The sequence below is a fragment of the Triturus cristatus genome, chromosome 11 (genome assembly GCF_964204655.1).
Source record: "Triturus cristatus chromosome 11, aTriCri1.1, whole genome shotgun sequence".
Lineage (NCBI taxonomy): Eukaryota > Metazoa > Chordata > Amphibia > Caudata > Salamandridae > Triturus > Triturus cristatus.
Window position 1 is genome coordinate 590,747,304 of NC_140594.1, and position 72,089 is coordinate 590,819,392.

General features: G+C 42.6%; 2 pseudogenes; one reads left to right on the top strand and one right to left on the bottom strand.

Annotated features, from left to right (window-relative positions):
* Window positions 1-31,162: 31,162 nt before the first annotated feature.
* On the bottom strand, window positions 31,163-47,575 carry LOC146785139 (uncharacterized; annotated as a pseudogene).
* Window positions 47,576-59,028: 11,453 nt separating this feature from the next.
* On the top strand, window positions 59,029-63,221 carry LOC146785140 (uncharacterized; annotated as a pseudogene).
* Window positions 63,222-72,089: the final 8,868 nt, after the last annotated feature.

Below are 72,089 nucleotides of genomic sequence, written 5' to 3' on the forward strand. Positions count from 1 at the left end.
TTGAGTGTCTGACTTCTATTGTTTTTGCCTACAAAGAGATTGGGAAACAAATGTGTTTGTGTACGAATCTAAGGAGGCTTAATTCCAACAAATAAAATTGCAGGCACCCCCTTCCCAAAATCAATAAGATACTACTAATGTGCAAAGCCTCGCCTCTTTGGAGGGATCAATTGTTATAGGCTTAACACCAGTGTGTACTGCACTCAGAGTTGAGATCATTCTTCTCCTTTGTTACTCCTTTAGGGGTTTATAGGTTTAGATGTATGCCGTTCGACTGAGCATCGTCAGATTTCATAGTTTATCAAATTATGCAACATATCCTGAAGGTGATTACCAACGTGGTATGTTTTCAGGATGACACCTTGATTTATGAGATGAATGTGTCTGGTTATAATAAGACATTGAGATTAGTTTTCACAACATTGAGTAAGGCTGGCCTAACCGTACAGAGTACTTGTTAAAGAAGAGTAGGGTTAGTAACCTATACAGGTCACACTATTTTTAAAGATGGGGGTCAAACCAAAACTTGACTTGGTTGAAGCTGTAAAAAAAAAGTACTTGGACCGAAAGATCGAGAAGAGCTGAAATTTTTTTTTTAGGGCTCGCATATCATTATAAGTTTGTAGAAATGTTGCCATTTTCGCTTTTCTTTTGGGTGCCGTTTAAAAAACATAATGCAAATTGTTTGTGATAAAAGGTTGTCAGGATGCATTTGACAGGATCAACAATTTTATCTACAAAGCCCCTTTGTTATTTCCTACACATTTGATTAGTTTTTGCAGTAAGTATGGTGAAATGTAATGTAGGAACAATACAAACAAGCATTTGCAATGCAATAGGTCTCACATTTACACAAGTTTAAGCTATTGGCATTGTAAATGACAATGCCTTTTATTTATGTTTAAAAAACAAAATCTAAATAAAAGGCATTGTCATTTACAATGCCAATAGCTCTAACTCGCGTAAATGCGAGACCTATTGCATTGTAAATGCTTGTTATCATCTGACATTTGAGAAAGGACGAGGAAGAGAGAGAATAGGTAAACAGTTACAAAGGAAAGCATGGACCCAAAAGAACATCTAGAGTAAGCAAAGGCCACTTGAAGTGTAGGGTGTTGGGAAAAATAGACATCAGGTGGAATCAAAACTAGTGAGAAAACAAGGACGACCAGGCAAGTGAGCCTTCCTGAACACCCAACTTTATCCAGGACTAAAAATCGCCCCCGGGGGACAGGGTAAGCGATCTCAGGCTCACTGTGGCTAGCCTGATTGGCCAAATAGCCACTGAAAAAAGACTTTTCTTCCCGGACAGTGGGGGAAACATTTAGGGTCTGTCTTCTGTAACACCCCCCCGCCCCTGTGGGTGACGTGGCCTTTCCAGTTTGCTGGCTCTTTCGATGAGTGCTTGGTTCTCAGTGCAGCATGGCCACCCCCGACATTGTAAGAAGTGTTCCCTCAGACGATGAGGTATCGCCTCCGACCAACAACAGAGGTGAGAGTTTGCTGGTTGGTTTACTGTATTAGTTAGATTTCCACAGTCCTTATCGATCGATTGATTGACTAGTAATGCCTGTCTGTCAGAGTCAATCGAAGGCAACGGTATAGCTAAATATGCTCTTGAGGGAATCTAGGCCCGGCGGTCAAAACCGGGCACGTTGTAATTAAGGTCACCGGATAACTTCATGTTCCCCACTCTTAAATTATTTTAAGTTGCCCATTTGTTTCAGCAGAAATTAACCTAGTCTACAACTCCAAAAATTGGAGGAGGTGGCCTAACGGACAGAGTTGGGGAACATGAATCGGGCATCGGCTCAACATCCTGTGATTCTGGGCAAATCACTTGATCTCCCCGTGCCTAACAAAAACAAGGATATGAATGAAAAGGATATGAAGCAAGCTTTCAACAGGAAGTGTGTGTGGCTCACAGTATTGAGAAAGGAACGGAAGCTCCGGAAGCTTTAAAAATATACAGTGATTAAGAAACAAAATGAACAGCGGAGTGTTTTTTTATCAGAAACAGGGAGCAAGCAGCAAGATCTAGCTTGACGATTTACGGCAGCATCCTGGGTCTGGCAGTTGGCCACCAAACCGGACTCACCAGGGCTGTGTGTGGCTAGAGAAATCAAATTAGAAATGGCTGGAAAATTATGTGTATGCACAGTTAAACCACAGAGGAGCAGGGCCGGGAATCGAAAGTAGTGGTGCGCGCGCACCTCAGAGGAGCGGGGAAGGGAGAGCAGCAGCGAGGCGAACGGTGCGCTACTGCGCGTGCTGGCCACCGTCGGGAATGGGCGGAGCAAAGGCGGGACTTGTGCCCGCCTTTGCCCAATTGCGTGCTGGCTTTTATAATAAAAGCCACGCGAAAGCCAATAGAGCCGCAGGAAGAAAAAACACACGCACGAGCGTGTGAGCAGCTTTACAAACCCCATACAAAAGGGCTCTCGCTGCGTGAGCAGTGCTCTGCACTGCAGCGCAGGGGCGAGCCCTAAAAAGGGGCTGTATTCCATGAGCCATGCTTCCCTCTCCCCCATCCCCCACTCCCCAGACAATATATCTTTCACGAGTCCATGTGTGACTAGCTCCTCCAGCTCATGTTACTCCTTTGCATTCTGGAACTTGTATTCTGGTTTTATAATGTATCACAATAAAAAAACAGTACTGTAAGTCCAGGGCATAAGTCTTAAAAAAGAAGTGGGGGGACTAACCTAGTTAGGCAGTATGCAAATGACATAAGGGCGCGTAACTACACGGCGCGCAACATCGGCGTGCAACATAATGGCGCATGACATCATGGCGCACTACATCACAACACATAACATCGCGCAAGGCATCACAGGAAGTGACATCATAGAAAGGGGCATTGCAAGCCACAACTTTACAGGAAGTGGCATCACAAGAAGTGACATCAGATCTAAAGCCCTAACATATATGTTTAGCAGGTCTATCATGTGTATGTTTGAGCGCATTGCGAGGATAAGAGCACAGTGAGCTATGGAAGATGATATGTGATGTCTACACCTTGTAATCCCCCAGTTTTAGGTAACACATCCTGTACATTCAATTACAAACATATAATTTATTGTACATGTAAAATGCACATGTTGATGTAAAGGGCTCTGACACCCTGCATTAGAATGAGTTAGGCTATACAAGAAAAATTTGTGGTACTTAAATTATTTCAACGCCTCCTCAGGAGAAGTAAGCTCCATATAAATGCAATTGGTTTTGTTGTAAATACTGGGAAAGGCCAACACATCTGATATTCTTACAGTGCATATCTCCTAAACAGGGACTGAACAAAGTGAAAAGCTGCCTCTCTTAAGTATGTGTGAAGTGCTAACAAGGTGTGAGCCTTTGTTTCCCCTCCACTTCATTTTCATCTGGTGTGAGGCTTCTGGCTGCTCCCAGTCAAAAGACTCGAAAAAAAAGGCGGCCTGATTACCCCTCAAATTCGGCCTATGTTATGGGCCCAGCAGCAGGACTGGGAACAGAAACCGTCTCTGGCCAACTGCCCAGCCAGCCCCCCTGGGGGGGCTGAGGGGGTGCGGCCGAGCTGTTTGCAAGGGCCGGTTTTGGCCGATTTTGTTACCAGAGGCCGATATTGCAGGCCCCCAGTAACAAAAACGGCCCTCAGGGGCCCAAAACCAGCCCCCACCCTAATGGCCCACCGGGGAAATGCCTGGTGCCCGCTACGGACAGTCCGGCCCTGCCCAGCAAGAGTCTTAAATAAGAAAGCCCCATCCTGTCCCTGTCTGCACGTTGTTGCTTGTTGCAGAAGGAAAGCAGACAACGTGCAGGCGCTGCTGAAAGTGTCCCGGCGTTTGGAAATTACACCGGGACGAGTTCAGCGCATTATTCATTGGGGCCCCAATTCTTGGCAGGGTGGACGGCGTTGACCTGTGAAAAAAGTAGGTGGATGCGTCCACCCGCGTGTACCCCCGACTCGTGCCCTGGGTAAGTCACAGGATGCAAAGATGAAACCCTGACTGGAAAGCTAGTCATTCATGGACCTGTACAACTTGGCAGATATGCATTAAAGGATGGGGGGCATTTTCCTTGCTTCCTTTAGGGTTTACTGGAACTGGGGCACTCAGGTTTTCCCGTTCCCTACCTGAATATCTCATCCAATCCAGAAATTATTTTTGAATTCTGGAATTTGCAATCCTGGTATTATAATGTACTTAACAGGTGGACTACAAGTTCCAGCATACAACGGAAAAACCTGGACTTGATGGGCTACTCACACTTGGAAATGGAAACATTGAGACGTACTGTGTGACTTTGCTGTGTCCATACCTGGCATTACAATCAGTGGTCGAAGTGGGGGGAAAAAAGTAGGGGAACTGTGGGTGGAGAATCAGAGGGCGGGAATAACCTGAGAACTAGATCAGTGGGCGGAGTTGGAGGTGTGACCAGATTGTGCAAAACATCCCACTTTTTAGTATTTGTTTGGCATTTCTCTGACCAGTTACAGCTAACAATGATATTTAATTAAATCAATGGATACACATAATTATTTAAGGTTTAATATGAGTTACTGACATTAAGATACAATAACGAAGTGGGATATGTTTCCAATCAAAGACTGTCCCAAATACGCTTAAAAGTGGAAGCACAAGCCATTTGTCTCTGATCCATGGAGTTTCTGTCTTCAGCACTTCTCCCATTTTCCACAAGAGCAGTTCAAACATGAATGGCAAAATATCCTAGTTTGCAAAAGTTTTCTAAATAATTATGGCTCTGCCATATTTGCCACATAATACAACATCTGCTATATAATCTGACAATTTTAACTAATAATTTTTTTGCAGCTCAAACGGATCAAAAGTTACAAAAAAAGTGACATGTGCTGCTGTGAAGTGGACGGCCCTTTGCAGAGGTTGCCTAGTCACCTTTCTCACTGCTGCATGTGTATGTTACACTGGTACTAATAAGGTAAAATCTTTCCAGAGACTGTCAGCATGTGTAAAAATGTCAAAATAATAAAGTGCTAGAAAATATACTGCATTACGTAGCAGCTTTTTTTTCTGCATAATTTAGTCATCACTTTGGCGTAATTTTGTCTTTTGCTGCATAATTCCAGTGGCCCCAAAGCAGGCAGTACGTCTTAAAAGTGCTTTTGCATGAAGCAGAGAGAATGTGAAGTTTGCAAACTTAGTTACGTGTGCGTGCAAATCCTGCTTTGTCATTCCCTGGTGAGTTGCAGCTACTACTGCTGAAACAAGGCCAATGGAGGTACTAATGGGTGAGGCGGACTGGCCTCAAGGGCAGGTCCGTCTGTAGCGCTCGTGGCGCCCTGTGCAACAATGTTTGTTGGTGCCCCCCAATGACCACCTCCGCCACGGATTCCTCGGATTCCCTCAATTCCACCCTTTAACAGTGCCCCTCAAGTTTCCATAACCACACTCTCTCTGAGATGCATTTAATTTGAATTACAGTGCCACTCATACCAGTGTAGGGTTTTAGAGCACTTTACATCACACACACTACACAGAGACAATCAATTATACGTGTGTAAATCACTGTATAGGAATGTTACATAAGACAAAGGACTAAAAGGTGTAGAAGTCACATGACAACCATACTAGTGGGCAGTATAGTTTAATAGTGATTGGTCTGGACAAACACAAACTCAGAATTTAAAATGTAATACCATGGTTGGGGGTTCTCTTTAATAATCAGAATTGATTTCTATTCAAATGAACACTTTTTGCAACATTAGGATAAGCAAAGACTGGGGAAAAAACGATAACGCTCTCATTTATACCTTGCAGTTTACATGCAGCTCTTAGATGACAATAGCTCACTGTTCTATGTTAGGATTTTAACTTCTAAACTGCAAGTAACCAAAGATCTGTCTGACAAAAGCAGTAGCCCACTGACCTATTTACATTATGTGCACTTTGTGATCTGCATGGTACATGTTCTTTGCAGCAGGCACATTTAACCCCCTGCGCAACCTTTCCATGAATGAAAACTTCCACTAGACAAAACTTTGATCTCTCTCTTGGAAGAACATTATTCAACGGAGTTATCATAACATTTTTATAGTTGCCAAAAATTGCTGGAGGCCAGGAGGGAGGCAGCAAGCACTTTTAAAACCATAATATACTTGCCACCCTAAGTCAGCACCCAGTGTGAACACACCGGTCGCACCGTCCTAGAGCTGGCACTTCTCAAGGGTCCTGTGACCTCAGTGACAGAGTCACTGTTGCTATACTGTGTACTGCTTCATAAGCCTACCCGCAAGACTAGAGGTGAACTTCAGTATGGGTTGTGGTGGACAGGCCTCCAAGGTTAACCCACACTTGCCCCCACTAGGGCAAACCTGCTGATGCTAAGACACTAGGGCTTCTATGGTCTTGCGGGGCCTTCTTAGGCCTAGCATGGGAATGTGCTCCCTCAGGTGAGAGGACTGGTCAGGAAGGCTGAACCTGGTTCCCCAGTTCCAAATTCGGCAGCTCTGACCATAGTGCCACATCCGCTTCTCCAAAGAACACCATACTGCCCCACTGAGAGAAACTCGCACAGCCTTCAACTACAACCCAATTGTGCCCTGCTATACATACCTGGATGCGACTCAGTTCAAATTACTCACTAGACAAGAGCAATACGCTGCCTAAAAAAAGTAACAAATCTTCCAAAAAGCAAACCCTCATAGGGAATGCAATATTAAGTTAAGCATATGAAATGTAAGCAGGAACAACATGGTTATCTCAACACTTTTACGCTCACTATCCAGAAATCAGTGAGTGCTTGTGCCTGAAAAGTGAAGGACATGACTAGAGGGACCCACTACAAAGTCCATTGCTTATATCCTTACAAAACGCAAGCAGTATGGTTTAAAAAAAACACATCCATGAACACTGAGCCGCGGTACGCATTTTGTTTTTCAATCCACCCATCAATCCGGCATTGCGATATCTCCAGGAATGGTGCACTTACTCATTCAGGGAAAACAATGCTGTTCAAAGAAAAGATAAAACAAAAGTAGGGCTTCACTGGCAAACTCTGTATAGTGGCGCTAATGTGTTTGAATAAAATCAATCTAGCTGCTTTGTGAACACTGTCTTGCTTTATTTTTCATAGTTGAACCTTTTATTTCTGTCCGTCCCGGAGGCTGTACTTTGGAATAGAATAATGTCAGAAAAGACAACATTTGCAGCAAAAGTATTTTTCTTTTTTGGATCCATTTCACAAGGGAACAAACGAAAGGAGGAAAGAGAGGATGAGAACTGGTTTTCAGTGAGGAGGAGCGAGACAAAAAGAGGGAGTAAGAGGAAGAAAGGGAGGCGAAGCAGCTGCCAGCACTAGAGCAGAAGTGGACACTGTCCTGGTCTTCTCTGGCAAGAAGGAAAGGACAGAGTCCTTTTCCTTCCCTGCCCACCGCCCGTCCCTAACGGCTAGGAACGCCGAGCCTTCTCTGCAGGCCATGGCTATTTCTGCCGTCCTGGGACGCATTATTAAAATGCAAAAAATAGGGACACAGGATCTATTAATTTATAGAAGTAGGGGCACGCCGTGCCCTCCCGACGCCGTGCCCTCCCGATCCCGCCCACTTAGACAACTGATTACAATATGACTTTCTTCGTGGATATAAAGGGGTAGGTTTACTCTATAAAGCTTTGCAGACTCCCAGCACAAATTTCAAATGAAAACAAGATGATAAAAGAAAATAGAGACTGAGTCGTCACCTTGTTTCTCTCACTCGGATTGGCCAATGAGGAAGGTCAGTCAGGCTCCGCCCCCCACCTATAAATGTCCGCATCGCTAGTAGCTCGGTTTGCAATGGGGGAGGAGGGTGTTTGAATGTTGGCGGACAGAAAGTTTCTTATCTAGATAGTTTTGGAAACCGAACGTTACTTTTAGATTGTAACATGCCTGCTGTTTGTTAGTCTGTCTCATACTAACGAACACTTTTTTGATTATTTTCTTTTTTTGTGGGCAGCTTTTTGGGGTTTTAAAATACAAACATTATGTACGTTGTTTTTCATAAAAACCTGTGAAATTCACATGTAAGGAAGTGATTTGTTACTTTCGTGAAAAACACGTTCCTTTCTGCATCTAATTACGTTCTTTCATCATGATGTGCGACGTTGTTTGTTGGGCTGTTTGTGTTCATAGTGGATCAGGAAGTGTCGGTTCGGTGGGGAAGGGGGGTGCTCCGCAGTCAACTGCTTGATTCTGTTGGGAACGTGGCGTGAAAAAGATGTACCTTAATGGGTCGAGAGCGTGCACTGAAAATAGGTTACATTTTCTCCAAAATGCTTTCACCTGGAAGCTTTTTCGACGTGTATCAAAAGGGCGCGCTCTGCAGTTTAGCTTGTGGTACTGTGCAGAGTAGATTAAGTAAACTCTTGCTCGCCAAAATTAACAAAAAAGAATTTCAGGGACTGTTTGTATATGTTGGAAAGCTTACCGGCCTCCAAAGAGTTTTCGTGGGGTGCTCCAGTAATCCAGTCCTATCCGCCATCCGCAGACTCCCATGTACCTTCCCGTGAGAGCTTTGATTGGCTATCCCTAGGGCACAGGCCCGGTTCTAGAGGGTGGGCCAGGCCCACCCAAACATGAGCTTGGCCCACCTAAACAAATGAGCCTTGGACCTCGCAGTTAATCTGCCACCGATGTACAACAACAATAAAAACTGATCAGATAACTGGTGATTTACGATCCTGCTGCAGGGCAACCATTTGTCTGTTGGTAGTTCAGTGGGTTACTACCTCTGTCACAGATATCCTTGTGTTACTTTCAGTTCAGAAATTACTATCCTAACCTAGGACAGTGACCTATGAACTGTCATCAAAGAGCTGCATACAAACTTCACTTTTTTGTGTTGTGATATAGTCAGAACTTCTCCATTCTTTCATTATTCTAATGTTACTAAAAAGTTTGTTTGGGCAGTTATCCATTTTTATCAGTAAAGCCAACCACTGGAGTACTCTTTAAATCCTGAGTTTGTGCTTCTCCAGGCTAAACCCCCGTAAAATATATTGCCCACCAGTATGGATGATGTGATTTCTACACCTTGTAATCCTCATTGGCTTATGTGACATTCCCCATAGACTGATTTATTGTCTCTGTATAATGTGTTATGTAAAGTACTGTGACACCCTACACATGAGTAGCACCATACAACAAATGGAATGGATATGAGAGAGGGGCAACGGAGAGATGAGGGGCACTAGTGGAGGGTGGCAGTGAGGGAATCCGAGGAAGAGGTCATGGGGGTGGGGGGAACTACAGAGATGACGGGCACTAGTGAAGGGTGGCTGTGAGGGAATCCGAGGAGGAGGTCATGGGGTTGGGGGGAGCTACAGAGAGATGAGGGTCACTAGTGGAGGGTGGCAGTGAGGGAATCCAAAGAGGAGGTCACAGGTTTGGGGAACTACGGAGCGATGAGGGGCACTGGTGGAGGGTGGCAGTGAGGGAATCTGAGGAGGTGGTCATGGGGGCTACAGAGAAATGAGGGGCACCAGTGGAGGATGGCAGTGAGGGAAGCTGAGGAGGAGGTCATGGGGTGGGGGAACTACGGAGCGATGAGGGGCGGTGGTGGAGGGTGGCAGTGAGGGAATCTAAGGAGGAGGTCATGGGGTGTGGGGGAGCTACCGAGAGATGAGGGGCACTGGTGGAGGGTGGTAGTTAGGGAGTCTGAGGAGGAGGCCATGAGGGGGATTGGCTACGGAGAGATGAAGGGCACTGTTGGAGGGTGGAAGTTAAGTTATCTACAGAGAAAGAGGTCAAAGAGGTCAAAAAGACTTTTGCACCAGCAAAAGTCTGTCACTAAAGCTGACCCTGCCGTCGCCTTTCTGTTTTCGTTTAATTAACAGTCAGGTGATTAGGACAACTGTGGAGCATACTTTAACATGCATGCTAATTACATTTACTGCTATATTCAATGTTTCGAGTTTAAAGGTGATTTTACTATTGTTTATTACTGGGAATAATGAAAGTGGAACTAAATGGCGGCTGATATGGAGCTGGGGCCCAAGGTCAGCTGTGAGTTAAGGTTTAATGGAGAGGGTAGGGTAGAAAAGTGGGTAATCAAGCCTGTAAGGGAGTGCACTGCAGAGTCAGGGGTCAGGTGGAGGTAGTAATTAAGAGAGTTTCTCCCTGAAGGCTCGCACAGAGGGAGCCTGAGTAGTGTCGCTTGATACTCCCACCGTAGAAACCTCCTCTTCCCATCAAAGGGACATTACATGGAAGAAAAGCACTTTTTGAGACTGATAACATTTAGAAAGACTTGGAAAAGAGTGCGTTTTACTGTGCCTTGTAAGACTAATGAGAGATAAAGGAGGGCCCAGAAGCAGGCCTGGCTAGATATATAAGCAATTAATCGGGCCAGCAGTGGCCCACCCGAATGTACCCTTGGCCCACCCAAATAAAAATTCCTGGAGCCGGGCCTGCTAGGGCACCTTGATTTATGCGAAGGGCAGGGGGCCTGATTAGGCGGGCTAACGAGGCACATTTTTTGGGGATAGAAATACTTTGTTCTGGTCATCCAAACATGTTAACCACCCTAGGCCCTCATTACCTCCTCACCACAGTATATATAGTTTATTGTGTATTTACTGGGGTGAGGAAGACCAGGTCTAGGAGTAATCGAGAATACCGGTAAGTAACCGGGACATAAAAAAAAAAAAAGACTAGTCCGCCGTTCCAAATGGTAACAAGTGTAATTTTCGTTTTGTTTTTATAAACTTTTGATTGAGCTAGACACATTTTTGGTCAAAATCAGCAGACGATCGACTTTTGTGGCAAAGATACGAAATACCATGTTTTCTAACGACTTATTTTAGTATTGTGGCTCACGTGGAAAATCCAGTAACCCCAAGGCTACCAAATTGCATAATTCTACTGGCCTAGGGTAACCTATCTGGATTCGGTTAAAAATCTGTCTGTATTTGAGGGGTGGTGGAGTTGGCAGTTTGTCGGAAGTGCTCCAAGCCTCACAACAAAGTTCTCAAACCACGTGAAAAGAATGGAGTGAAACTAAACCTCTTACCTGCTCTGAGATTAATTTCTCTATAAAATAAACTAGTAATCTTTTTGAAGATTAATAGTGAATAAAGTGGCGGTGAAGTATCGATGTCGATCAAATCAATACTGTTGAGTTGTATAACACTCCCCTGTTCAGTGCCACGGTGGTCTGCTTTACAAATGCACATCATCTGGCAACACTTAGCCATACATCCGTATGTCTACCTAATGAGCAGAGGATTCAGATACTTTTGGAATGTAAATGAAGTACATGCAAGGTGACATCTGAAGCATTATGCAACTCTAACAAAACATGTTCTTTTTTGGTAGGTACCAGCAATTCCCTTAATGACAAATTAAATTGTGTACCTTGAAATTCGTAAACAAATACCATTAAAAAAAAAAAGTATCTAAACAAACTATTTCTGTCCAGCTAGCACCTGGCTCGAGCGCCGTCCAGGCCGGCGACAGTTATGGAAATTGTGTATTTATTAGGATGTTTCCAACTATACTGCGATTTTCCTTTTTAGTAGCTTCTATGCGCTTTTCCACAGCTTCACCCATAACTTTTCATAATACTATTTCTTCTTTGATACTTAATATGCAACTTCCTCCCAAGAAGACATAGCTGATGAACACTGAGCTGTTACTACTCGAGAAACACCGCTGTTTGTTTAAGAATGTTCTTTATCCTTGGCTTCATGTACCGTGATGAAATATCTATAATTTGCTTCATCGTAATGAAAAAGTAATGTCCTACAAAGTACGTCAACGCTTCTATATTGTCACAGAATCTCCTCTGCTTTTTTCATTTTTCAGATTGGTCCATGCTTCTGAGATTGCATAAAATGGAGGTTGTTAAAGTTTTAATCACATTAGTGTTTGTCCTGATGAGGCTTTGTAAGATGTTACAGCTGAGAAAGGGCTGACCACAAGTAAAAGGGGCACAAAACTCATTTTAAATTATCTTTATTGTAGTCTGCATATAGGAATGTAGATAATAGTCAAAATAGTTATACAACCTGGAGACCCCAAGGTTGGACTACGCCCCCCCCTCCTTCACCTAATCAAGTCAATGACAAACATACTCAAATATTTGCTTGGTTAACGGGTCATGTTTATTCACATCAAATCATTAAAAAAAAATCTTGAGCTTGACAAAAAATATTTTCAAGTTACACAGTAGGAAGGTTGTCTCATGGAAATTACACAGGATACATTGTAGTTACATCTCATCTAAGAATACAGGGTTAACAAAATGTCATATCAAGATCTACAGATTTTGCGTGAGAGTCCAACAGGGGGAAAATGAAAGCCACAGCACTTGGGTCTTACTTCCCTTAATCTACTCGGACCACACATGTGAAATTACCTGTATCGTTGAGGGGGTGATCACAGCCCTCATACGCTTGAGGCTCCGCCAACAATGTGCTGTCCTGCCCCTCATCACGATGAAACATGTTATTCCCCCTTCCCCAAGTCAGCTTGCGTGGAACGTTCCTTAATCACCCTGGCCCAATGCACAACTTAGCCATTTGCGAATTAAGTCACATGACAAAAGTCAATGGCACTTGACTTAATGCCAATGCCCCAGTTGCAGCGAGGTATCATATGTGACCAAGCAAAGAAGGCATTTGACAAAGCCCGTCACAACCATGAAAATTCTTGCAATATACACTCCCTGATGTGAGTTGTGCTGGGGGTGCCCATAGGGAAATGCCAAGTCGTCATGGGCATAAATAGCCCACCAACAAAGCAACACTGGGAACGGAAGTGATGTGCCGTCCCCTAAATGTTTTCTGTCCCCTGTCCCACATTCACGTGACAAGGGACAGGAAACGTGAGCCATGGACCCGTAGCCTCCCTAGAGGGCCAAAGAATCAATAGAGCAGAGAGGGTGCATTTTCACAGGGGCCCCCAGGTTGTAGCGCCACACACTAGCCCAGTAGAGTGCACTTCATATAAGAGCTGGCTAGAAAGTTGATGGTTTGAAAAATCAATTTGGCAATCAAATTACTGTTTAAAAAACTGTGAAAAGGGTATTTCTTTGTTCTCTCCTTTACTGCTCTACACCCTACAACACAAAATCGAAACATTCAACCATCTTATTTCAAGGGTAAAGATTTCTCACTGTTAGCTCATCCAATAGAGTTATCAAATGATGCTAGTTGCTGTAAAATTTTGAATACAGTTCCTGAGACAAGGTCGATGTTCTTGGATATAAAGCATAGTGCCAATATCGGCAACACTTCTCAGTTCTCGTTGAGCAACATACATATATAAACCACAAGACATCTTATTAGTTTAGAAAATTGCTGCATGTTTATTTGCATAACAAATATGCCCACATGGTGGGTTATCTTACGGGCGATCCAAGGGCAGGCTAGCCCCTCTGCTGCCTGCACGCCTGATGAGCCAAATTACACCACGACTGTCGCCAATCAGTGGTTACCAATTTTGGGAGGGGCCACTCCTCCCATGAGTGGACCGCCAGTCCACGCGCTTACTCACGACCCCCAAAAGAGGGGGGGCAGAGCGTTCCTGGCAGCCCCGGTTACTCAGGCCCACAACCGCCTGTAGGATTAACGGGGCGCCGTCGCTCTTCCAGGGGACAATGCTAAGACATCCCTGGGTGTCCTTGGCTTAGCACCCTTGTTGTGCTGCTGCATATAGTACCCTTCTGTACCTTGCAGACTCTGGATTGCCCTGCAACTCCTCCTGCAACACAAAACAAGAAGTTAGATTCTTCCCCTCACCACCCTCTGGCTGTCTGCAGGGTAAGCAGTAGGGCGGGAAACAGCGAGACGGGCAGCAGACAAGAGGCTGCACTGTGGGCGGGGGAAGGTATTTGTACCCTTGTCCTCCCCCCACTGTGGCCGGAAGTGATGCGGCCGACTGACCCCCTGGTCCCTAGACCGGTGGCACTATTACACTGACTCATGTGCCTTCCTGTGGCACTAAGGCGGCCGCCCTGTTAGAAGAGTCCTCTACGTGGACCCCAGGCAGCCTGACAGTCAAACATGGGAAACTATGGATATATGTGACTTCACAGCTTAAGCACGTGTAACAAAATAAAGAATAACGAGATTAGTTGGGGAGGTGGATAGAGTGTAACAATTGTGTATCATAGCTAATAACAATTTCTTGTGTTAAGTCACTTGACTGATTAATGTAAGATCTAGAATTTTCTTTTCATTGTATAATTCTTTGCCTTTCTATTTGTGTATATTATTGGCAATGAAACATACACTCGGTGGGGGAATAGGGGCTAGAGGAGGGAACCAAGGAGGCAGCTACAAATTATGTGATCTAAAATTTCCATGTCCAGGGCGCACAGTGTGCATATTATGTTTAGTTTCCTAAGTGGGATTGCAGATTTAAAGTATTGCACCCTGAATCTTCCTCCATAAACTAACATTATTGGTGTTGCATGCAATCAATTTTAATTGTGCAAACTTGGCAAACCGTGATAAGCTACAGAGGACCCATAAATAAAGCACATATTCCCATTTCTGAGCAAGCATATCTTTAATCGCTGCAACTAGGACACCGATTCTAGCCTGTTATTCAGATTAACCCCCAGTTAAACAAAATAAGCTTTTATTTATTTTAATATTGCATTTTTCAATGGTTACAATATTGGAATTCCTTTTTGGTAATATCCATTAGTACTAGGCCACTTTACCTCGTTTCAGTCCTTACTAATGAGGCATGTCTGCCTCCAACTGACCGGCATCTTAAAGTTCCAAGAAAAAGTAAATTTTGCCTGTCCACTTCTACTGTGTACAAAGGATCATGATCATGATCAAGATATCCTGTTTTTAATGGTCTCAGGAGACAGTCTGCAAACCAGTTACTTTTTCTTTCATATCTGCAGCTGTATGCAATGCGTGGGCTGCAAAAAATCAGACTTCTTTGTAGCCTGTGGAGCAAGAGGACCAAGGTTTATGGATCTTTCTGAAGGGCGGCTGGGCTATTTAGTCACCTTTCCTTGCAAAACCAAATAACAACAAATAAAAAAAAAACAATAGTTAATCTGATTTCAGTTAGCACTCTTATGTCATTTTCACCACTATTTGTGTTATTTGTTATAACATACATTCAGTAATGCATGTTTTTAAAACCATATGAATAAATAACACTTCTAAAGTGCAGAGCCTAGCCAGATTTTACACCACTGAAGTCTCTCCATTCAGATGCTGATGTCCGGTTTTATAGTAATAGTCCAAGCCATGCTCTAGCTTGAAGCCTGTGAAAAATGCAAGCAAATACACACAGCCATACCTTAACTCGATTGACTGGTGTAGCTCAGGCTTTCCGTTGTATGGATGGATGACTCATTTGGCATAGTGTATGCCTACCATATTGAATAATAGTATTTCCAAATGTTGAAGATATTGAAAGTGGCTCAGGTCTAATAATGGCTGGTATAAGACTTCCTCTCCAATATGCTAACATTTGCCTTTTGTTGTTTCTCCCTTCTTAATTAAGAACATTCCCTCTCAGTGGATGGAATGTTCTAGTAGCCTTACAGCCCATCTGCCTCTGGCTATAACCGTTAAAGGTCCTCCTCCTCTTTATAGGGCCTATACCTTGGGTTCATGGCCTTTAACAATGAGTAAAGCCCTAGTCTGGGGGCTATAATTAAGGCTCCCGGTTTTCAGTTTAAACACATTTTTACATATAAATACAAATGGAAAAATATTTTTGTTCCGTCTGTATTTATAAATAGAAAGGGAAAAATAAGACCAAATCGGATTCTGGAATTCTGAAAATTGTTTGGCAATCTGTGTTCCAGCCCAGGGTTGCCTCGGCACGCCCCTCTTCCTGATTGCGGTATATGCCTGCCCACATTAACACCTGCTGGGCCAATAATCTTTGGTAGGCACGGGAAAATGAGTGTGACTCAAAAAGGTCAGAAAGACTTGGGACATAAACACATTAGGCAAATTAGGTTGCATTAGCTTTCGGATACTCTGCGGCCTTAAAATTTAAACTTTCCTCTATTACTGGGCACCCCATGAAGAAACACAAACATTCCTGAGAGACAGAGACAGCTGGGGCATATCTGTAAGCCCTTTTCAAGTTAAATAGTTTTTTTCATCATTGCGCGAGGAAGAACTGTGGCCGCAGCAAAACTGTGAGGGATTACTGTATTAAAGTAAATTGTTCAAATGCTACTAGGCAGTAGAAAGTAAAATAAGACAAGTGATACACGCCCAATGTCTTCAAGGCAGAGACTGTAACTTATGGAAAATGTGTTTTGCATTAGCGAAGGACTTAGTTTTAAAAAAATTTAAATCAATAGCTGCCGGCTCACATGGGTGGTGTTGGATATTTTAGGCCTCAGAAATGTGAGGTAAATAGTGCCTGGCAGGACTAATGCAAGTGTCTTTAATTTATTTCTGAAATGAGAGCTTGCTGCTTCAGAGGAGGTTGCTTGCTCTCTCAGCCCATGGATAGTCAATGCGCACCACAGAGCATGCTGCATGATCCAATATCTCTAATTTATCATGAAAGTAGACAGCTCTTTTATGACGTCTTTGGCCAGGTCACTGAAAGTGCACAGGTGCACTCGTCTAAATGTGTTTACATCTAATTATCATGGCTAGTGACTGTGTTTTCAATATTGTAACACAGCAGCAGTTCACTAATATTACTGTAAGTAATCTCTGGGACACCACTGTGACTTGTATTACAAAGGGAAAGTTGCAGATGGCTGTATTGTTTACTTAATTTGGTGCATATAAACATATAGCTAAACCTATACCAACCATGTGCACTGTCTATTTAAATAAATGTGGAAAAATACTAGCTGCAACGTCTTTTTTTGCTTGTGACAAAAAAATGCGGATATATACAGATAAAACAAAATATGGATAAAGACAGACGGAAATGTTAAATACCGTAATACCAGGACCCCTAGCTATAATGTGACTCAAATGTGTTACTACAGGCTTGATTTTAGTTTTGGCTGCAAGGTTGCTCTGTCACAAGGATGGCTGATGTCGTGTTTGCCTTATAACAAGTGCCTTAGAAAATAATGCACATGAAATATAGATGATAGGATATCCGCTATATATGCAACGGAGTATCCCACCCACCAAACTCTTAGGAAATAATGCACATGAAATATAGATGATAGGATATCCGCTATATATGCAACAGAGTATCCCACCCACCAAACTCTAAATCAGGCCCCTTGTGCCTTTGGCGATTTGCCTATAAAATGATAGATGGTGAGAGAGACATAAAAGGTGAAATCTATGTGGTGTGGAAGTGAAAAGTGTCCCAACATTCATTGCTGAAGAGGGAGCCTGCAATCTAAGGGTGAAAGGGAGAAGATGGGTCCTATTTGGTAGATTTTGTGAGACACAAATGAAATCATGGCAATGTGCACAATAAAATAAAATATGGTGTGCTTTGTGCCAGAGAGGTTTTCCTTCGTAAGTGGCGGTTGGTGACATGTGGAATTGTTAGGCGCGAGAAAAAAACACATTTTGCAAATTGAGAATAGCAGGGACCATTTATACAAATGTTGCACACTATTAAAGAGGGGACATGCACCCTCTGCCAACTGATAAGCACATCTAAATATCTCTTGGGGCATGGCTGAATGTGCCATTAGAAGTGTGGCTCTTCTGTCGGAGTCCTCTTGCTTAGTGGCCCCTCATTTATTGCTAACTTGGCCAATATATGTACAGTATTATACAGCGCAAACTCAACCAGAGTTTATTGGAGTACTTTACGTGGGCACCCGTTATATTACACAAGGACACATTCATTTTTTTGAGCACATGAGATTGTGATATGCCGAGAAACATAGGATATTGAGCTGATGCTGGGACTTGAACCTGGTTTCCAAAGTAGTCAGCTCTGGCCATTTTGCCACATCCTTATGTGCCGCTGGTCTCTGTATCGAATGCTTGGCATAGAATCGCCTTAACAGAAAACCAATACTTATAGTGACATTCTGAATCAATGCAGCCCTAAACTGTGTTTTTATAAACGGACCTTGTATATTCAGAACAGCTCTTTAACAAACGCACCCACCCCCAGTATGAGTTTATATTTTTCCATTGGTCATAATGAGTATAACTTAACTATGTGCCCTAGGCTTCAAAGGTCCAGCTGTCCCTATTTCCTCGACTCATTTCAGTGAAAATGTCTTTGCTTCTCTGAATCTGTTGCTTTCTCATCCTACGGTCTTGTGCGGGTTGACCCTTGGCTCCCCTCACTACTCTCTGCATTCGGTTCTACATTTCTGATGGCATTTCCTGTCGGAGTTATGGGGCTGCTTTCTTACACTGGTGGAGGCCACTTCTACTACCTTGCAGTGGCACCATGTCACCCCCCCTAGTCACATTTCCTATGCACACTATATGCACAAATATACTGAAGTGAAAGGCACCCCGCCACCCAAGCCCCACCTTTACCCCGGTCTGTCACTATTTCTATGCACACTATATGTGCACACTGTTCCCGGCTGGGCGCTTCTCTCACCACTGCGCCCGACCATCTCCTGGTCTTCACCTATGCATCTCCGTAGCCTTATTTCTATAAACCACCGTGCATCTCTGCACTAAGCTGTGCAAACACAGCAGTCTATTATCTGGTGTGTGTCCTATGAAGTGTTCTCTGCACATACGGTTTGAATACAGCTTTAACTGGGAAACAGTATTTGAGGCAAATAAGTGAAAACATATTGCCAGAAGAAAAATGGATGCCCCTGCTCAAAAGATTATTGACTTACGTTGTCCAACACACACCTCTCTTTGGGAGGCTACTTTCCATTGATTACTGAATAATGGAGGGGCTCTTTGTTCGATGGATTGGCAGCTCTCGAAGTTTTGAAGTGTTTCCAGGCTTGTGCTCAGTGCACCAACCTTTCCAATTGTTTCCTCCTTCATGTAAATGCCTGATACGCTTTCATGGATCAAGGGTGAGAAGTGCTATGATAAGAGTGCCTGCGTAAAGAGCGCAGCATGCTACGATAGCATCCAGCGCAGTTACAGTGCAAGCAAGAGACAAATACATTTTTTCACCTACCACACTGCCTGCGGCATGTCCTCGATATTTCTGTCAGCAGACTCCTCGGAGCACAAGGTCCATCCAATCCAGACGCATCTTACATCTGTTAACAATGTTAAGCTGCATGAGTGAAGTGTCTGGATTGGCTGGAGCAGGCTGGCTCAGTGCTCCAAAAACCCCTGGAGGGCTGCACCTGCTCTTAACTCGACTGTATAAGACAGGTAGGTTGGAGAGGTTTGAATTGCTCATGTCAGGCTGACCGAAGCAAGATAGCATGCCAAACAAGACATGCTCTCCACAAACTGAAGTGGCCACTCCTCATTGCTGCCAATCAGCAACAATGAAGCACTGGCCTGCCCCACACTCACTCGGCAGAGTAAAAAATAAACTGGTAATAAAATCATGTAAAACAAATATATTTTAATTGCACATTTTCAATAAATACTTACAACACCAACCCCTTTCCCCGCCTCCCACGCTCATAAGTATCAACCACTGATCTGCCCATTCTCAAGGAGACTCCAAAACTTTCCACATGGCTTGATGTAAATTCATACATACATAAGGAGTTATAATCTCGATCTAACAATTTACCCATTAACAAACGATCGCCTGTAATTTAAAGTGCATTTCACGGAGGTAGACAATTTAGATGAGGCCATTCCCAAGAAAGCCGAAATCATACATATCATACAGTCTACCCCATTTGCGTGGGGGCCATATGTACCTATCAAACTCTTCACATGGAGTAATATAAATTCACATACATATACAGTCATATTCTCAGCAAACATTTTAACAATTAAAAATTAACTGTGATTTCAAGTGCATGGTATTTTTTAGCCAATGTACCTAGGGTCCCCCAAGAGATCAAAGTTTTTTACATATGAAACCATCTACCTCACTTGTTTGAGTCTTGTGTGATTCCTAGTACATTGTGCACATACAAATTTTATATACAGATTCCCCCAGAAAACGCTAGGCATGCTTAATCTAACCCAATTAATTAGGGGTGCCCATATTTTGATTTCTTTCCCCTTTGCCTGTCTACCTTTTCTAGCATAGACTGCTTCCTCCAGATTAAAAAACTGACAATAGCAGACCCAGCCATTGTTGAAACGGTGGTGGGTTCAGGTCCAGCCAGGCAGAGGCTATTGTCAGTCGTAAAATGGCCATTGCAAAACCAAGAAAATACTCTACCTCCTGTGAGATTTCTTCTTTTTACACTCCTGATAGAATAAGGCTTGAGGTCAGACTTAAATTTATTTACCATTTACAATAAAAAAACCTTGTGATTTCCTTCTTTAAGGAATTCAGGGTGCTACAAGTGGCAAATGTGGACTATGCCAGCACAAGACACAGAGCAGTGGGGAAATCTAGTTCATTAGCCCCCAACCCATTTAGCTAACCTGGCAGGTGTATAATATAACAAAAAGCAGGTCTTAAAAAACTGCGCTTGCAAATTAGCTGACATAAAAACAGTTTGTGATAGAGTAAGAGGTTTATAAAAGTCTGAATCAGTTCTCAATTTCTCTTGCCATTTTAAAGAGAACTTATCTAGATCATCCTTTTTCTCGGAATTCAGGAGTGACATCATTTTCCAAGAATACTATTGCTCCGAGATATTAATTTCTCAACCAATTTGTTTCTACCAAAACCCACAGGGCCACTCCCCTCATGCAGAAGATACTCCCTAACTTAAAGATACTTGAAGAACTCCCCATGATTAATACCAAACTCATTCTTTAGTTCCTCAAATGTAACAACGCCAAAGGGAGAGTAAACAAAAACCTTAATTGTCAATGCCTACTTGCGACCACCATTTAGATACACTGATCCCTAAAAATGAAAGGGAAATTTCTGGGTATTCTGAAGAAGAGTATAGATGTTCACTCTTCCTATTCCCATCGGTTTATGCACCAAGGCCCACACCTTATAAGCTCCCAGAAGGCACTTAAAATGTACATATCTTATAGTAATTAAACTCTAATTGTCTCTAAAAACAGCCCCATGCATCATTGTCAATTAATAACTCTTAAGTAGAGGGAATAATATTTGTGCGCCCTGTTAATGTGTGGTTCCCGAAGTAATATAGTACTATATTGTAACATAGTGGCCCAATAATACAGTTTGGCGTTTGGTAAAGCCCTCCCTCCTTTTACTTTCAAAAGTGAGAGATAGTTTAGTGCCCTTCTAGGTTTGGAATAAGCCCATAAAAATCTTGAGAACATTACCTCAAGTATCCTCAACCAATAATTTGAAAATTCTAAGGAAATCGATATAAATGAATTTTAGGGAAGAAAATAATTTTGATTATATTACATCTTCCACAACTGTAAAATGTAGGTTGTTCTATCGGACAAGCTCCTTTTTTGTTTTCTCTATAAGAGGGTCCAGATTATCTTTGACAATTTCGTCTACTTCTGATGAAATGCAAATGGGCAAAGCACTACGCTACGCTCGTGTAGTTTGCGTAGTTTGCGCCACTTCGCACTACGCAAATTGCACGTAGCACAGTGCAAACACACGTAGCAGTCATTTTTTGCTTGCTCGCGGTCCTCAACGTCAAGTTGGCAGCCGCGAGCAAGCAAAATGACATCCCGGCGAGACTTCGTCCTCGTTCGCAATCAGCAGCATCAAGTTGCCGATCGAGAGCGTGGAAAATAAACCTCCCGGCGAGCTTCTTAATGTGGGGAGGTCAGGTTTCTCATTGCAAGTGGTCGCGTATGCTTGCGACCGCTCGCGATGAGAAACTACCAGTCCGCGTTGAGAAAGCTGCCCTCAAGTAGAAATCTACTCGAGCGGGAGAAAACGACTGCTTGCACTGTGCAAGATGCAGTTTGCACTGATTGCACATTGCCGGATGCTTGTCCACACTCTGCAATCAGTGCGAACAGCATCTTGCACAGTGCACTACGCAGTTTGCGAAGCTACGCGTAGCTCGCATAGTGCAAAGTGCACTTCACGTAGCTATGCGTAGCGCTACATCGCAAACTACGCCCAGGGTTACCCAAATAGACCGCTTTTTTAACCACTCACTTATCAACCATCAAGATCTTATCGTTCTTGACAACTTCGGTCTAGTCTTTGTTCAAAGAATGTCCTGAGATCTCCCTGAATTGGGCAGCTTCCTTTCCAATTACCTTAAGAGACATTTCTGGCTTGGGGGTCACTAAGGCTATATGGTCACTGCATGCTAAAAGTTTATTATCGTATCCTTGTACTACCATTGGTGGAATTGCTGTGTTTTGCTCTAATTTGCGTATAAGCGGATCGATATACATTGCAAACAGAAGGGGGGGGGGCAGGGACACCCTTTTCTGGCTCCCCTTGTAATCTCAATGTTTTCTGTATCACCTGAGACAAAAAATTGGCTTCCGGTTTATAATATAGGGCTTTTACAGACTTCAAAAACCCTCGTTCGATACCGATCGGCTGCCAGAGAAAGTGCCAGGAGACCCTATGAAATGCCTTTTCTGCATCAAGTAAGATCAAGGCCTTTGGGTACCCTGACACCTGTGCTGCATCAAGCAGCGTAATCACTCTCCTAATATGATCTGTTTTGTCCCTCCCTGCTATAAAACCATGTTCTCGGCTGGACACTACCTTTTGTATCACCTCTGCTAGCCACGCTGCTAGCAACTTTAGAATAGACCTTTGCGTCCCCATTCATTAAAGTTATTGGACAATATGAGCCAAGTTCTACAGCCGTTTTATTCTTTCTTAAGAAAGATTTTGGCCCTAGACCACGAACCTGGAAGGGGAGCTCCGCTATAGATTTGGTCGAATAATTCAGCCATATTATCTTTTGTTTGGGGTGCTAATATTTTATAAAATACCACAGGGATTGAATCAGTCCCAGCAGCCTTTTCAGAGGATAAGCAAGACAATGCAGAATGGATCTCATCCCATTGTACTGCCCTTTCAAGGTGCTCTCTTTTTTTCTGTGGTCAATTTGTATAAAGGTACTCTGTTCAAAATAGTCAATCTGCACTGAGCTGGTTGTTGTTTTTTCAGTATATCAAAGATGACTATATGTCCTAAAGGCATCCCTGTTCTTGCTGGGATCAAACTACCCAAAAGAGGGGTCTCAAATGTCTCTAACTTCATTTGCTACACTTCTCTGTCTAGCTCTCCTACCCAGATGATGCCCTGCTCGCTCATTACATTCATGCATATCTTCCCTCCAAACTGTAAGCTTTTATGCTGCCCTGTTTGCAAATATCTCATTAAGCGCCACCCTTGCTGAAATCACCCCTATTTGAGACTCCCTTATTTCTCCTCCCTTTTGAACTACTCTAACAAATTCTCATTAGCAGCAGCTAGAATATCTTGTTTGTTTTGAATACGTTGTTTTTCTTTCTTCCCATTGCTCAATGAGAACCCCCCCCTTTTACACGCCTTCAGCGTGTCCCAATCAACTCCTATTGGTGCACTACCAATATTCTCTTTAAAGTATCTGAATCTAGTTTCTCATATCTACAGTAATCCTCATTTGCAATCAGGGCCCCCTCAAAACTCCAGTTAGTTTTAATTTCCCTCCTGACCACCTGAATCTCCAGAACTAAAGGTTCATGTTCCAAAAGAAAACACAGATGTTGTTCAATCCTACAGTTCATTGTGAGTGTATTCAAAATAAAAAAATAGTCCAAATGGGCTTGCGACCCATGCGTGGCAGAGTAATATGGGTACTTGTGCTCTAGAGGTCTCTTCCTGCTCAAACATCAATGAGCCCATGATCTTTACAGATACTTTCTAGGGTACAAAATACTCTGGGTTTCCGACTTGTGTATTTTTGATGTTTGCCAATATCCCAATCACTAGGAAAATTAATATTGAAGTCCTCACATAAAATTATTGGCAAAGGCCAGTAAGTCGGTTGATTACATAAGCAATTGATAAAATGAGGATCATCCAGAATGCTCCCATACACAGAACATAGAGGGAATTTAGCTCAATTTTTTAGAATGACACCCTGAGATCACCTATTTACCTTGTCTATCAACCCGCACTTGCGAAAACCGTATCTTGTTACCTCGAGCTAAAATTGTCACCCCCATTCATACACCTTGTGTGGTCCCAAATTAGCTTGTAGCCAAGAGAATCTAATAAATCTCTCTGTGATCCTTCAATATGGGTCTCTTGAAAACCAAACAATATCTGCCTTCAACGTTTGAAGACCTAATGAGACTCTAGCTCTTTTTTGACATAATTCAGCCTGCATATATCAATAGAGGCAAAACGCACCTTTCCTTGCCCTCCCATTACTTTATTTTCATGGCTGAGACTTGAGACTTGTTTCTATTCAGATATAATTAGAGTAAAGCTCCACCATAATTCACATTACACAGTTTATTGTTCTGTCCTCTTCCCTTCTGAGGGTGTGGGATCCCTTCCCTCCCCACCCCAGACCCCTGGGTGCCTCCACCCTACAAAACTAAAGCCCCTCCACCCTCCCCCAACATGTGAAAAATCAAGCCTAGCCTGTGTGAGGTTGTATTAACACTCTCGTCAATCCCCACCTTTTAATTTCTTCATGATCCATCTGTCTGCTACTACCTTTCATAATATCACCATGATTCACAAGCCATACACTATCAGTTTTAAAAATATATATATCCTTGGGATATTTATCTCCTCTTGTCTTAAGGTTTTCATTTCCCCCTTTCCAAACCGTAAATCTCTCCTTTCTGCCCCCTTTAAAGCTTAAATTCTTTGACCTTATCTCAAATATCATACCTCCATCAGTGCCTTTAGATACTTCTGCCCTGAATCTCAGAAAAAAAACTACCGGTACACCCCTTAAAAATGTTTCAGTTTTGCAGGGTTTTGTATACATACCTCAGTTCCCAGCTTCTGGAAAGGTGTGAACATTTGCCTCAGATGCCACCTGTGCTCCACCGTAGCATGAGCAAAGTATGGTCTTGCAAAAAAGGAAATCTCTTCAAACTTTTTTTTTGGCATTTGGGTACGCCTGAGCATATACACATTCCCTCAGCAAAAAATTGCCAAAATGTACCGGTATTGCTCAGGGTCATTCTTGGTTACCTGCGTGCTGATTTTTAGGCATTAGGGGGAAACAATGTGCTCTTTGAATTTCTTCATCCCAGTTCCAACCTGGCAGATCTGGAAAGGCACCCGTCAAAAGATTTATTACACATCTTCTCACATCCCCCCCATCTTCACTGCCTTTGGGTCTTAAGTTCTTTCTTCTTTGCCAATTTTCCTGTTTTTTTTTTTCCACATCATATTGGTTATCTTGGGATGTCCTGTACAATTTTAATTCTGTGACCTCCGATTCGAGGGACTCTGTGTGGGCCTCCATCGTTGTCATTCTCCCTGCTATATCCGTATATTTATTATCTTCCTTACTGTGCCCTGCAGTTTCTTTTGGCTTGTCAGGCCCAACGATTATCGATTCACTTCTTCCTGCATCTGTTTAATGGAGGACAAGATAGTAGACGGAGAGGGTTCTACCATGTTGGGTGGCTTTGAATCTACTGCACCACTAGCACCTGCTGCCGTCCAAGACTGCTTTCTCCGATTTTCCACCTTCTTGGTTAAGTAGCTGTGTCGCTGAATAAACCCATCTTAATTTGAGTGTCTCTCCGTCCCAATCCATCTTGTTGGGAGCTCTCTTTTCTCCCACTCCCTTTTCCCCCCATCTGCTGTGAGCAAGATGGTCTGTGTAACTCTCCTCGCTGCTCATTGCTCTGCCCTCACCTTGATAGCTCGTCTGTATGCTGGAATACCTGAGCAACGCGATGGATCCGGGTGTTAGGGGGAGCCTGTTGTGATGGTGGAGAAATGGGAGAGGAGTGATGGTGACTCGCATTGTGGTAGTCTTAGACATGGTCTCTAAAAAGATCGATGTGGTCTGAAACCTTGTATTGATTCTATTGTCGGCGGAGTGAAGCTGTTTTGAGTACGGATTGTGGCGTTCGCTCCAATAGAGAAGCAGTAAAAAGAAAAAAAGGCAAGCAGAGGGGCAAACACAGAAAAAACTATACCCCTACCTGCAATGACAGCTCTCTCAGCCGGAGTAGCTCGGCCAGGTGTGCAGGCTACAACACAGGCATCGAAATATCAAAAAACAATGAGTGAAAGAAGAAATGGGAGAAAAGGCGATGAGTCAATGGGTAGAGGGAAACTAGATCCTAACACATGTAAGAGGCAATTGCAGCAGCCTGCCTGAGGTAACAATGCTATCGAATCTGAAGAAGAGCAGCTTTCAATCCTGGACTTCTTAACTGTCACCAGGGGCAAAAGACGCAGACATACTGGTGGTCCTGTCAGGATCAGACATCACTGGCTACACCTACAGTAATCCTGACTTCAAGCCAGAGCGATACTAGCAATGGAAAGATTGGGGATTCGGCAACAATTTTCCTACCCTCGTTGGTTCCAGAAACTTTGTCTTTGAGGTATGTGGCATCTGGTGATAAAACAAAAATAAAGCATTGAGGTAATTATCTCCCACACCCAGGTTGCTTAGGGATCCGGGATAGTATGCCTGCTTGTGTATTTCCTCCAGGAGATGCAAGTTATCCCCAGCCAATCAATAGCCTTTGAAATGAATGAAATGAAATGGAAATGTATAATAAATGTGCACTACTACCCGGAGGTGTCCTCTATACTGGGAAATGGGACTTCAACCACCACACTGTCAGACTCAAGTAATAACAGCTCTTTGGACAAATCAGTGGTGGGTGCACAAAGAAAGCGCAGGTCCAGGGGGAGGGGAGGGAAAAAAAGTTGTACAAATTTTACCACCATTTTATTTTTTATGCTTTCTGTGCAGCATTGGTGGGGGGGACGCTCCTCCGCCCCTATGGATAAACCACCCCTGCTAAGAGACCAGTTGTACAGAGCATTCGTTGGGATGAGGTGGCTAAGCCTCAAGTTTTCTGCTGGTTAATTGACCAAATAATCCTTTTTGTACAACAATAGATTTGAAATCTTTACATTTTTTTTTTTTAACAAAAAACGGTCCTTGTTCAATGTCTGTAATTCTAACCTATTCCCCGATTTATATTGGTAATTAATTCAAATGTAAGTACTGAAATAACCCATGTTTTGACAATGCATGCTGTGATGAGTCTAGTTCCCTTTTCATAATTACGGAAAGTATTATCTTAACAAATGTTCTATCTTCACTTACTCTTAGTGAGATTTATGTGGGAAGTGTAAGTTGCACTAAATTGCCACATGTGCCAGACTTTATTCATGAGTTGATGAAGACTGTAAATTAAATAAAACCATAATTTGCGATAGGAAAATTGGCATCAATTTTTGGGGGGGTTGGAGGGGTATACTGATATACGACGTTCCATAGACTGTTTACCATAAGGAAAAAAACAAAAAAAATTAATTATGGATATAACAAACGGAGGCTATTCACTATTGTTAAAAGTTGAGCCACCTCAAAGTTGTTATGGTTTAAATTGTCACTAGTTTTTTGTGCAAACCCCAATAGAACTTCCATCTATCTAATAACAGGCTGTAGAAAGAATGTTGTTTAATAATGCAACAGAAATGTGTGGTTTTTTTTTTCAGATTATATATAGCGCGAACTCAACCCGAAGGTATTGGAGTGCTTTACATGAGCACCGGTTACGTTACACATTCAGGCACGGGGAGATTAAGTGATTTGCCCAGAATCACAGGATGTGGATGCAACCTCTGAGGCTCAAACCCTGCCAAAGCTGCCCGGGGGGGGGGGGGCGCGCCACGTAGGGGACCCTCCAACAGGGCGGCCGCCTTAGTGCCACAGCCGTCAGCAGACTAGGCTCCCTGGGCTAGGTACCAGAAGGTCAGCTGGCTGCGTCACTTCTGGCCATGGGGGGGGGACAAGAGTACAAATGCCATCCCCCCCCACCCACTGTGCAGCCTCTTCACTGCTGCCCGTCTCGCTGTTTAAGACTGAACGGCGTGTTCTTCCCGCTGGACACGCTGTGTCCAGACCGCGGGGAGGGTCGCGTCGTATGGTTGTGGGATACCATGGGCGTCGAGTTTGATGCAGTAAGTGTGGGCCTTTACCGCCCCCCCACTTAAGACTTCCCGTGGCATAGGGGTACACAATCACTGGGTTGCCCAGGCAGGTCTTCATGGCAAGTTCTTGGGCCCGAGCCCCAAGATGGGGGCTTTGACCACTGCGTGCCGGGGTCCCGATCTGGAAGAGACAGGTTTTGTTTTGAGCCCAGTGAGGACTGATTGTGTGGCCAGAGCCACAGCATATTGCACAGTCTTGCCTGGTGGCGGGGGGAGAGCAACACATTTGGAAGGCCCGCGGCCTGGTCGAGCCTGGGCCCCAAATGGGTGGCTAGATGCTCCGGCGCTAGCACTAAGGGGTGCGCGATCACGATGTGCATGCCCCTCATGCGCACTGCTATTAGAAACACTCCGGCCATTAGATCAGCGTAGGTTAGATATGGGCAAGCGATGCAGAGGCGGAAAGGAGGGCGCTGGGTGGAGAACTCCATGTCCAGGCACAAAAGTAGTGTTGGCATCCAGGGTGCGCGGAGGTTATGATCTGTGGCTGTGTGCGCTCACCTCGCTGCAGCAGACTCAAGCGAAAAGACACTTCACCCGCCCCCAAAATGCATGTTATCAAGTGCCTGCCCCTCAGGAAGCAGAAATACTGCTGACCTGTTTATCTCTGGCATATTCTTGGAGTACGTTATAAGGGTCACCGGCGGTGTCTTCCCTCGTTAAACAGACGGGTAGCATATTGCAAACATGTTTGAGGCACGGAGAGTTTAATTATCATGTTCAGCCTTTTAAAGGTATGCTCTTTGCTTCTCAGAGGCACTCTGCATAATTTTGTCCAGAGCCCTTGTCCAGACCCCTAGGCTGCCGCGCGGCTCAGGGCAGGACCCGGCCCGGTGTGGTTGGGGTCGGGGGCCGAGAATATTTGTTTTGGGCGCAGCGACACCTGAGTCCTCGGAACCTATTTCTGCTGTAGTGTATAACTCAAGCAGCAGCCGTGGGAATGGGTATTTATTTCCCTTCATTGCACAAAGGCCTGTGCCATATTGCCTATGCTATTTTTGGCGGGGGCTGATTTCAGGCCCCTCTGTTATGCCTGCTTGTCAGAGCGGAAGGACCTTGAGATAAAAGTGGAACCGGAGCACTCGGGCAACCCCCCATGTTGTCAAGTGAACAAACATCTACCCCTGTCAGTGCCGGCACTAAGCAGCGCGAGAGCTGCTGCTTAGCTCAGGGCCGGCTCTGGGGCGGTCTGACCGCACCAGGTCCGACCTGGCATCGGGGCGCCTGTCTTGCCAGTTATATTGGGATAAAAGGCTCTGCTGCCATTTCCGTTTCCAGCAATTTGTGGGAAACAATGTTTAGGGAACGGTGATTACCGTTTCGCATGGCGAGAGCAGAGGCTTGTCTGTTAAGAACCTTGGCTCTGAGGAAGTGTCTATTCACGGTATGCAGCACTGAGGGTTAGGAGGCCTGCTGCACAAAACACCCTGGTCAAAAAGGAAGATCACCCTGGTCTCATTCTGAAGCCATCTGATAACTTCAGCTGAGCTGTTCCAGGAATTATCTGGGGACGTCATTCCAAACCATCCTGAAGTATGCCTATAGGGGAAAATATTTAAATGGGATCACTTACTGTAATCACAAAAACTATTCTAGCATGGTGTTCTGATGACTTCCACTGGCAGGGAGTGATTACCTTTTACAACTCCACGAATACTAATTGACAACTTCCGAATGAGTGAGAATTATTCCAGGATGGGTTCTAGACAATTTAAGGATGACTGCAGATTACTTTAGGATGATTCTACAACAATTTCAGGATGACTGTCGATTTTTCCTGGATGATCCTATAACCGCTTCAGGATGGAAGTTTATTACTCTGGAATGATCCCTTGACAATTTCAGGATGAGTGTGGATTATTCCTGGATGGTCCTATGACCACTTCAGGATGGCTATTGATTACTTTAGAATGTCCCCATGATATTTTCAGAATGAGTGGAGATTACTCTAGGACGATTTGATGACAGCTCTAAAATGAGTATGGATTACTCTGGATTATTTAAAGCCAACTACAGAATGAGTGTGGATTACTAAATTATGACGGCATAAGAACTTTCAGATGATTGTGGATCACTAATAAATCATTGCGGGTGGATTACACCTTGACAATTCCATGTTAGTAGCATGTTAGCCGACTGCCAGTATTCTCTTGCAGGGTCCCACTAGTAGTTTAGGACTATCGATTTGCTGGTAGGAAAACATTTTTTGGACCACCTCTTCGTATACTTTCCTGTTGAAAACAGGCCACTTGGATGTAATATGCCATATTTACACAATACCAAGAATTGTTTCTAATGCCGCGAGTTCTAAAGTACGGCCCAGATTTACAAAACTGTCACTGAACGCAGTACAGCAGCCTAATTGGCTGTGTTGCAAAACGGGGAGAGAGCTGGGAAGTGTCATGTCTATTCCTCTCTCTAGCACCACTGCACTATAATGCAATGTTGTCTGTGAGAGTCTAGCCTAGGTTTCATACTGGAAGGGTACCCTTCTGGTACCCAAAAAATACTGTGTCTAGACAAATGTGCAACCTTTCCTATTTCGGATGAGTGTTGCACCAAATACCAATTTGCTCTGATTTGAAAATCCTGAAAAGGATTTTGATTCAGGTTTGCATTATAAAACTTAAGCAAACCAAACACAAAAATTCTCTAAATCTGGACTTATTAATCTGATTAATTTTATCTTGCTTTGGAAAGATCACTTTTTTAAAATTCTACTGTGAGGTAGACACCTGTATAAAATAAATCTGAGAAATGCTATTTTGGGCTAGGTTTGTGCTGCAGAAATACCACAAGCACCTTCATACAAAAAAAGTGGTCTGCAACAATGTTCCACTTTGCATTCAGATAAGCTTAACAACGTGTGCTGCTACTCCCATACTCCTGACTCACTGGGACTTGTCTTGTTTTGAGGTATATAGCATTATCTGAAGCTGTTTGGCTTGGTGACCAGTGGCAAAAGACTAAAAACAGTGCTTTAAGGAAAAATGTTCAAAGGGTATGTGTCAACATGTCATTTTATTTATCAAAAGCACATATTTAGCCCCATAGGGGCCAGGATACCAAACATGAGAAAAAAATCCAGGGAAAAAAGACCCGACTATTGCAACCAGAACAAATGGCTTAACGAAAAACCAGCAACTTTGTTGTTTGATTCTAGATTCGGAGTTTTCTTTAGTCCTGTCCTAGCATTGCAAATTTTTATAGCCAGCTTCCTTCTCATACTTCTGTTGTCCAGTGATGGCCAGCCGTTGGTCCTGCACACAGACATCATAAACTCTCGAAAAACAAATTAGCATACATCAGTGTCATGTTACCACCACTATTTTTGGTTTTTCATATGGCTGAGCTGCCTATCAAAAGTTTCAGTTCCATTATTTCAGATAGAGTGCCAGATGAGATATGGTTAGGGTTACAACGGTTCATAAGTGTAACATTAAGTGCACTTGGTCAAAGAAGCACATGTGAGAGCAAGGCATTGATGAAGAGGGGGGCAGAGGGTGAAGAAAGAAAGTTTGTTTATGAACTTAAGAGTGAAGCAGCAAGTTGTGGATTCAGGAAATCTGTTGGAGTTTCAGGAAGAGGACAGAAATGTCCACCTTCAACCAATGTCTTAGCTTTTGTGCAATGGGAAGCATGATGATAAAAGGCTGGGTCCCCTTCAAAGCTTCAGATAAAAAACTTAGGGCAGCAGGAGTGGGCATGGCTCAGAGCAGGGGTAATTTTCTGTAGCTCAAAATCTGCACTAAATGTGAGAATTATAAAAGAGCAAACGTGACTGACAACAGAAATTAAACACAAAGCGCCACCACACAACTGTTGTTTAGCCCCTGGTCCCTAATGACCGTTATAGCCCCAAGTAGCATTTTTTTAAAACAGTCGAAGAAACTAGCATAGTGAACAGAAATCAAAATTGGAGCCTACAACCAAGTGCTAGGAACAGGACCAACTGATGTAATTATTAGGAGAGTTGAAGATGTCTAAATAAAAGCTGCAAGCACAGTATTTTAGAAGTTCAGTTTGCTATCATGCCTTTATCCAGTTTGAGCCCCTCACCTGGACCTACAGATTCAGAAATAAAATCACAACTCAAGTCTTTGTGCCAGATTTGCATGCCATTTGTAGCCCAAACTCAGCACAAATTGTTAATAAATTATAAGCCACCCCCATTGTTCTTCTTGCAGACTTCCGTTGAGTAATGATGGAGTCATGGTACGATTATATGATACAAGACCACATATGCAAAGCTTTAAAACAATGTATAATAATGAATCGTCACCATCCAAGATTGGTTGAATGTTAATTTGAACAGTTGTAATATCTTACCAAATAATGCATCAACCTTCTCTTCATCAAGGACAGCTGTTCCAGCATGAGCCTTTGTTACACCTTTTGCAGATGCAAGTTCTTTTGGAGAAAAAAGTATTTCGCTGATACCATTGAGAAAAAAACCTGCACTGTCCCGAGCTGCATTGGCTTCCTCCAAGAGTGTGTGCAATTTTCTCTTTGGAACAAGAACATCTCTGAACCAAGCATAGGATCGTAGGAACATGGCGGCCGGCGAGTAGCGGGTCACGGAGGCTCCTGAGGGTCGGGAACAAGATGCAAGTCTAAGTATTCATGCTTGAAAAAACATTGCGCTGTATGATTCGTCAACCCTGGAATCTACTGTGATGCTTATTAGCCATTATTAGTCATTATTTAAGAGAAAACTAGGAAATATAATTGGAAGAAAACAAAAGTGTCTACGAGGTCCGTACCTAGGTTGGGTAGAGAGGAGAGGACGCGGGTGGTCCAGTGATTTTTTTTTTAGCAGATTCTGCGGTTTCAGCAGCCCTTGTTGGTTTTTCTGCGGAGGCGGGAGCCTTTGTGGTTCTCGACGTGTTCCTGCTGGCTTGGAGCAGACGATTGGAGGAGTCCCGGTTTTGCCAGGACATCAGGTTACCGGTTTCGTTGCAGGCGAGGTCGATGGGGGGCTGCCGAGGTCAAGTGCGACCTTGAAGCCGCTTTGGGCACGAGCTGCACGGGAGCTACATCGTGGGAGGAGTGCTGTTGCTGTCCTTCCAGGGTGGGAGAGGCAGGGGCAGCACAGCCGGAAAAGTGAATCAAGGTCAGTTTCAGACTAAGGTGGCGGCAGAGCAAGGAGGTGGGGTGTGTGAAGTTAGAGAGCGGTGCAGTGTTTCTGAAAGACCTTCTGAGCAAAAAGCAGAGGTTATACCAAAAGGGGGTATTAACCGTCATTGTATGTTAACAGATGCAACAAATTCGGGCTGGAGGCAAAGTAGGTACTCCTTAAGGAGTGCTAAATTAAAATCACATATGGTTGATTATCAAGCAGATGCAGATTCAAAAACTGCAGAAAAAGTGGGAAATCATCATTTTAAACGGAATAAGAATCCGACAGTTCAAAACAAAACTGTAAAAGACAAAAATCCGGCGAAATTGGCAAGTTATAGAAAGAAAAAGCACTGCTTCTTCTAGAGACCCCCACAAGTTAACACCCTCTCTAAAAAGCTATTTTAAAATAGCTCCCAATACTTTAGTATTAAAGCCACTAGATCGGTTAGTCAGCTTAGATAAATTAGACCAAAACGCCCTATTGTCTAACTTTCCTATTGACAACAGATACTCTCCTTTATTGGACGAGGTTGAAGAATCAGCATTGAAGATGGTTGATAAAATCAATAAACCTGAAAATATGGTGGAGGTGGAGGCTGACCTGATTAGTTCAGAAAAATGTACAGAGTTATATTTAAACGCGCACTATAGCAAGGGCAGCCTTCTAGCTTCGCTGCCTCCCAACGCCCAGGTCACGTCCTCTCGGCTATATCAGTGCCGATGAAGCGACCGCGCAGCAGCACTCTCTAGAGCCGGTATTTTTATAAAAGCAAGCAATTGTATTTTACTGTTACTTTGTGGGGCGCAGGAGCTGTGTTCAATGCTCCTTGGGGGGTATTAATCATTTAAAAAAGAAAGTTTACTTTGCTTATTTGCACCTAGCACTCGCCACTTTAAACGCGCACTATAGCAAGGGCAGCGTTGTAGCATCGCTGCCTCCAACGCGCAGGTCACGTCCTTTCGGCTATATCAGTGCTGATGACGCGATCGCGCAGCAGCACTCTCTAGAGCCGGTATTTTGATAAAAGCAATCAATTGTATTTTATTGTGCTACTTTGTGGGGCGCAGGGGCTGTGTTCAATGCTCCTTGGGGGGTTTTAATCATTTTAAAAAGAAAGTTTACTTTGCTTATTTGAACCAAGCACTCGCCACTTTAAACGCGCACTATAGCAAGGGCAGCGTTCTAGCTTCGCTGCCTCCCAACGCGCAGGTCACGTCCTCTTAGCTATATTGGTGCCGATGACGCGACCGTGCAGCGGCCGCGCCACTGGCGCGCACAAGGCAAACCTGTCTGCGCCTGTCCGGGCCTAGGGGGCCAGGATCTCTGGGGTACTAGCCAGAAACCCTCTTAAATATACCAATAAGGAGCTTAAGACTTATAGACCCAAAACACTTAGGGCCTCATGTAGGTAGCATACCAGTTACCACTTCTAAAATACCGAACGATACCGAATCGGTATTTTAGAAGTGGTAACTGGTATGTAGGTAATGAGTCGGTATTTTTTACCGAATCGTTACTAGTCGGTAATTACCGAATCGGTATTTACCGATTCGGTAATGAGGCATACCTTCCCATTGATGGGAAGGTATGCCTCATTACCGAATCGGTAAATACCTATTCGGTAATGGGGGGAACACATACAAGGGTGGCAGGGTGTCACAGTGACACCCTGTTGCACCGCTGATTCGGCCATGTGTGCACATGTGGCACACATACATGCCCTAAGGGCATGTATGTATGCCACATTGCACACTGCTACGCGCGTAAAAATGCATTTACACATACATTCATTATTTACCACCAACTATAAGTTGGTGGTAAATACCGACTCTTAAACACACACACACACTCCCCCTACATCTCGATTTTGGTTTCGGAATTTACCGAATCGGTAAAATTACCGATTCGGAAAAGTTACCGATTCGGTAACATTACCGAATCGGTATTATTACCGAATCGGTATTATTACCGAATCGGTAATATTACCGAATCGGTAATTTTACCGATTCGGTAAATTCCGAAAGCAAAGTTTGTCCCCCTACATACCAATGGCCAAAATACCGGTCGGTAACGGTATAATTACCGAAAATCGGCCGTTACCGACCGGTATTTGGCTACCTACATGAGGCCCTTAATCAGTGTGCTCATACAATGGCACCTGATAAATATATTAACTAGTGCTTGCATTCAAAAGGGTTCAGCACCGTTCACGGATAGTCAATGAATATCTAAAGAAGTATCCAAGACGTCAGTCAGTTTTTCTTGAAAAAATCTTTTTCTTTATTGTACGATCACATGGATACGAAGAGTCATGATCACATAGACATGAAGGATCTTAGCCGACGCGTTTCGTCTCTACAAAGCGACTTCTTCAGGGCTAATGGAAAAACATATATAACATACAATCACCGTGAAAAATAAGTCAGCGTGTACACAAATACAAATAACAAAATATACATACATGAAATACCAGAACTAATGAAACAACTTTAATATAAAAAAAACAAGACAAGAAATGTGTCAGTGCTGTTTTAAAATAACCAGGCCTTCGAAATGAGGAACCCAGGTTTGAAGTACATATTAAACACAGAAATGTAATTAAGCTTGTCCATGGGAAATATATTGAAAGATGTTAACACATTGAGCACAGAACATTTGTAATTCATCATGTGAATATTACATTTCATAACTTTCTTGACAACATTTTACTGATGCAGACAAAGTTTTTGAGAATTGGGCCAGCAACCAAAATTTCCAAGCTGGCAAAAGGATTTCAGTGGTGATGATTATTAGTCTATAAAAGCCAATGTTAAACAAATCAGGTGACATAAATGAATATATATAAAATATGAATATGTCTATATCATATACCATATATTGTAGTATATACTCTAAATAAAAATATTGCAGTAAGCTCCAAAGTCAAATTAGAAAATATTGCAACTATGAGCAATCTGGATAAACATCTAATAAATAAAAAAAGTCGTTTATTGCTAACTAAACAAAAATGTTTTTTTTTTAAATTGTCAACCAATGAGAGCAAAAACTAAATACATCATATACCCGGTTTGATGTTCAAAAGACCTAATTGGCATAACAACTGTGACCTCATGCTACCAATGAAGCAACAGTTAGTCGCCATCCTATCCAAATGAGTAAGTATCAATCATTAAAAAATTCAGTTTTTTGAAACAATGTTGCATACAAATATCATAAAAAGCACCGCATATCTAAGGACTCAATATTCCAATTAGTTATTGTATAAACATTAGAATAAGGTCATACATACCAAATTCATAAAATACAACAAATGAGTATCTGTATAAAAATCAACGATGGCAAAAAATTAGTATTTATTTTTATGTATCCACCCTATTCATTCTAAATTACAGTGTTTGAATATGTTTAAGTGAAATTGACAAACAGCAAACAAGAACCAGAGCTGTCTGTGTCAAAATATGTATTTATAACACAGAATCTCCTCTATATAAAGGCAGCCACCTAGATTAAAGACGCTGACAAGGATTGAAACATCCCACTCAATCAGTGAGTGAGAATGGTTCCTTCACTTTTGAAGGTAAAACTACGGCCAATCAGTAATGCAAAGAATATATATAGCGAATTATAATGAGCTTAATGAAAGATTTATATATTATGTCGCGTTACTACCGGTCGCGTTGAATTTATTAAGTTAAAATGATTAGGTGAGCATTACTTGGGTTGCACACATTTTATACATATAGGCCACATCTAAAAGTACTGCACTATATTCAAAAAGTTCATGCTTGTCAAGATGAATTATCTAATGCTCCAATATTCCGTTGCTCTTAGTAAAGAGAACATGCCAATGCAACAAGTAAATGGCAAATTGTCACTTCCATGAACTCACCTATAGAGGTATGGTAACCCGTGTCTTCTGGTCTCGTTCTTTTCAGTAGGGAAACAGAGTGACCAGAAGCGAGCTTTTTTAAATCATCCGCTCCGTAATGTCTTTCACCTGTGTAAAGGTGAAAACCAACGACGACCCAAATGGCCAAAGATTCAGGGTTTGCGTGTCGGCCATTTTTAAAAGGTAAAACGTCATATTAATGACTGGTAAAAACGGTAGTTTCCAGTTAGAGCTCTGGATTCTTGCGCAAAATAAAGAATTGTGTTTTTGTGGATATATCTAAGAAGTATAATCAAAATGTCTGATTAATATCCAATTTCAAAGACGTTTGATTTAAACGCAGGGTATTGGATCACGCTGTGGTGTAGTGTATATATTTAAAGATGACGTACTGACACACACGCAGCGGCCATCTTGGAGAGATGAGCATATTTCGCTCGATGTAATGCTAAATATAAATATAAGCGAGATAAGAAAGTTGTTAATAAAGGATATCACCCAAAGCGTAAAAATTCTAATGGTACAATATATCTCTCAGATGAATTTATGTACATAAACCGATAGTTGTCAGATATTAATTAAACATGAAAATCTGCCGCTGATGCGGCAGCCATCTTAGTACGATGTATTTATATTAATCAATAAGGGGCCACGTTATAGAAGGTAGTACTGAATCTGTAAGTTGTGAAAAGTTATTGTAAATCACACTAGGTTTATAAATTGTAAAGAACAATGGAGAGTTACTTGGTTTATACAAACATTTAGCTCATGTAGGCCATGCCTGAATATGCTGAAATAAATTCTTGCTTGTTAAAATGAATTAACTGACACTTCAGTTATTCAGTTTTTCTCAGTAAAGTGAATCATGTTTGTGCGGCGGCCATCCTAGTACAGTGTACAAATATACAACAATAATGTGCAGCTGGCTGAGATATCATTGGTAACAACACTAAGTTAATCTTTTAACGAGTATTTAGCAAAAGGTTTTTATATGTGTCTAAGCTCATAGAAATGAGCGCACAAAAGATCTCATACAAATAAAGATCAGTGGGTGATAAACCAAAGGCCAAAATTGAAAGTGTAATAACAATACATACATGCCAAGAAAAAACAGTGTAGTGGATTTCAATATAGAGTACTCAGATGTATAAAGAGTACAGAGGTCATTTCTAAATCTGCAGTTAGCATATTTAAATACAAGATATTAAACAAAAATATAACAATTAGACAATATAAGCAGAGTATTCTTGGCCATACCTGATAAGTCATCACTGTAGGCACATATATTACAGCTAGCCTATAGAAAATGATGTAACTCATCATTAATGTTTAGACCGAACTAGTTTGTCCTCAGACGGCATATCCAACTTGCTTCCCGTTGTCTAAGCAGTAATTCTCTGTTCCCTCCTCTCCTGGCATTTTAACTTGGTCAATCCCACAATAGGTGATATTCTTATCACCTGAATGTTCCTGGTGTATATGCTGGGCCATAGGATACTTTGTGTCACAATTCCTAATTGCTCGCACATGCTCTTAAATCCGCAGTTTCAAACTACGAATACTGCTACCGATATAAATCTTATTGCAAGAGCAAGTGATCATATAAACTGTAAAAGTAGTGGTGCAGTTGATAAAACAGTTTATAGTAAATTCCCTTGATTGATTACTCTTAAATTTCTTTAACTTGTTCTGCCCTAATTTGCATACACAACAATCATTGCATGTATAGAAGCCTAAAGGGTTTTCAGGCAACCATGTTTTGATGGGCGTTTGAATGCCAGTGACATAGCTTGGAATGAGTATGTCCTTAAAAGTTTTACTTTTACAATAGACCACTCTGGGCTTGTTTGAGATGATATTAGGCAAGAGATTTTCCGTCTCAAGCCAATGCCAATTTTTTCTCAAGATGTTATATATATGGTTACTGAAGATGTTATATTCAGTGATGAATAAGACTTCACAGTTATGTTTTGTGGCGAGTCCTTTATTATTTGTTCTTGGGATCAGTATCTCCTTCCTATTTAGAGACAAGGCTCTTTTATCTGCATTGTCTAGATATGTCTGATTGTAGCCTCTCTTAGAAAAATTAGATTTGATGTGATGCATGTTCTTTATAAAATCTTTATCCATGCTACAGTTTCTTCTAGCTCGCACCATTGAGGATGAGCACTGGTGGCAAGATGTTTTCTTTTTATACATATCACTTTCTATACTCGTCCCATTTACAAAAAGTCTTAGGTCAAGAAACTCCATGTAGGTATTGGAGTATTGAATGGTCAATTTGACATTGAAGATGTTAAGATTCAAATAGGTATAATACATGTTTAAACTCTCCACTGTGCCATGCCAGATCATAATGATATCGTCTATGTATCGTCCATAGAAGATAATGTTGTCGCTCCAACTTTGGGCCCCCGGGCCCCAGACATGCTCCACCTCATACAGCCCCATAAAGAGGTTAGCGTAAGAGGGAGCAAATCTGGAGCCCATAGCTGTCCCTTGAACCTGAAGGAACCAATTGTCATTATGCAAAAAAGCATTTTTTGTCAAGATCTGTCATATCAAGCAACATGTTGGTATGCTCAAGATGTTGAGCACCACGCTTGAACAAAAAGTATTTGAGAGCTCTCATTCCCTCACGCATTTGAATGCAGGTATTAAGGCTTTCTACATCCATAGACACAAAGAGTAGATCATTCAAATCCCATTGGAAGTCCTCTAATTTACATAGAAGATCAGAACTGTCTCTTAGATATGATGGTAAATTTCTCACAATAGGTTGCAAAAAGTGGTCAACATATTGAGCAAATTGCTCAGTCGGCCCACCATTCCCAGAGATTATGGGTCTACCTCGAGGGAAAGGACCCCCCTTGTGAATTTTAGGTAACATATATATATATATACACGGTAATCTGGAATGATGGGCCTGTAAAAACTTATATTTTTGATCTGATAGCAGACAGGATTCATGCCAATCCCAAAGTTTAGAATTGATGTCCTTTTCTATTTGAACGATGGGATTGGTAGCCAACTTCTCATAACATGAGTTATCATTAAGCTGTCTATCGATTTCTTTCAAATAATCGATGGTATTCATAAGAACTATATTGCCACCCTTATCCGCTTCTCTAATAACCACATTTTTATCCTCTTTGAGAGTCTGTAAAAGTTTGTACTCATCAACATTTAGGTTATCAGGATGCATGCAGCCTCTTCTTTGATAATGTAAGTCTTCTAGTTCATGGAGGTCACTAGTGACTTGTTTATGAAAGCTATCTATGGCTGAATTATGTGTCTGTGGTGGTATAAACTTAGAGTTCGAACGTAAACCACTATCTATTGTATAGTCCTGTGTAACACCCAAGTTGTTGGCTACCTGCATAATGTTTCCAACCTCTTCTTCATCATATAATGATGCCAACAAATGAGTGTTATATATATATCAGAAATAGAAAATTCACAATTAACATTACTGTTCGAGAAGGGAGCACATTGAACACTAGGTCGATCTTCAAAGAATTTCTTTATTTTCAATTTACGAGTAAATTTAAATAAGTCCGTATGCACATTGACAAAATCACATTTGTTAGTAGGGCAGAAGATAAGGCCTTTACTGAGAACTAGCTCCTCTTGAGAGGACAAGCATTTCGATGACAAATTTACAATGGTCAGTGCATTACAAGGAAGGAGAATATCAGAATTTACAGTTTCATTCAACATTGGACAATTTATTTCTTGTTGCCCATGTTCTGTTCCCTTGCCCTCATGCCTGATCTTGTGTTTTTTGCACCCCTCCGCCTACCTCTTCGTTGTGGGTTTTTGTACGGTTTCCCAAACGGTACCGTCGTATTTCTTGTAAAAAAACAGAGGGGGGGATCTGTAGATGGAGCACAGCTCGTTCCCTCACCAGGATCACTTTCTAGAGAGGAGATTGAGGTATTGCTGGAAGAGATACTGACAGGTTTCTCACATGTCTTTTCCTTTTCTTGAGGTTTGGAAACAAGATCATCATACTTTCTGGCAAACGTAAAGATGCGTCCCCTCCTATAGTCACCCTCCTCTCTCAGTATTTTTTTCTGTTTATTATCCTTAAGATAAAGTTGGTAGCTATTAACTAGTGCTCTTCATGCAATTATAAACTACGTGTGACTCTTAACGTCTCGGAGGGACATATTGGCACTAATAATGTTAAAATGTTGCTTTTGAATTGTCGCTCTCTGGCCCAAACATGCAGAGGAAATCTGTATGTTGGATGAAGGAAGGCCTGACTTGCTTTTCTTGACAGAAACCTGGCTGAATGAAGAGGGGGGTCCAGGGATTATTCAAGCATTGCCTTCAGGCTATATTATATCTAGGCTTGACCAGGACCACAGGCAGAGGTGGGGGCTTAGCCATCATTTATAAGGACAGCTTTAAATGTCGCACCACATCTAGTCCATTACTTAACTGTGAAAGCATCTTTTTTACAATCAGTTTATCACAGACTAATACGTTTTCAGGCATTTTAGTCTACCTCCCTCCTGGCCCGGCAGGCAATTTTTGTAAACATCTTTTTGACAATGTTGCAAGTCTGGCCAGCTCGCTTCCTAATTTCACGCTTCTTGGAGATTTTAATCTTCACTTTGATGAGGTCTCTCTCCCACTAGTAGTAGAGATTACCGAAGGTCTTGGAATATTTGATTTAAAACAACTGAGTAACAATCCTACTCACATTAAGGACATACTCTTGACTCCATCTTTTCTAACGTTTCTAACCTTACGGTGGCCGACCCGATTCCCCTTCCTTGGTCGGACCACTTCCTGATCTCCTTCTCATGGACAATTCAAGAGACTTATCCTTGGGTAAAGAAAAGTACCAGGTCAGTACGACCTTGGGCAAAATTGTCATACGACTCTTGGGTGAGACATCTAGAAGAATCAGTCCCCACAGTAGATTCTAATCCAGCAACTGCTAACGATCAGCTTAATAAATGGTTAGAATAATCATTGGATATGGCTTTACCGAAAAAACTTATGCACAAAAAAAGAGGGGGGTCACCATAATTTATGGTATACACCCAAGCTACGCACTCTTAGACAAACCTCCAAGCAGCTAGAACGGCGCTGGAGGAAAGCTCCGACAGTTGACAGGAAAGCGGACTATAGAACCGCAATCAGAAGCCAAAAGGATGACATAAAATTAGCTAAATCTGCTTTTTACGAAAGAGAAATTCTTTTAGCTGAAAATCGCCCCGTGAATCTTTTAAAATTGCCAAATCTCTTTTTATCCCCCCCCTTGCATTGATAAGGACATTCTCCAACGCTGTAATCTAATTGCTAAAGTTTTTAACAAAAAAATCCAAGCCATTTATCAAGCGTTCCCTGTGGTCTCAGAATCACAGGTAAAGCCCCCTGTACGCTCTGCTATTAATCAACTAGAGACTATTCCCCCTATAAATTTGACTATTCTTCAGAATATTTTTAACCAAGTTAAATCTGGGTCTCCTTCAGACGTTGCCCCCCCTACTATCCTAAACCGAGTTTTTGAAACCGTTGCTCCGATTGTTCTTAAAGTAATTAATACCTCCTTAGAATCAGGCTCTGTGCCCCTTTTGTGGAAACAAGCTATGGTCAGAGCCTTATTAAAGAAACCCAACCTGGATCCTGAGACATTGTCGAATTATCGTCCTATTTCACTATTGCCGGGCATTGGCAAACTGGCAGAGAAATATGTTAACACTACGATTTCATCCTTCTTGGAAAATAACAACTGCCTCCACCAGACTCAGATGGGCTTTAGAGCTCAACAAAATACGGAAACAGCTTTGTTAGTTGTGACGGAAAGTTTAAGAATCACGGATAATGGAGGCTGTGTGGCATTGATTCTGCTCGATCTCAGCGCAGCCTTTGATACCGTGAACTAACAGCTTCTAATTCAAAGGCTCAAGGGCCTTGGAATATCTGGTATGGCAATAAAGTGGCTACAGTCCTATCTTGAGGACCGCTCATTTGTGGTCTTTGATGGAAATGTTTCTTCGGAGCCACTGCCTCTTGGCTGTGGGGTCCCTCAGGGTTCGTCCCTGAGCCCCACTCTTTTTAATGTGTACATGAGTCCCCTAGCTGAATTGGTAATCCCTCATGGCATTCAGATCATTACTTGCGCAGACGATACCCAGCTAGTAGTACCATTCAGTCAAGAAAATAAGTCTGCTCCTAGTCTTACGCTGTGTCTGCAAGAAGTGTCAAGATGGATGGATGCCTCTTACCTAAAACTCAACGGGGACAAGACGGAGCTCTTGTTTCTGGGAAATTGTTCCCCATCCACCATAGCTCCCTTCTGGCCTAACTGTCTTGGCCCCCCTCCGATTCCAAAAACAGAAATTAAGAGTTTGGGAGTTTGGATAGACCATGATTTGAACTTTAAGAAGTAAGCAAGTAAGGTGGCCGCTGGCTGCTTTGGATTGCTCAGAATATTAAGGAAGATTCTTTATTTACTCCCACTTACTGTTAGAAGAACAGTAGTCCAGGCACTTATTCTGTCGCGCCTGGACTATGCAAACGTTCTGTATCTGGGAGCCCCTCTGGTGGCCATTAATTTGCTCCTGGTCATTCAGAACTGTGCAGCACGACTTCTCACCAATTCTGCTAGGTGGATGTCTACCAAACCGTCTCTTGCATTACTTCACTGGCTGCCGGTTCCCCAAAGGATTCATTTTAAAGCCTTATGTATTGCTCACAAGGCTCTTTCTAACAAGGACCCCCGAGTTGTCAGATCTCTTATTCAGCCTTATCGTCCAGCTAGATCTTTGAGATCAGAAAATAGACATCTTGTCCTAGTCTCCGCTATAAAACGAATGCGTAGTGGAGGACGATGCTTTGGTTACAATGCTGCAAAGCTTTGGAATAGCCTACCATTGACCTTTCGATCTGAATCCAACTATGTTCTGTTTCGTAAGTGTTTAAAGACTTTTCTGTTTCCGTAATTCTTGTACTTGCTCAGGGAGTTACTATAGCGCTGGGATGCTCTAGGGTAGCCATGCGCTTTATAAATGCCCTTTCAATTCAATTAAATCTACTAAACAACTCCAAATCAGTATTGATCTAAAGGAGAACGCCAGTATTAGGTCTCAAGCCCCCGGATTATTATATGAAGATTCTGGAAAATTTGGCGAGAAATTTATCGAGCTCCATGTGCAATATGTTACAAGCCCTTGTTAAAGAGATGGAGAGATTTGCCATCTCGAAGGGGAATCAAGTGGACATTAAAAACTCATGCGAAAAGTTAGAAGGTAAAATCGATTCACTTGCTACTAGAACAATGGCACTAGAATTATCTGTAACCGAGCTAACAATTCAGGTGGAAGAAAAGAAAGACTATAGTGGCTTTAAAGGGAAGAGATCTAGAGACACAAGATATGTTAGAATCATTAGAAAATTCTCAGAGGAGAAACAATATACATTTACTCAAAGTTCCGGAAGGAGTAGAAGGAAGAAATATATGAGTACGTGGCAAAACTAATAAAGAAAGCAACACAGATTGAGTGCTCAGAAGAGGCTTTAATGGCGGATATTCAGAGAGTACATAGGGATCCCTTTAGGCTCATTTTTTGACGTACACTCTGAAAGAGGAAATTCTTAATAAGGCACTAAAATTAAATTCTTTGATTGTGGATGATATAACTTTTAAGATTAGATCAGATGTTTCTGCAATCAGGGCCTCACGGCAATGGGAGTTGGGGAAATTTGTTGGAACCATTCAAAAAAGTGGGTGCCACTGCACAACTAAAATTCCCAGCCTCATTGAAAGTAATGCACAATAATAATACCATGAGGACTTTTAGAAGAGTTGATAAAGCTGAATACTTTTTACAGTGCAATTCAGGGGAAGATAAAGGAAAAGTAAAAAGAATAATACTTTCGCTGGGATTAAATGCCATTCATCTAAGTTTACAGTGGCAGGATATTATGGACCAAATACCAGTAGCGGCCCGTGGTGGGAGTGCTGCTGGGCGCTGATGTGGGAGGGGCAGGGTGGGGGGTAGTAAACTACAGATTATGGCTGATAGAGGTAAGTAAACATATAAATAAATAAAACTAATTTCGTTGTGTGCGCTGCATCGCATTTGGCGAAGCAGTGCGCGCAACGAAATTTCAGCCATATTTCAAAACATTGCATGCAGAAAGATTTCAAAGTCGGCATGCAGTAAATCTACAAGGTTTGTCCTATATAAACTTTAACTGTTCTAAAGAATGGCAAAGAAAACAAGTACCCTTTGTACAGTGAATGATCAACTGCATATTTTTGACGCTGCTGTATCTGTTAAGTACCTTGAGTTGCTCAAAGCAGACATGGCAGCTTGCAAATACTCTATAGCCAACTCTCTATTGCAAGTGCCTTGCAACTGTGCTGCCATCAGATAAAAACAGTTGTTAAAGGCAGCAGATAAATACAATATTCACATAACAAGCATACTTTTGGCAATGCATGTGTTTTGGTGGAAAAAAGGATTATTAATGGGAATTTGTTGCAGTTTACGTGGGAAGGTAGAATATCAAGCACGCACCTTTTAAGTGTTGGTTTTCAGCTCGTAACCGTACACACTCCTCATTCAGACAGGAACCAGGGCCAACAGGATAGCTTTCATTTTGATTAATTATCGCCAAGGAGTTATATACCATTTTCTTAGAGAGAAAGCAAATCATAATTAGGCCATACAAGAGGAAATGCAATTCTGTAGGTACCTTAAAAAAAATAAAAACATTACCCCAGTGTTGAATGATGGACTTTCCTCCGTCATCAAATGAAATGATTCTTCATTGTCCTGAGGGTGGGAAAAAGAAAAGAAACCATTAGGCCCTCATTTATACTGATCATGTCAAACAGTTTTCCATTTGTTTATTCATATTTCAACAGGTAGGTATATGTGCCTTATTGTTGAGGGAATGAATGCACCATCTTAATTATATGTTTTAATAAGTATCTATGCTTTTTGCAGAGATAACAGGTAGAAGTTGTGGTTTTGGCACCAAAAGGCATGTTACGTTAGCCAAGGAAAAAAGGCTGGCTTACAGGCTTCACAATATGCACATGTGTATAATAGCACCACTCATTCAGCTCTCCTTACATTATGGTCAAAGTTTTTGTTGCTTGCAAACGGGTCATCATGGCAAGGGGTACGGTTCACACCCACAGGTGTTACTGCAGATGGAAAGTCACTGTAGGCCAGGCTGTGTGACTGTGAGCCGTGAGCTACAAAACTTTGTGGTGTCAAAATATGTGGTGCCAAGGGTACCATAAATTTGGGATCTTGTTTGCAGGGTCTAGTAGGTGTTACTGCATTGCTCGAAACAGCCAGCTCTTGTGTAGGAAATAGTTTTTTCGGTATTAACTGGTGACGTGGAGAAAATTAGGCTTGTTTTTGTGCATGATATTTTGATTTAAGTGGGGGACTCCAAAACAAGTTCATTTTCACATTCTACTGCATCATTTTTACTTGTGGATTTTGGCTGAAGGACACTAGCCATCCCTGCTAAAAGGGCCAGGTTTTCAAGTTTCTGCAAATTCATCCGCGAACTCGCATCACCAGGCCGAGAAGCGGTGCTTTCGGCATGAGCTTGGTTACCAACTCTTATATAATCCAGCCCATTCTGCTTGGCTTTTTTGTCCTTGCATCTTTTCTCTGCAATTTCTTCCTCTTGGAGTTCACGTAACACCCTCTTAAGTCTTCCAGCGCTTCCCCGATTGCCACAGTCCATTATCAACTACTTTTCCTCCTGTGCCCTTTGAAGTAACACCTGTTTTAGACCCTCTGTTGTTCCAGAATAGCTTGCAATTAAGTCTTCAATAATATTTTGAATCGTAAGACACTGTTTCTTCACTTAAAAAAACGAGAGAAAAAAAGTATTTATATATAAACTTCAAAACAGAGAACACATTGATCACTTGCAATATATCTTCACGCGTTATCCAGAATATATAAATAAACAGGTATTGATATTAAAGGACAAATGTACAATCTATCCATAACAAAGTAAGTTTTCCTTATGAGGCAGTTCAGGTTGTAAGCCTGAACTTTAAACTCCTGAAAAAAGTTGCTTAAATAAAATAGTTTATCCACAAATGGCTGCCTTATAGTAGTGCCAAGCTAAATGTTTCAGCCCTTTTCATAAGTGTTACATTTGTTTCTGGCATATGTGAGGACATGCATGTTCATTTTTACTGACAATTACTGGATTAATGTATTCTCAAATGTAAGTTTATACTGAATCAGGTTGGTAATTTGTGCCATTTATCCTGCAGTTGCAAACTTAATATAAAGCTTTTCTTATTGTGCTTACCAGATGATTGGAAAAGAATCATAGCTTTAAAATCTTTCTCTTCGGTGATTGGCCGACCAGTTTCATCTATATTTTCGACCAGCCATTTACAAAACTTCACTGGGATTGTCCAAAAGCAGAAAGTAACCATCTTTTCTAACACGCACAGAACGATCGCAAGTGAAAAATAGGACGTTGAATGAAACCATGATTCTGTCCTGCTAGATATAAAAATCAGGAATTAGTTTGTGTCTGGTTTAAGTTTCAGAGGTATAATACAAAGCATATCAAACTGATTCACAGATTATTTAATTTGAGAAAAGCGTCCCAAAAAGTACACTGACCTGGTGCAATTTACATCTAATATGCATAGATTTTGTACTACAAAGAAGTGTTTAAGCATCCAATGAAGGCCATTGATAATCCAGTATGTGCTAAAGGGATTAAAATTCATATGATATAATGGTAGGCAGATCCCTATGGAACTGCAATAATCTGACTCATTGCCAGCATGCAGAAAGCAATGAAATTGGTGGTGTTTGGTAGCGCAATACAGCTGTGCACAGCATAAACCATGCCCCATCTCATCCATTCTATCACATGCTTCTAAGAGTAGAAAGAGACCAGTGTGAACCCTACAGGACTACGGGAAAAAATATCCGATGCTGTTTGCTGGGGAAACAAGCATTGGCATAGCCAATAGATCTCGCCTTTGGGACCTTATACGTTTTTAGTTATGCTTTACATTGTGTGTGGAAGTTTTAACACATTTATTAAGCATGCTTATAGAACTGAATTGTGAAGTACTTATGAAAATTGTTATTTTGTACAAGTAAACCGCAGGGTATATATGTATAATTTTAATAACCGGGTAGCAAATTAAAGTGGCAGAGAACAGAACAGAAGTATTGGGATGGTAGAAACACAGGGCAACAGCAGCTGGTATAAAATGTTTATGAACAAAGTTAGGGCAACACGCTATTCTTGTTGAAAGCCCCACCCTAACATGCCGCATATTTCAGAACAGCTTAAGGGAAATTGCAACTGTGTAAAACGGCAGCAATACCACCAAAAACATGGCTCCTCATTACAAGAGGCCCAGTCTGAGGACTGCCTGCTCTCTTTTGAAAGGCCCTGTGCTGTGCAAGAATCGGGGTTGACCCGGGCCTGCAGGCTCCCCCTCACTAAAAAACAACTAAAAACGGACTGGCACTTTACTGATCCCCAACATCTGTATCTTAAATGCAGTGGAATTTTGCTGCTTCTGTCCATTAGTTTGGACCTTGAACGCAACATTACATATGAAACAAGCACAGACTATTGGCTTTGTCAATGGTTGTAGGTTGCTGAAGATAAATGAGCAACTATCACTGTGCTGTATGTAAGGTTGAACATGTTGCGTGTTTTCACATGGGGAAGCTGTGGCCTACGGTTAGAGCAGGCAACCTTCTAGTACAGCAAGCTGTGGAATGTCTTTCATAAGTCACTGCATCAATGGAAATGTCACATTAGCAATGTGAATACTTGGCAGCTATGATATTAACCACCTGCGCTACCTCACACAAATGAAACCTGCCACTAGATGAAACTCCCATCTCTCTCCAGCAGGTAAAGAGTTTACTTGACACTGTGTTACCCGAAAACTGCTCAATATAAAATGAACATTGTAGTATGTTTAACACCTCTGTACTGCTACAAAACTGCAAAACAAAAGTCCCATTGCTGAAGAGAAGAGTATTTTTGAAGTGCAGGCCCATTTAAAACACTGCTCCTGTTACTGTGCCGGTTTGTCCGTGTCCTAGGACAAGGCCAGAGCCTGCAACCCACTCCCTTTACACATACCAGAGAAAGCCTCATAGCTGCCAAGGTTTCAGACTGCTATGTGTGACGTTTCATATTTTCAGTGAAATTATGAGTGACATTTCAATGACAATGAGTGACACCTTCACGAGAGTAACATTAAGCAATGAAGACTAGGGAAACATGCTGGGGTTGAATAAAAAAATGCAACATAAATTAGTAGAAATGTTTTTTTCAAGCCTGCAGGGAGCAGCACGCACACTTCAATCGGCGGCATATTGATGTGCTATTAAAGAGATTGATATAGTGCTACTAATTAATGAATTTTGAGACAATGGAATTGCATTCTCTTTTTTTTTTTTGTAGGCACCTCTTATAAAAGTGATATTGTAATGTTGGTCGGGTAACTATCATTTAGAGAGCACCTAGTGCTGGACAGAAGCTCTCTACCACTTTTTCCTTGATCTACTAACTTTCTTTGTTCTACAGTGCTGGCTTTTCACATAATACATAATTTCATTGCCCACCATAGAAACATTCTCACAGTGCTTACCAGTAAAAAACGTTCACACTGCCCTGGAGTGCCAGTTTGTCATACCAGCAGCTAGTGCCATCATGGCAAGATTCCATACTTACACTCCAGTGCCAGCTTCTCACACTGTCCACCACTGAAAGCTCCTCACACTGTCCACCACTGAAAGCTCCTCACACTGTCCACCACCGACACCTTCCTCACACTGTCCACCACCGACACCTTCCTCACACTGTCCACCACCGACACCTTCCTCACACTGTCCACCACCGACACCTTCCTCACTGTCCACCACCGACACCTTCCTCACACTGTCCACCACCGACACCTTCCTCACACTGTCCACCACCGACACCTTCCTCACACTGTCCACCACCGACACCTTCCTCACACTGTCCACCACCGACACCTTCCTCACACTGTCCACCACCGACACCTTCCTCACACTGTCCACCACCGACACCTTCCTCACACTGTCCACCACCGACACCTTCCTCACACTGTCGACCACCGACACCTTCCTCACACTGTCGACCACCGACACCTTCCTCACACTGTCGACCACCGACACCTTCCTCACACTGTCGACCACCGACACCTTCCTCACACTGTCGACCACCGACACCTTCCTCACACTGTCGACCACCGACACCTTCCTCACACTGTCGACCACCGACACCTTCCTCACACTGTCCACCACCGACACCTTCCTCACACTGTCCACCACCGACACCTTCCTCACACTGTCCACCACCGACACCTTCCTCACACTGTCCACCACCGACACCTTCCTCACACTGTCCACCACCGACACCTTCCTCACACTGTCGACCACCGACACCTTCCTCACACTGTCGACCACCGACACCTTCCTCACACTGTCGACCACCGACACCTTCCTCACACTGTCGACCACCGACACCTTCCTCACACTGTCGACCACCGACACCTTCCTCACACTGTCCACCACCGACACCTTCCTCACACTGTCCACCACTGAAAGCTCCTCACACTGTCCACCACTGAAAGCTCCTCACTGTCCACCACTGAAAGCTCCTCACACTGTCAAACATGACCCAGTATCAAAGGCCAAGCAGTGCTACCTTTTCACACTGCCCACCGCTGGCCATTCCTCACACACCCAGCAGTGGCAGCGTCTCTCATTACACACCAATCACTGTGCCTCAAACTGCCCACAGGTGCCTGCTTAAGTAACCCTGAACTGTACTTTAAATCTCTGATACTGCCTATTGGTGGGAAGTTTTCACCCTGATCACCAGTGCTGCTCCCTAAACCACTTTACTGTGCAAAACTCTCAACGGATATGAGGCTCTCACTCTGCCACCCAGTGACAGTTTCTTTCTTGATCTTCTAGTGGCAATTTATCACACCTCCTGTCAGAAGCATCTTTTCACACTGTTCACCAGTGCCCCCAAGTAGCAGTATTTCACACTATTCATCTGTAGTGTACCAGCTCCACACAAGGCCTCAGCTAATCACATCATCAGTCACTGCACTCTACTCATGCTGCCAAAAGAGCTCAGTGAGATAAAAGATTGCTACAGATATCTGCTTGACATGCAACCGCCTCAGTCTTTAATCTTTTTGACAGCGCCTAGACATGACGGTACCTTGCAGGCACTCGAACCACCAGAGTCAGCTACTCACACGGGGCCGTCAAGTTATCTTCTCGTAGTGTCCACTTCTTACAGAGCCCCTGGGCCATCGCATAGAACTGCCCAGGAGTACATTCCATAATTATGATACTCAGGTCAGGGTTCTCACACTGCATAGCGGTAGTGCCATCTTCACACACTCCTGAACACTTCCAGCTTCCTAAAATATCCTCATTTGCCAGCTTCTCGCAAGGGAAGAGCTGCAGGTCAATTCCAGGGCAGGATCTCCTGGGTAGGAGCCTGCAAAGCCTCCTTACCTTGGTCTAGCCCCAACTGAAGAAGCAGGTGCTTGTCATCTGAGGTTTCATGCACCTGAACAGTACCTACGGGGTCCATTGTAAAACTCTATGTAATGCCAAATGTGGTAAAAATATCCATCAATCTGGTTACCTGTATTTCATAATCCGTGGAGCATTACAAGCACTTCTTGTAATCATTGGTAGCTGGAGTGATAATACCTACAGTGTAACTGTATTACTGCACCCACTTGTTGCAAATTAGCATAGATTTATGACCATGCCCACCAGAAACAATGTTTCTGCCACTTATCTCCCAACATGCTCTGAATGTGTTCGAAAGAGGGGCAGGTAATGTCAACATCGGAGCTGGTTTTGCAATATTTTCTGGATATTTTCTAGATTTGACAATCTCTGCAGTTGAAATCTGGAAAGGGCCAACATAGAAAGCCAGATCCCTCCTGGCCCTGTCAAAAGGAGAGCAAAGCAATATGAGTTGAGGACTCTGTGTTTTACCAAAAATAGCCATAAACTGTTGCACGAACATTCCAAAACTCCACACCAAAGGTCTTTGGTTTTAAATTAATGGAGTTACCCAGACTAAAGGGACTTTGCTAAAGTAGGATAACGCAAGAGTCACATTTGCTTGATCAGTTACAAACCTCTGACTTTTTGCTACAAAGTGCAAATTACACTGAGCCATAAAAGGCTGGAAACGATATAGATCTTCGGTGAACTCTTCAGGTGCGCTAAAACAGAGGGCGCATAAGGCATCGTCCATGAAGGACTCATGACTAAATTAATCCCTTCTGTATTTGGGGTGGGGTTGACCTCACAGTGAGCAGTGGTCTTCAATCCTTCTCCCTTTGATGGTGGGTTGATCACCTGAGTCAATATCTATAGAAGAAATGCACGCTTTTGATGAGTGACTTCAAGAACCTCTTGGATTCAACTTACTGCGTGTGCCACTGCCTGCAAGGCATTGGTATCGGACTCCATTTTCTGGGTATGACAATCTGTCACAAACACAGCAATTTGAGAAAGTGGATTTCGAAGCCAATATCTATCTCGCCACATAGAGGTCGACTCAACCCTCCTGAGGGTTGAGTCAAGGATGGTAATGAAGATTCATACAAAGGGGTGAAGGTGGTGAGTAGAAAGAGCTACACTCCTGCAGGCTGGTGTTCAGAAAACCCAGACTGGAATCCCTGGTGCATAGCGTCTCATGACCATACTATGAATCGTCAAAGTCTCCAACTACTGGCGGGAGAACTCAAACTACTAAAGTTTTGATACAAAAGGAAATAAGTTACATATAAGGGTATCATAGTACTAGACTTACTCAGTGCAAGCAGAGGGATTGCTGTTACTACCATTCAGCATACCGTGAGGCCTGCTCTGGAGCCAAATATCAAATGCCAATGCTGCACTGGGAGGGAGGAGGCTTAGACTAGGAGTCAAACTGAAAAGAGGACAACACAGCAGGTAACTACAAATAGTAAAGTAAGGAACTAGAGGACAGAAGGGACCTGACCTAGGGAGAAAACAACAACTGTGAAGGAAACGAACAAGCCAAGTGTGAAGAGTGCATTTTCCACTGCCCTGTGTACCATCTAAGTTCCTCATCTTCTCCGTCCTAACGTGTTTTATGGCTGATGGTTTACATCAACCTGCTAAACTATCGATTCACAGTATCGAACTACCATCATATTGTCAAGGCAAGCAGATGTTAAGTTAAGAATAGTAAGCCTTTATTCCTCAATACATACTTATCTTCGTGATATGCTGGCGGTCAGTATCATCAATACAATATTTTGGCCGGGTGAAATTAAGCCCCCGTACTGTGGCATATAACCTGTTGATTTGTTTAACTTTCCAACATCTCAGAGGTTATTGGCAAAGGTCTATCCATTAACGCATGAGGAAACAATAGCTGATTAATTGGTGATTCACTTAACTTGTACAGTGTTAACTAAAGAATGTAATTGTGGCAACCCTTTTAGATGGATCCACCACGAACAACACTGTAATAAGATGCATGTGCAATGAATAGTTTTCCCCAAACATCAACACATCAACACATTAGTTTAATCCAATTTGTCAATACTTCTCATGTAAACCAGGTTCCTTTGACTTTAGACAAGTTTATAATATATATTAAATACATCATTGAATATTAACCGGGTGAGTGTTTATATCCACAGAATAAAATAAAGGACGTTTAAATTTAGAAAAAATAGTTTTACTTGTTTTCTCCTTTTCCGTTAAGTCAACCTAAGCACACCCTCACTGAGGAACCTGGCAAAAATGACGATTCAAAATCCTTTAGAATACCCTCTGCAAACAAAACACTATAAAACCATTTCCGTTCAGTGTCCCTGTGGACAAATGAGAGTTCCTTACAGAGTGTATTATCCCTGTAATACACCCAACCTGTGTAGATAGTAAGACCTTCCTGGGGCAGGTACTCCAGAGACTGCCTCAACATCTTCCTTTCACTTTAGCTGGGCACTACAGTAACTGTTATTCAAAGGGAGCAAACAGCTACCATGTGTTTACTCATTCATGCTTTCCGCCTTCTGCCTCACATATCGGGATCTGGGGATAATCTAATATTAATGCACCCCAAATCAGCTGCAGCATGTCTTACCTGGGTTCGTTGGAATCCCTGAAGTTTTCTTGCTTTTGTAGTGTCAAGTGGCAAAATAAAGAGACTGAGGCCGATCCATCGTCTCCCTTTTATGGCCATTGCACTCGCACAGTATTCGTTCTTGCAGCAGAACACAGACGTCACTTCCGGCGCTCCCGGATTTGCGTCAGCATTGCAAGACGAGGTCACCGGCTTAATTCAGATGCCTCCGTGGTTGCCAATCCCGAGAACCTCATCCAATTTGGATGAAGAGTGGAGATCCCTCAGAACTCACACAACTCACAAGTGTAGGCAGTTCCGATTCCTGCTCTGACCGGGGAAAAACATCTCGGAACAGCCGCAACGGGAAACGAGCAGAGCGGTCTCCTCGAAGGTATTCCATGTATTTTTGGCAGAGAGAAGTGGGAAAAAAACGGTATGCAGAGTAGAAGTGGCAGTGTCTGGAAGGTAGGTGATGGCTGTGGGTAATCCCGATGTCTCCTCTGCATAAAGCAGCTCAACCGTGCAGTCTGCAATTTTACTAGGATTCCGTGGGCACTGGAATTTCTTGTTGCTGTGGTGGAAGGATTACTCTGGTTTCGGAGAGTGTATCGGAAAGGTCCAGGTTCATGTGGCGCCAGGGCTGTGTGCACAGAGGGTCACAGGTACAGGTTCCTGTGGTGTCAGTGTGTACAGAGGTTCACAGGTACAGGTTCCTGTCATGGAATAGCTGTAGAGGCTCATAGGTACACATTACTCTGGAGATATGGCTCTGTACAGAGATTCACATATACGGGTTTCTGTCAGGGCTGTGTGTACAGAGGTTCCCAGGTTGTACTGCCATGAGACTGTATAGTGGGAAATTAACAGTCTCAAACTATAACACTTTTTGCACTTCTCCAGTCACTGAACCATATCTTATTTGGGTAATAACAATCCTAGATTTTTTCTGATAAGGCTGAGGCTAAACACTGCCCATTTTTTGGTGGCTTATCCAGTACAAGGTTCTTATTTTAAGAATTTGCAAGTGTCTCTACGTGAAGGTTCCCCTACACAAAGCACGATGCATGTTTTGCTCTGTTCCTAATTTAACCTGCACTGAGGAGATTTACATATTGTCAGTTATAAAACAAACTAATTTAATTTTAGACAATGTAGGACTGCAATCGTGTTTTTACAATCTCTTCCGTCGCACAATCTGTTTCGCAGTAGCATGTTTTATACAAAGTGCTATACGTCAGAGGGTAACCTTACACTGTTGAATTAATTTGGAATTAAATATTTTTAACTTTGGAATGTGTTTAGCTATTTCATTTTAAGTTTTTGAAGACCTCTCTTCAAGAGACAGGCTAGTCTCACTGTAACACCTCTACAATTATGGTCACAACATCTTTGCTCCACCACCTCTCAGAAGTGTGCTGATAAAACGTTATGTTTCATCAACTTGAGCCCATGCACTGAACTGAAAAAGACCAACATGATAAGGAATAAGCACTCTGCTGCCAGCGGTTGTTTGTTACTATACCCTTTGTCCTATACCGCCTGTTAATCCATCGCCTCCGCTACATTACCTAAAAATCTCATCCCCGACATCCTCCTAATTTGCTTCATTTTATGTTACCCCACAATATTTGTGAAGTTACAGTTCCATTTAAGCTATATCATAAATTAAATCTGACTATACAATGTCAGGCAATGTACAGGGGAGTACCCTGCCAGAAAAAAGTATAGGACGCTATGCCAATATACCGAATAACCGTGACTGCAGCAGAGATTTTAATAGTATTGTGGACCCCACTCCGGATAGGTCTCACCTGCCTTTACAAGACTCCCTGTTTATCAGACAGGCCCAGAAGTTTGTTTGCTGGCAGCTGTAGCAAGGATATGTCGACTCATGGAGGCGCACCCACCAGATGACCAGGGATCACTTTTTCTTTTTGGGTATACACGAGTTGCATGTCCACCTCCACACATTCCTTTGTACCCAGTGCAGGATGTTGAAAATCTGGCTAGGATGCTTTTCGATCACAACCTGGTCTTGCCCCATATCAAACGCTACATCGGAGTGCCACTTTTCTAGAACCTCTGGCCCTCTTGATTATTACCCTTGAGGAAGCTGAGTTGTTGGGCGGTGATATTACGCTTTTAGAGATCAAAGCTATGGTAAAGAATACGGCCTGTGGAAAGGTGCTTGCCTGATTCGCGGGCCAGCAGTATTGCCATTCGTTCCCACGCCCTGGGAGTTATTTCACCTGCTTCTGAATCCCTAGTTGTTTCACTGGTTTTCCAAGAGCGCTCATGGGAATGAGGCATTGTTGGATGCACTGTTTGTAGAAAACACGTGCACGGCTTGAATACTCCCGATATACTGCTGCAGTGCCTGGATCTAATACCCCACAGTGGCGATTGGTGTGGGTTGATGGAGTGGGTGGCCTCTGGTATTACTCCTGTGGGCAGTCTGTTTCGTGCAGGGGTGCTGCTCCAATTAGCAGACCTGCGGCTGGAGTATGAGTTGCCGGGGGTCGGTCCTTATTGCATAGGGCTGTGATAGCAGTGATTAAGAAATATCAGAGCTGTCATCTTATTTGCACATCTGCAGGCACTCAGAGGGATCACGTGCTTCTATCAGGCACTCAGAGCGGATAAAGGTGCTCCCCTGACTGGGTTCAGGTAGAAATGGGACGAATATCTAGGGGTCCAATCCAGGAGGCAGACTGGTCAAAAATTCTGAAACAAATTCCAAACGTGTCTGGGAATGCCCAGTTTAAATTAACTAACTTTTATTTCCTTTACCGGGCGTATGGCAGGGTGAACAGGTTTTACCGTACAGCCAGAGCGGACTCTCATGTGATGTATTCCTCGCAAACACACATACCCTCAGTACATGCACTGACCATACATGTACTACTCAGTACTGCTCAATACCTGTCCTGTACCCTTCCCAAGCACACATGCGTCTAGTGCAGTCACTACTCCTGCACTGCGCACCACTCACCATCTACCCGAGGTAGGCTAAGTGTGAGCTACACACAGAGTAACAGAACTTCAAAAAGGTGAGTGACTCTGCAGGCCTCACTCCTAGTGACACAGGTTAAAAAAGCCTGTTTACTTGTAATCAGCACTACACGGTATGCTGCTGCCCCTGCCACCACACGTGTGCTGCTTAACTTTTGTTGAAGGCGGTGGCCTTCCACAGCTATGAGAGTAGCGCTTTAAGCACCTCTCCTGATCCAACAAGACCGCAATCCATGAGACAGACCTATGTCATTGCGCACAACCATGCACTGGTAGCTGGTGACATTTGAAACTGGTGGGGGGGTAAAATGATTGGCATACTGCACTGAGCATTGCAAGCGAGCCTTTACTTTTTCTCTCCTGGGATCTTCTTTTTATGCTACTTTTCTTTATTTGTTTCCGACTTTCTCTTTATTTACATACGTGCTTCGTATACTTTCTCTGTTGCTCTCATTCAGATTATTTCTTTTTTCTGTCTTGCGTTCTTTCTTGCTTTTTCTTTCTTCCCTCCTTTCTTGTCACCACACCTGTCCCATCTCTTTCTCACGCACCATCTGGAAAAAAAAGAACCATGTTGTCCGAAAGAACACAGTCAGAACAGTGCGCACACATCCAATACAGGTCAGATGACCTCAGCCAGCGCCCAGCATCACTGCACTCTTCATAAAGCAATATGACTCCCAAGAGAACAAATAATATGCTTATCAAGCAACCACCCAACATCACACAATGAGACTGATTAAAAGGTGTACTGTGGACTCCAACAAGACGCCCTAGCCCTCGAACACGTACATTATGTCGGGCAATACACAGACCAAACTTCAGCAGGCACATACATTAGTTGTCAAAGATCTCTGGCAGCACGAATATTACTATAAGCTTCAAAGTATGCACATAACGGTGTTCTCCCAGGTATGAGCTTTAACCAATATTGCTGGGTCAAGTATCAACACCCAGACAGCCCCAACAGACAGCAACACAACAGACCCTCCGCAATCGACTAAAACGCATCCAAAGCGCCTCGGCACGACTGATCCTCGATGTGCCACGACACGGCCACCTCACCCCCCACCTAAGAAACCTGCACGAGCTCCCCGTCAACAAGAGGATATCCTTCAAGCTCCTCATCCACGCACACAAGGCACTCCACAAGACCGGCCCAGCCTACCTCAACAGACGGCTCTCCTTCTACACCCCCAACTGCCAGCTACGCTCCGCCGACCTCTCACTCGCCACCGTCCCACGCATATGAAAAACAACCGCCGGCGGGAGATCCTTCTCCCACCTTGCCCCCAAGACATGGAACACCCTCCCACTGAGCCTACGACAGACTCAAGACCTGCTGACCTTCAGAAGGACACTGAAGACCTGAGGGTTGCCTGCGGTGACATACGAGATAAAAGGGGATTTTGAGGCTTGGCAAGTAGCTTTAAATGCCAAGTCGAAGTTGCAATAAACTGCACACACGGCCTCTACAATGGCAGACCTGAGACAGGTTTGAAAGGCTACTTATATTGGCGTAATCCGTGCTAGAGGCTCACAGATTACGTTGCAAGTACAAGGCCAGGGTATATGATATACCACTTTACAAGAGCATTGTATGTTTGTCGGGTGTAAATACCTTTTAGCGGCCTTCCATTAGCCAGGAAAATACTGAACTGAGATGTTTGACATCATGAAATAATACCAAGTGAGGGAGTCAAAGTACTGTCTGTGCGAGAAAGAACCACAGCTCAGTTTCCATATTTAAAGACTATTGGAAGCAGAAACAATAATGCCAGTGAATAAAGGAGGACAACTTGGAAAAGGAAAGGAACGTGGGCGATACAAAAAATGGTTATTACTGGTAAGCGCACATTATAAAATATTACACCAAATCTGTTCAGAGGACACTTCAATCTACAAAACAGATTTACTCAACGGTCAGTAACCTCAGGAGACACTCTCTTCTATAATGACAATTTTTATTAAAGTCTGCTTTCTACACCAGTCACTTTCAACTAAGATGCAGTTAACAGTGCTACAGATGTCTCTTATTTCTTTTTTGAGGCAAGAGTGTGAAACAGGCTTCCTTGCAAAGAGTATAATCTGCACTGCATGAGTTTTGTTTTACACTGCTGTTTTCTTTCTTGTGATAGTTTAGCTAGGCAGGCCATTAATAGAAGGAACATGTAAGTAATTACATTATTAGCTATGTACTTAATATATTACTGTAATCATCATCTAATTCATGTTTTGCGGAGACACAGCATTGCGTTGTGGAATTAAATGGTGCAGCAAGTTTAACGTGATCACAAAGTTAAAATCAACAGACAGAGGGTTGGGGCTTATAACACTCCACACCTGACAATACAATATGTGAGCAATAAAACGGTGCAAAGAACCATGGAGTACACCCTTATATACTCAAATACCAGGAAATAAACATTTCCTAATCTGACACAAACACAGTAGGTTCAGCACTGATCAATGTATCAAGGTAATCAAAACAGTCTCTGTGTGCACATTGAAAAACTCCCAATCCTCAGTAGTTTCTTTTTGTTCAAAGTAGTTCTTTATTTAATTTCTTGTTAAAATTCAATGACCATAGCAGACGCGTTTTTTCCCGCTCAGGGACTTCTTCAGGGCTCCACAATATATCCTAGAACTTTCACTGTTGACATTCAATCATCAGTCTGTAAAAGGTCAGTTGTTTAGACAACTTATGAAGTACTCCTTTCCATCTTACCGGCTCGGTAACCGGCAGCGTGTACGTGCGTCTGTTTCTCAGTTTGGAGTGATCACAAAGTTATAATGTCCACTTTTGAGAATAAATTATTAACATAATAAGTCACCAAACCAGCTTCTCTGATTTGCATGAAGCCAAATCAATACCACCACACTCAACCAACTCAAGATTATTGTACCGAAACAGTATTTGTTCATTCTCATGTTCCATCCTAATTGCCATGCATATATGGTGAATGCACACAAGACTCAAAATAATGAATGATGTAGGTACAAGAATTGCTCAACAACTGGGGGACTTTTAGAAGTAACAAAAAGACCTGTTCTAAACGTGACCAAGTGCAGAATTGAATTAATCGGTCCTTTTTCTGCATGAGAGTAGACAGACCATTTCATTGAAGAAGCAGATGACAACTTTATACAATATGCAGCACCGAAGAAAGTAAAAGAAGGATCCTTGCAGACTTCAAGCACAGCAGATGACATCATCCCCAAAGGTACAGTATGAAATTATAAACTCCTTTTTATACTGCTTGCATTAACAATTCGATGTATGAAAGTATATAGTTTGAAAGCACATCACTTGCAAAAATGAAGGTCCTAATCAACCCACATTGAGTTTCTGCCACAGAAAAATGTAATTGGTTACTGACATATAATACATTTACAATCTAATTACAACATATTTTGCTTACTAAATGTACAATGACATACTTTCTTTTGTTATAGCTCTACATATATCACCTTCTGCAGAGCAGTGTACATTGCATTCAGACAACTATACAGCAATACCAGATTATACCCCACCAGTAGGTGACACAGATGAAGATCCAATTGACGCCGTTTGGGATACGCTTTGTAGCAGCTTAAAAGGTGAAATGGATGCTCTGCTTAAAGATGATTTAATTAATGACTCTGATTCTGATTTGGAACAACTTTTGGATCAAGTTGGATATACCATTCAAAATGAGTACGAAGAAATTCAAATTTGTTCTGATCAAACTAATACCACAGATGAATCATCACCTATTTTTGAGGGCTCCAACAAATGCTTAGGGGTGGTCATACTATTGCTTTGTTGCTTTATTATTTGTTTTCGCTTAAGTGATGAGGCAGCTGGCTATATGCTGAATCTCATCTATTTGCTCTTGCCACGTGATAATAGAATGTTCAAAACTATGTATCACCTTCACAAATATATAAAAAAAAAGTGTTAAGGCCCCAAATATTACTTACTATTGTGCCACTTGCTACACACATGTTGATAAAAACACTCAGACCTGTCCTAACCAACACTGTATGAAAGATTTGATTCAAAGTGACTCAGTGTCTTATTTCGTTCAGCACAGCCTAATTGAACAGTTAGACTATGTTTAGGCAACAACATTTTACAGAAAAGGTGAGGAAACATCGATTTGATCACTATATGGAGAATGAGAAACAAACAATGAAAAGTATATGATGGGGAAATGTATTTGGATTTATTCAAGAGTGGATTCCTGAAAATCCCTAACAGCCTTTCATTTGCAATGAACACAGATGGTGTTCCTGTATTTAAAAGTTCTAAAATATCAATGTGGCCAGTGTACTTAATGGTAAACGAGCTGCCTGCATCTCAAAGAAAACTGCGTGAACATATATTACTATATGGTATTTGGGTTTCCGCAAAAAAGCCAATAATGTGGTCTTTCTTAAAGTCATTATATATTGAACTTACACAGCTGGAAAGTGGAGTGTCATTTAAAGATCACAACAATTGTAGTTTTACTTGCCACGCTACCCTTCTGACAATCACATGTGATTTACCAGCTCGTTGTCTTGTTTCAAACACCCAGTTTAATGGGAAGTTTGGGTGCTGGCATTGTCTACAAGAGGGTCAAATCACTGTGTCAGGAAAAGGGCACTGAAGAGTATTTCCTTACAATGCTGAAAACCCAAAAGGCCCACCAAGGACACTCGATAGTACTAAATCAGGTGTAAACAGTGCAATAGCAAATATCGAGAGTGGACTTTCTGATTACAGTGTAAGAGGGATCCAAGGTCCCATGTGGTTCTTGTTTTTGAAACATTTTTGTGTAAGCAGAGGATTTGTGATTGATTACATGTATGGTGTATGTTGTGGCACTATGAAATTGATGATTACCATCCTGTTCACTAAAAAATATAAGCATCATTCATACTCCTTTTTATGAAAAAGTCAAAGTAGTTAATGGCTATTTGAAACAGATAAAACCCACACTGGATGTTAGTAGAGTTCCAAGGTCTGTTGATGAACTACCATATTGAAAGGCCTCAGAGTTTCAAAACTTTCTTTTATTTTATAGAATGCCGGTGTTAAAACATGTTTTAGATAGATCACGCTATTTGTACTTTTGTGTACTTATGAAAGCAATTCATAAGCTATTAAATGATGACATTAGTAAGGAAGATTTAAATATAGCAGAACAGTGTTTACTTTTGTTTGTGCAACTGTTTAAGGATTTATATGAAAAACGATTTTTGACAGTTAATGTTCATCAATTGGTCCACTTAGTAGACAGTGTAAGAGCAGCAGGGCCTCTGTTTACTGCTAATTGTTTTGTTTTTGAAGATCTTAATGGTTTCCTTTTACAACATGTGCATGGTACAGTAGGTATAGAAACACAAATTCTAGATGCAGTAAATATGATACAAGTAATACCTGTGTTAATGGAAAATCATTTGCCTCCTGATAGTGTTGAGGCACAATTTTACCAGAGTATGATGTGTTCATATAAGAGAAACAGACGATACTTAAAAATTGAAAATTGCATTTACAGTGTTGGTTCTACATACCCTTACAGCTTAACAGAGAATGAATGTATAGCAGTAACTTAGATTACTAATATTTTAAGCTCTGATGTAGTAGCCTACAACAAAATATTTTTAGAACAAAGTAATATTCTTGTTTACAGCTCAAATTACACTCGTATTCAGAGGTGAGACCAAAGTGTAATAAAATATGTAACAGAATCTGGAGTGTTTGCCTATGGCAGGGTGACTAGATTCATTCAGTGTAAGCAGGCAGACATGTCTGTTATGCTTGCACTCATGGTTCCACTTAAGTGTGAATCCTATGACATCAGGGAACCAGTTCATCTGGTTGTAGTAAATAACATCACAGCTATCAGGATATCAATGATAAACTGTGAATGTTTTTACATTGAGGCAGAAAATGAATCATTTGTAAGTGAAATGTCAAATCGATTTCAAATAGATTAAGGCAAATCATGCTAGAAAGTCCTCCTACATGCATGTCTCTTTTTATAGGGCATTTGATTAGAAATCATCTTGAAAAGCATTCTTAACCTGTGCTCCAAGGACACCAAGGTGTCCATGACACCTACGCAGGGGTCCTAGACTGCTCATAAAACATAGTAATGTTGGCCAAATAATAAAGTGTATATCAATATAGAAGCAAAATGTACAACTGAACATTCATAAAATGTATTTATAAATGTGCAGCAATATGAAATTGGAGGCTAAAAATTCATTTGGTATCCTCAAATTTATATTTGGGAGCAGAGCAAGTACATCAAATACAATACAGTATGGCCAATGGGTGGTCTCAATTGATTTTAGAAAACTTAAACCTTCCCATTACAAGATAAATGTTGGGTTTGTTTTTGCATTTGTTTGTGATTGCAATGAAATATTTCATAATTTGTGTATTTGTTTGATGGATGCTTGTTTCCCTCATTTGGTGTATTGTTTTGCGGTGGAAATCATCAAATTTCAGATGACTAAAAGATTCGGCTGCATAATGTGCCTCCAGTGATTGCATGATGTGTAGCATTTATTTTTGTTACGTTATTTAGTTTATTCTGCCGCATATTTTCATACTTAATTGTCCCTTAACTTCAGTGACCATGCATACAATGGCTAATGTTCATCTTGGTTAATGCTAGGCATTGATCTTTTTACAGTGGATGCTTATTTTACCTGGTTTGTACAAAAAGAAAGTGACAAAAATAAATGTTTTAAAAAAATAATCTCTAACTTGTACATAGTTTGCTAAAGCACATTGTATGCTCAGTTGTGTATAATAGAAAACTTGTATGTCATTTTGCGTTATCTGCAATCATCCAACAGTTTAAATTTTTCTGGAAACCTGAAACCAAGTGGTGGACGTGCTCTTTAAATAGACAAGCAATAACTGTTAAAATCACCAGAAGCAAAAACATCTTATTGAAAACACAATAGTACCTTTGAAGTAATCCAATACTTATTTTCAAATCAGCCCAAAGTCATCAGGAACAATGTCAGCTTGTAAAGTTGTCTGAGAGTCTTTTTCAAGTCATCCCTAAATCATCACGAATAATGACACCTACTAAAGTCATCAGATACTCATTTTCAAGTCATCCTCAAATCATCAGGCTGCGCTTTTCAGCTTTGCTGATGACTTCAAGAGCTTGATGATGTGAAAATGACATCTAATGCAGTTGCATGATCATCTGAGGACTCTAGGATGGCTTCTAAAGTAATCCTGTTTGACCTGGGCAGGTAACATGCAGACAGAGACCTCTTGATGCTAGTAGCGATTACAGGGAGCGATTAACAGTCAAAAGAACTGCGTGCCCCATTGCATTACATATTAGATTCAGAGTTTGGTGCTGACCCAGAGCAAGTACTCTTTAACTATACCGCCCACCTGCATAGAGAACAGGTGAACCCACCCCTGCCTGATGTAACATTTCATATACACTGACTTACCCACCTATGAATAATAGTTATAGGCTCCAAGGGGAAAAAGGCTGAGTGCACAGTTAGGAGGCAATTATATGCTGCAAGTTTCGCAGGCTGTTGGTTTGTGGTTATCTCACAGATGAACAGCGTCTTGTGGCAAGGCAAACACTGCAGGAATCTTGTTTTTACCTCATGGTCACAGGTTTCAGATCCCGATCTGATTTTCATTCTTCTGAGATTGGAAAAAGAATGGTACAATCGATTTGAGACACTTTTCTAGGTAGAATATGCGGGCTGATCCCCCCCCCCCCCCCCCACACCAAAAAAAAATCAGTACCATTGAGTTGGGCGACAATAAGCACCTGTTATCCAGTGCCTAGATGGGGGTGGACATGCGCTTTACAAATATGTGGGATTATGTTCCGTGCAACCCCAGTTGTGCCAACTCGTGAAAGTAAGAAACATGCACAGTTTAGCGGGGTGGTACGTATACGAAAATGTCTAACATGATAGTACTAGATGTACTAAAACATTGTAGACCAGCTTCCAAGACCTGCAGCTAACAAGAAGGCAGATGTCTGGAGCAGGTCCCAGGGCGACCAGTCCACGGTGTTTCTGATGGTTTGTGGTAAACGTAGAAAGGGAATACAGCAATATGAAAAATCAGTACCTTGGAGATGGGTAACAATAAACAGCTGCTATTCAGTGCTATGACCACCCTGGGCGTAAGTGCACTTGACAAACACGTATGTTATGTTCTCTGCACCCCCGGCAGTGCCAACTCAGGATTTCATCCTTCCAAGATAAGAAACCAGTAGAATTGAGGGGTTAGTATATAAAGAAAAAGGTCCAATATGACAAAAATACTACAAGGAAATGCGCAATTAAGTTGTACACTGGAAATTAAAAGTTGCAAAAAGGCACTTCCAAGAGCGGAGTGTTGCATGGAAAATATTAGTAAAACAGTGCAATTGATTGGGGCGTCAAGGGTGTCAGCAGTGGCCCACATGCAGCAGGCGCGCACTGGAGCTACTCTGCGACAAAGTTGTAAGGGGGAGACAGATTAACCTCTAGCAATTGCAGTTTAGATCTTGCAGAGTCTCATGGTACTGTAGTAATTTTCAATTTCCCTCTAGGAAGCCATATCTGTTGCTTATTTGCCTAGGCAACTATCTTCCTTTGACAAAGGCAATATTAGGACTGGCAATGCGTCCAAAGGTTACAGGTTGTTTAATTAGAGGGAAGCTTGACATATGAGCCAGTTCTGTGTGGCGCACTAAGCTAGGGAAAGATTGCAGCCTTATGTGAACCCACGCTAAGAGAGGCCCATCGCACAGGCCAGAATCACTGGACTGGCGGGTGGCTTGACCTACGTTCTTCTTAGATACAAGCAGGTACTCTGGGCCAGAGTACCTGCACTGCTGATTTTCCATCTTAGCACTGGGGATACCGGATAAAATTAGTGGAGCATAGCCGAGTGCCATGGCATACCAGACTGTTTAGGTACCATTATACTACCCACATGTGCCTATGCGCCTCCTTTACCGTACTCCGGACGGTTAGGACAGTCAATTACGGACCCAAAATGACATTCGGTGAAATTTTGCCCACACCCAACCTAGCAGCTTCACACATGAGGGTCCTTACTTTGTCAGTTAATTTTAGGCCCAAGGCAAGGTGCACTGGTAATCTCTTTTTCCCTCCTTCAGTATTTGAGTGGTTAAACAGGTACTAAGGTGGGAGTACTTTTGGCAGTATTGTCATGCCTTGAACGTACGTAGTGATGAAGTAATAGTGTCCCAAATGGCGCAATTCTTTATATACCTTTGTAGAGGGAGCATCTAAAGCTTCATTTGGTCTAACAGTGCCAGGCTAAGGGGATGACTTGGACAAGAAACAGTCTTGAGTGGTTACTCAACACTGGTGGTTAGAAGGAATGCTGTCAAGAGGAGAACTCAAACTAATTAGCCTTCAACACATAATGGTGAGTAAAGAAAACTTGCAGGTCCCGCTGGGTGCCTGCCACCTGGCTACTGCAGGTAGCTGATGGTGATCTCTAAGGGTCTAGTAGGGGTCATGGCAAAATAAATCTGGCCTGAGTCACATCAGGGTGTGGTGGTCCCTACCTTATTTCACAGGATCACTCCCTGTTGGGTCTATCTAACGATCATCTCAAAGGGCTTTTAATTTCCAGCCTTTATTGTCTCTTCCATACTGGGAGTAGGTTAGCCATGGACTTTAATTAGTGCTGCAATGGCCCTCTATTGCTTTAGTACAGCAGCTAGTTTACCGGTGCGATTTGGACCATCATTAGCACCGGCAGCGGGTCACAGGGGTAGCAGTAAAGCTTCCGTTTTATTTTGCCCGGGATTGGGGCTGGCAATGTCATCAAACATTGCAGCCTGAAACTGAATAGGCAAAGACAGACCAGTGATGGTGCAATGCACACTCAGCAGCAGAGCTAGCTGAGTTGCAACATAATCCTAGTATACAGTCAGTGATAAACGTAAGGTTATGGGCTACACACAAATAGGCACTTTCTGTCAGCTGGGGCTAAGGGTGCCATTCCCAAGAGGGTGTGGGTTGCCTTGATAGTACTGATATGGAGGGGATGGAGCACTAATACGTACAACTACGAGAGCACATTTTGCAGTCATGGTTAAGGTTAACCAGTGGTTAGCCGGTCGGCAGGCCTTTTAGATGTGTGTTTCTACCGCAGGCATGTCCAAATATGGGTTACGGGGCCTGAAGTCTGTCCTGGGTTACAAGTTCACAGGCATGTGGAGCGGCAGAACTGAAAGGGGCTTGGGTTTGACCTCTGGTCACAGGTTCAGATCCTGGTAGGTCCACTTAGCATTTCATCCCTCTGAGGTCGATGAAACGGGTACCATTGAGATTAGTAACAATAACCTATGCAAATTCTCCCGCCCTATAGCCTTGGTGGGCAGCCATGCAGGTTGTGGAAGTTGTCATTCAACGAGTGTGCTAGGGACTGAAATATTGGGGCAACCTCTGGGTTAAGTACAAATGGGGCTACAAAGTATTAAAGAACACTTGGCATTCCCAGTATACAAAAAAGGGCAGGTATTTATACTTATGGTTCCCCTCTGGTTCACACTGTCCTGTATGCTCCCTGGTATACTAGCAGAAGTTAGGGAGGGCAAGGAGTCACCTAGGGTAGTGACTGACTGAATGCGATGGACATACTCCGACAAGTGCTATACACAGATAACTGGGTGAAAGAGGAAGTAAGGCGGGCTTGTTAACTCTTACTTCCACCCGCATTGACACTTCTTGTCAGGAGTGGCTTGTCAAATGTATTGCTTTTCAGCCAGGCAATGTTAACATGGAACCAACACTAAACTATTGGTTTTAGGTCATCCGGGGTGCATATACATGAAGGGCTGGGCAAGGCGGGGACCATGGATACTGGGTCCCCCTCCGAGTTGCAGACTCAGCAGGACATGCTAAGAGGTGGGGCGATGGAATCCCAAGGCATTTAAGGGGACAACCGGCCGTAAGCCACCCTGGGAGGGGTGGTGTAATTGTGCAGGCGCTGGAACAGCTTCTGTAGAAGCAGCAGCCCGGGCAGGGGGTGGTGTCTCTCCTCTCACCACTGGGGTCTGACAGCTGGGAGGCAATGATTTCACTTTCCTGGGTAGGCGGGTCCTGCTGCCAGAATTGAATTCCCCTTGGTGTAAGTTATGCATCCATCCCTGAACAGAGGGGTTTTGGTTTTATCAGTCTAAATTCCACAGGGAGTTTAGAAAGGATGGGGGCACCTGTCCAGAAGGGACATGCTGGCCTCCTGTCCTGTATGGGCTTGGACTTGTTTTGGCTGGACCTGGGAGAGGCCCAGTAATCAGAGGGAGATGCCTACCTTGGTGGGGGGCCCTGGTTGTGACGGTGGCCACCCCCAGAGCTGTGGAGGAGTTTCAGGGTGATCCAGACTCTGCAAGGTACAGAAGGGTACTATATGCAGCAGCACAACAAGGGTGCTAAGCCAAGGATACCCAGGGATGTCTTAGCGTTGTCCCCTGGAAGAACGACGGCGCCCCGTTAGTCCTACGGGCGGTTGTGGGTCTGAGCAACCGGGGCTGCCTGGAACGCTCCGCCCACCTTTTGGGGGGGCGTGAGTAAGGCCGTGGGCTGGCGGTCCAATGATGGGAGGGGTGGCCCCTCCCAAAATTGGTAACCACCGATTTGCGACGGCCACCGTGTAATTTGGCTCAGCAGGTGGCATAGGGACTGGCCTGACCTTGGATCGCTCGTTAGACAACCCACCATGTTGGCATATTTGTTATGCAAATAAACCTGCAGCAATTTTCTCCACTAACAAGGTGTCTTGGGGTTTATTTATGTATGTTGCTGTATGAGAACTGAGGAGTGTTGCCGATATTGGCAATATGGTTTCCAGCACCAAAGTCTGTAGTCTAGCCGACGGACCACATCCTCTCCTCATCCTGTTCCATTTTGACTGAGGTTGAGAAGGCACTTACTAACTGTGGAAGGAATCAAACAAGCAATGCCAAATGTGTGGCACAGTTGCTGATACTTCCATCCACTTGCATGTTTAAAGCTAGTAAATTGGCTTAATATGAAAGCCCAGGGCAGAGATAGCATCTGTTCATGCTTTACACATGTGCAGCATAGCCCCAGAAGTCTGTGGCACTATTGAAAGACCCAGTGCTGACTGATCAAACACATATTCAGGTGGATTGATTAATGGATTATAAATAAAATCTTTGACCTTGAAATAATTTAGTTTGAAATATGTAAATAGAAACGTTTCTCTTTTGCCAATTGATTTCATGTTGCACAGTGCAGATGATTAGAATTTGCATAAAATACCAACCCAAGTATTGCACAGGCGAAGTCTGGTTGAATTACAACCAATACTGAAATAGGTACACCCTATAGCAGCCAGAATGTTTCTTTTACTGTATTGATATATTGAAGAGAGACAACCGCAAAGTTTTTTTTTTGGGGGGGAGAGGGGTTTAGTAATTTATTTTTAAGTAAAGTATTCTTTGGGGTCAGGATGAGGGAAAACAAGGGTGTTACACTATCCCAGCAGTAGTCACTTCATCTAATTGATCTGCCAATGCTCGAAAGCTGAGGCAGCTTCAAGTATTGTATCTTTTTATGGCGCTTGCCGCTTACCCCACTTGATAAGGGGGTTGAAATATTTGCCTGAACAGGCAGCACCGTGCACTATGTAGGGTGTGTAGCTGGAAGAGTGTTTTAGAATTGAACCTCTTTTGAAAGTTTTTCCGTATCATGTGCAATTACAATCAAAGTGTAGTTACCTTCTTATGGGTCGCAGCGCTTTTCACTATGGTGAAAAACGATTATGAATGAACGATAGGTGTGAAATGTATTTTTGAGATGCCATCAGCAAAAGGTAGCTCCACAGGGGCCTTGACAGTAATCTTCATTGTAACAAGAACAATCTAGGTCCTGTTTGTGTGTTGGTTGCTGCGTTAAGGTGGACCACGCTAATTTATTAAGAGGCTGAACAGATTTTAGATTAACCAAGATTTGTTATGAATTCCTGATATGCAGTCCTATGTGATCATCACGGTAGGAAGAAAAGCGAAGGTCAGTGTTTAGTTTGAGGGAATCTGCAGTGTTGGGCTATGCCAGAGTATTCAGATTGCCACCATTGTTGGGCAAATCATTCAACAGCATGCCTACTTTTGTAGTCTGCCAGTTTAGTTGCTGTAGTGTGGCTAGTTGAAGTGGTATGGGCTAGAGACTAACTCACAGGGCTGCTCTGAAGTCAGTCTCATGTGTATGTTTGTATATAGTCTCTTACAATCTATTATGAGTCCCCTAGGTTTTCAATAGAGAATTGGGCTGGAAAGGAAGGAAGGTAGGTGTCTTGCTTGGGGTGACTATCCTATTTTGAGGAAGGGTTGTTTAAAGGTGTAGCCTGCAGTGCTTATCTACTAGGTTATGATGTTCCAGGGTGCTTTTGCATAACAGCTTAGTTCTATCCCTGACCACTTTCATACATATCTTAAAAATGTCCTAGGCCTCGAGGAGCCATGCAGCGAGGTCTGCCCCTTCCCTGAGGGTAGAACGTCCAATCCTCGATCCTCCGTAACACTGACAGAGGCCAGTTATTCATCTTAACTGTAAACCAGAATTGGATGATGGCCAGGAAGCACCAACTCAGCAGGCAACTAGTTGGAAAAGAGAAGAGACCATGCAAAATACTGACCATGGTAATCTGGTGAACTAACTCCACGCCTTAATCGCATGGAAAGTAAAGACCTCATTTCCATCTCTTTTGAACACCACTACTGGCAGTGAAGTTATGGATTCATCATTGGTTACTATTGTCAATCACTACTTAGTAATGATATCCTTGGCCATGTTTTTGAGAATTGTGGAATTAGACTGACAGATGCCAGAAAATAAAGAATTATGCTAACATAATATCACAGAACAGAGGAAATAAGCCCTAAAGCAGGCACAGAAGAGAGAATTATTTTTATTTAAAAATGTGAACCTTCAGATAACAGCAACCCCTTATTGGGTTTGACAAGCAGGGCAAATCAAAACAGTTGAGTATTTAAAATATGAACGAAATGAACGACCCAGTTAGGGATTGTGCCAAGAACCTGTTAATAACTGTCAACTGTGAGACCGGCAAAACGCACTGCTGTTAATTTCACCAAAGAAGAGCTCTCCTTAGTGACTGGAGCTGTTTGGCGCACACTCTTGCTTCTAGGCCCTAAAAAATTAACAGACTTAGAAATAGCTCTGTTAGCCAACTCGAAAGAACCAGATAAAGCTACAATTAATCTGTTCTTACAATGAGTATGATGATACAAAATTGACTAAAGACCTAGAGTCGTCGTCTCCTAAGACCCTGTGACATTTTTTACGTTTTTGCCTACAGGCGATAGTAACCATCCAAATCCTTGTATAAATGGCTACCACAATGTCTTCCTTCCAGAGGTAAGAACCAGAAATAAAGGTCCTGCTTCCCGGGAGTCTTACAACTCCTATATCCATCAAATCTAATACCACTGTCATTCTATTAAAAACTTATGATTGCTTGACCAGTAAGTTCAACTTTGATAAAGAAGAGGAGCAGGTTAAGCATAATCCCATTATATGCAATATTAACATCAGCCCTGTAATAAAACATTTTTTTTTAAATGCAACTAAGCCCTTGTGGGACAAAGATTCCCCTCCCCTTAGTTTTTGATGACTGGTATTTTTAGGTTTTTGATCTCTGCACACTGAAGCACTGTACCAGTCCCCAGTGTAGGTGCTCTGACCCATAAAACATGGTAACATTGGCTAAGTCTCAGCGGACAGGTTAGTTTTTTTACTAAATACACCACTAGCATGGATAGTTAAATGTCACCTGTGGACTGGGGCACCTAT